This window comes from Pan troglodytes, chromosome X (assembly GCF_028858775.2).
Source record: "Pan troglodytes isolate AG18354 chromosome X, NHGRI_mPanTro3-v2.0_pri, whole genome shotgun sequence".
NCBI lineage: Eukaryota > Metazoa > Chordata > Mammalia > Primates > Hominidae > Pan > Pan troglodytes.
In genome coordinates this window covers 140,059,367-140,131,455 of record NC_072421.2, presented here as the reverse complement: position 1 = coordinate 140,131,455, position 72,089 = coordinate 140,059,367, and positions in this window count along the sequence as shown.

The following is a 72,089-nucleotide window of genomic DNA, read 5'->3' as shown; positions in this document are numbered from 1 at the left end:
CTCTACTAGGCAGTGTCCCAGTGGAGAGTGTGTGGGGGCTCCAACCCCTCATTTCCCTTCTGCACTGCCCTAGCAGAGGTTCTCCATGAGGGTGTGGCCCCTGTAGCAAACCTCTGCCTGGACATCAGGCATTTCCATGTATCCTCTGAAATCTAGGCAGAGGTTTTCAAACCTCAATTCTTGACTTTTGTACACTTACAGGAACAACAGCACATGAAAGCCACCAAGGCTTGGGGCTTGCACACTCTGAAGCAACAGACTGAGCTGTACATTGGTCTCTTTTAGCCACAGCTGGAGCTGAAGCAGCTGGGATGCAGGGCACCATGTCCTGAAGGTGCACAGAGCAGGGGAGCCCTGGGCCCCACCCATGAAACTATTTTTTTCTCCTAGGCCTCCAGTCCTGTGATGGAAGGGGCTGCCCTGGAGACATTTTCTCCATTGTCCTGGCAATTAACATTTGGCTCCTCGTGACTTATGCAAATTTCTGCGGCCAGCTTGAATTTCTCCTCAGAAAATGGATTTTTCCTTTTTATTGCATTGTCAGGCTGCAAATTTTTCAAGCTTTTATGCTCTGCTTCCCTTTTAAACATAAGTTCAAATTCCAAACCATATATTTGTGAATGCATAAAACTGAATGATTTTATTAGCATCCGACTCACATCTTCAATACTTTGCTGCTTAGAAATTTTTTCTGCCAGGTGCCTTAAATCATCTCTGTCAAGTTCAAAGTTCCACAAATCTCTAGGGCAGGGGCAAAAATGCTGCCAGTCTCTTTGCTAAAGTATGACGAGAGTCACTTTTGTTCCAGTTCCAAACAAGTTCCTCATCTCCATCTGAGACCACCTGAGCATTTTAGTCAACGCCATTCAACAAGTCTCTAGAAAGTTCCAGACTTTCCTACATCTTCCTGTCTTCTGAGCCCTTCAAACTGTTCCATCCTCTGCCTGTTACCTAGTTCCAAAGTCGCTTCCACATTTTCAGGTGTCTTTACAACAGCGCCCCACTTCCTTTACCAGTTTACTCTATTATTCTGTTATCATGCTGATAGTGAAGATATACACGAGACAGGGTAATTTATAAAAAGAAGGAGGTTTAATGGACTCACAGTTCTACACAGCTAAAGAGACCTCACAATCATGGTGGAAGGTGAAGGAGGAGCTAAGTCACATGTTACAGCACAGCACACGAGAGAGCGTGTGCAGGGGAACTGCCCTTTATAAAACCATCAGATCTTATAAGACTTACTCTATAATGATAACAGCATGGGAAAGACACACCGCCATGACTCAATAACCTCTCACCAGGTCCCTCCCACAACACATGGGTATTATAGGAGCTACAATTCAAGATGAGATTTGGGTAGGCACACAGCCAAACCATATCATGTATTATAAAACTATTATAAAATTTTGATAGTGTTATAAAAATTGACTTAAAGATTTCTCAAAAGGAGAAGGCTGATCTTCATAGGACTTTAATATAAAATAATATAAAAATGAAAGATATATATTAATCAATGAAGTTAAATTAATTAACTGAAAAAATAATAGACTTTTCTTCATATCATATATTAAAATAAGCTTTAGATGACAATACTCAGTGCTGATGAGGGTGTACTAACAGAAATGTATGTTTCCAAAACCATTCTGAAAAACTGGGGAAGAGAAAAAGAGAGAGAGTGAGAGTAAGAGCAAAGAAGAGAGAGAGAGAAACTGACCATAAGCTTTGACTCAGTAGTTCTACTTGTAAGAACAGCTTATAGTAAAATAATACACAGGAACAAGGATGACTTTTTTCAAAGACATTCATTATAAAATCAACAAGATCATGCTAATTTGAAGAGTGAAAGTTATGCAAACCAACTGGTGCCTAATTATTTGGTAACAAGTTAACACTGGTATACATTAATATTTTCCTCATTTAATAATATTTGCAGAGATTGTGATGCATTGCTGACAAGATAGTATTGACTGAAAATGTGGAAAAATACAAATTTGTATATAAAGTAGACTAAGAAGTATATTTAAGTTTTGTGAAGCCTGGAACTTTTACAGTATTTAGGAAAGAGATAAAAAAATGGATACAAAATTAAGTAAACATATCTGTATTTATTTTGAATAAAAAGGGAAATCACAAATATTACAAAATTTACTGAGATGATAAATAATACAAAAATCATGGAATCTAGAAATGTAAAATTTACAAAAATTAATTAACTTCTTAACCCACCTATGTATTTTTCTCTTACATATTTGGCTGTGTAGTATTTGATTGTTCTTCACATGACCATAATTTTGTAATATCTTTTTTTATAAATATGATAGAAAAATTCTTTAGCCTTTTCCCTAGCACATTTGGTCAAATTCAAATATATTTATACTTTAGAAAAGTTTTTCTAAGCATCACAATTTGTTATTGATAATGCCTTATAATTTTCTAGAAGTGTTGTTCAATTTGGAACAATCTGTTTCCTTTCTTTCCTATATGAGTTATTACAAACATACCCATTGTTTTTAGTGCTGCCTCATGTCCTAAAAATACAGAAATTCTCATAAATTCTATTTTACTTGATTCTCCTTTTTAAAAAGGCATATTTTCTTAGAATGATTACATTACATTTATGCCTTTTAATATAGCGCATGTGTTCTACAATCAATATTTGTGTGTTTTATAAAGTATAATGTACGTGACATAAGTATTAAAGTAAATCTGAAGATGGGCTATAAAATACCTGTCTATCAAGAAAAATAGGCTACTTAAAAGACTTTCAGTTTCTTCACTCTCTATAACCATCGTCTCCAAGAGGAAGGAAAACAAAGTGATTGAATCTGATGTTCATATGCAAGTAGGTGCCCACTCTTATGGATTATAAACAGGTATTTCCTAATAATTGCAAATACAAAAAAAAAGACTGTTTAGTGTCACTTTGTATTGGTGTTTGGAAAATGTGATGCATGTATATGGTATGTCCACATAATAAAAAGTGCTATATCACAGCTGGAATCACTGCTAATTTTATAAAACTTACATGAACATTTTCTCTGGTTTTCTTTGGAAAGCATTGGGATGGCTATTAGGAGGCTAAACCTAAATACATATTCACTGCTTGCCTTTATACATTGTGTCACCACAAGAATTACTGTATCAGTGACATATTATTTCAGCTTGCCATATGCCTGGCATAGAGGATGGCACTTTTAAGATCATTGGAAGCACTATAGATTGAACTTGGGAGTGTTGTTTGTTTGTTTGTTTGTTTGTTTGTTTTAGACAGGATCTCACTCTTTCACCCAGGCTGGAGTGCAGTGGCGAGTGCTCAGCTCACTGCAGCCTCTACCTCCTGGGCTTGGGTTATCCTCCCACCTCAGCTTCCCAAGTAGCTGGGACTACTGGCACACACCACCATGCCTGGCTAGTTTTTTTTTTTTTTTTTTTTTTTTTTTTTTTTAATTATAGAGACAGGGTCTCACTCACTATGTTGTCCAGGCAGGAACTAGAGAGCATGGATTCCAGCTTCCAAAATTTCTGTCTTCAATGAGACATAGTTGAATCCATATGAAATGTAGACGAAGTGTATGAAATATTTAACTGGTCTCTACTATGACCAACTATGTTTCCAGGTAAAGTAAACCTGAAAATGTTTGCTGGGCCTGATCATATACCTGTCCATTGACTGACATTCTCTACTTTGCCTGATTTAGTTTAGAGTTTAGAATTTCTCTATACTATTATACTTATATCTGACCTGCCTCTAGCTCTGTTTTATCTTTTCAAGATTTTTGATATCCTCCCTGCCCTCTTAGCAACCACTCTCTTCCTCCACTCTTGCATTTGTCTATCTCTATTTGTATCTTAGGGTTCACCAATTAGGACAACCTTACACTTCCAGACAGACTGAAAATATATCCTTGCTGAGCTGACACATAATTTCCTTCTTATAGAAACATGCTTCACTTTTCTAGACAAAATAATTAATTACATGAATAAGCAACTGTAATGTCAAGTAAGAAGTCATTGCCACATTTTCAGAGGTTTTTTTTTTTTGTAAATGGATAATTTTAGTATTCTGGGACTACCTAATAAAAGAATACTTCTTCAAATAAAATATTCTAACAAAAGTGTTTAGAAGATTGTTCTAGTAATTATAGAACCAGACATATTAAGACCGTGTGCATGTTTCATTCAACTAATAAGAATTCAGCAGAAAGAGCTTATTATGGTACAATTTGCAATGGGGTTCTCTACTGCAAGGCACCTTCTAATAACTTGTATGTGATTATACTAAAATGTTAAATATTGGAGTAGAATAATAAAAAGCAGTTAAAATGTACTGAAGGCTTATTGGGTCCCAAGAAAGCGTTCTATGTGCTTAACATTCATCAACTCAATCCTTGCAATAACCTTATAGCTATTATCATCACCATTTTACAGGTGAGGAAACACACACAGAGCAGTCAATCAACTTTCTCACAGTCACAGAAGTAATGAGTGGTAGAACCAAAATTCAAATCCCGGCAGGTGGGCTCCAGAACCTATACTATTAACACTGACTATGCTATTCTTACTAATGTTTATGAAGTGTGATTTTGAAAGTTCTCATTGATATGTGTCATGTTAATAGATACATAAGAGGAACATTACTCCTTAGGAGACTACAGTAAAAGTCCATTCCATTTTGGTATTTTAATTCTGGCCAATGTTAAGAGTTTTCTAAGCACATGGCGTTACAGTGGTTAAAAATCAGGAATAAGGAGTCTACTGGGCTTTATAATTGCCTTAACTTCCTGAGTATAAGAAATAATGTTTCAAGATGGTATTGTTTTATTCCCTTTCAGCATCATGAAAAATTGTCAGATGCTGTTGAAACCTAGCCCACTATCTTAACCTAAGTTCATAGGCAGAAAACTATTACTTAACTTTGTTGTCATATGCAAAGCAATGACCCTCATGAAAAAAACTCTGTGAGCTTCTTTTTTATATAAACCCATTTATTTCTCAAATTCAGATTTTTCTTTTTCATATTCCAGATGGATAAATTAGCTTTACTGATGGATAGTAGCATTGCTTTTGGAATGTATCAGCAGAATGCTCTCACTCTGGCCTTCTTCAGGTTTGTATTAAAATTAAAGCTATTCATCACATTAATGCTCTACTGTCATTTACAGTTAAGAAATAAAATGTGTTTCATCTTATTGGAAGAGACAACAAGGTAAAATAAATACTAGTACTGAGATAAGGCATCAGCCAGTGTTACCAAATAGGGGTAATCCTAGTGATAGTGCAAATAATATACAGAAGAATCCCTGCTTAAAATTTTGCACTAAAATATGCTGTATTTCAGAGTCAACATTACCCATTACCATCTCATTATATTATCATTGTGCAATATAGAAGTGAATTAGAAAGAACATTAAATTAGACATTTTCATAAATTCTCTATTTCAGTATCATTTAATGCCACCCCACCAATTTTTCCAATCACAATGGTGTTCTGAAAATTTCTGGAACATGCCAGCCTCTCTCTTGCTTTAATATATTTTTATTTATTTATTATTTATTTATTATTATTCTTATTTTTACTTTCAGTTCTGGGATACATGTGCAGAATGTGCAGGTTTGTTATATAGGTATACACGTGCCATGGTGGTTTGTTGCACCTATCAACCCATCACCTAGGTTTTAAGCCCCACATGCATTAGCTGTTTGTCCTGATGCACTCTTTCCCTTTTGCATCTCCCACAGGCCCGGTGTGTGTTTTTCCCCTCCTGGAGTCCACGTGTTCTCGTTGTTCAACTCCCACTTATGAGTGAGAATATGCAGTGTTTGGTTTTCTGTTCCTGCGTTAGTTTGCTGGTGATGATGGCTTCCAGCTTCATCCATGTCCCTGCAAAGGACATGATCTCATTCCTTTTTGTGGCTGCACAGTATTCCATGGTGTATATGTACCACATTTTCTTTATCCAGTATATCATTGGTGGGTATTTGGGTTGGTTCCATGTCTTTGCTGTTGTGAATAGTGCTGCAATAAACATACATGTGCATGTATCTTTATAACAGAAGAATTTATATCCCTTTGGATATATACCTGGTAATGGGATTACTGGGTCAAATGGTATTTCTGGTTCTAGATCCTTGAGGAATCGCCACACTGTCTTCTGCAGTGGTTGAACTAATTTCCCTTCCCACCAACAATGTAAAAGTGTTTCTATCTCTCCACAGCCTCACCAACATCTGTTGTTTCTTGACTTTTTAATAATCACCATTCTGATTGGTGTGAGATGGTATCTCATTGTGGTTTTGATTTGCATTTCTCTAATGATCAGTGATGTTGAGCTTTTTTTCTTATGTTTCTTGGCCGCATAAATCTTCTTTGAGAAGTGTTTGTTCATATCCTTTCCCCACTTTTTGATGGGGTTGTTGTAAATTTAAGTTCCTTGTAAATTCTGGATATTAGACCTTTGTCAGATGGGTAGATTGCAAAAACGTCCTCCCATTCTGTAGGTTGTCTGTTTGCTCTGATGATAGTTTCTTTTGCTGTACAGAAACTCTTTAGTTTAATTAGATCTCATTTGTCAATTATAGCTTTTGTTGCAATTGCTTTTGGAGATTTCATCAGAAAATCTTTGCCTATGCCTATGTCTTGAATGGTATTGCCCAGCTTTTCTTCTAGAGTTTTTATGGTTTTGGGTTTTACATTTAAGTCTTTAGTCCATCTTGAGTTAATTTTTGTATAAGGTGCAAGGAAGGGGTCCAGTTTCTGTTTTCTGCATATGGCTAGCCAGTTTTCCCAGCACCATTTATTAAATAGGGAATCCTTTACCCATTGCTCATTTTTATCAGGTTTGTCAAAGATCAGATGGTTGTAGATGGGTGGTCTTATTTCTGAGGTCTCTATTCTGTTCCATTGGTCTATATGTCTGTGGAGTCAGTGGTGATATGCCCTTTATCATTTTTTTGTCTATTTGATTTTCTCTCTTTTATTGTTTGTTTCAAAAAACCAGCTTCTGCATTCAATGATTTTTTAAAGGGTTGTTCGTGTCTCTATCTTCGTCAGTTCCACTCTGATCTTTGTTATTTCTTGTCTTGTGCTAGCTTTTGGATTTGTTTGCTCTTTTGTTAAGTCTGGAATTTTCTTCCTTTTTCCTTTAACCAGGGTTGTTCTCATCTTCAACATCACCCCTCAGAGAGACCTTCTATGACCATCCTACAGAAAAGTAATTCCAATTTCATTTTCTTCTCTATAGCATAACCCTGTTTAATTTTTTCCTTTAAAATACTTATTGCAGGCTTTATTGTTTTTCCTGTACACTTTTTAGCTCTACTACTAGAATGTAATTTCCATAAGAAAGGAGACCTTTGAAATCGTGTTCACTGCACTGTTTCCAGTGCCTGCCGTTCAGAAAATACTCTACTGAGTTTTCATTTACATTTACATTGATTTACATTCATTTACATAATAAATAAATACATTTCCACCAACATCCACTATCCAAATGACTAGGCACGTTGCTTAAACTCTCAGTACTGAAATGCTCAGTTCTAGCTGAATATCTGAGACAGCGCTCCTTTGTAAACATCAGAAAGAGGGAACTTACTGTCAAAGCACTGAAAAAACATGTAGATTTTACTGAAAAATTTGTAGAAGACAAAGAAGATGGTTTTGATATTTGACATTTTTTTCTTTATGATCTCTCCAATCACCCTGCCTAGCTGGGGAGCACGGTCTCCACCCTTTTCTTATGTAGCACTTGATCTCTTAGTCTCTCTACTCTCTTCCAAATGATTTCAGTCTTATGCCTGAATCTGTATGAAAACTAATAAAAGCCTTAAATATAACACGGCCCAACCACTGTACAAGGAAATTTGATGACTAGCTATTGTTAATCAACCATGCTTCTAGAAAACCCACCAAGTATCCCCCAAAAAGGTGTTCGAATAAATTTAGTTTTCTCCATTTGTTCCATCTCTAAGTGATTTTGTTTTCCGCTTTTTGATCTAGAAAATGCCAGACCTGACAGACGGGGCTGTGATGTGAATAAAACAAATTAATATATGTAAAACATTAATTTAGTTATTTAAAATTTACTAGAATAATCTAACACCGTGCTAGGTATTAAGCGCAAAACAATGGTTCCTACCCATGAGAAACCTACAGTACACATTGGAAACTACAGAGCATGATGAAAAATTTAACTGTGTGTGTCAAATAGTAACACATTTGCATGATCACAATGATAGTGATTGTTAATATTATTAGTAATTCCAAATTCTGAAAGCAGCAAACAAATAATAAACTCTTAATATATTTGATGCGTTATATCAGAAAGGTTATGACTAGGGAACATAATATTTTTGTTAAACAAAACTCACTCTTATTTTCCATTGGTCGGTTTGATTCAAATTTGGAGTGAACATTTTAAAGCAGGAACTGCATGAGTTCTTGTCTAATTGTTACTCATCTACTGTTACTCATACTTTTCAAGTACTGCAGATATAAGTCAAGCATAACCTGGCTTAGAATGGAAGTCGGGTCCACAGCATTTTTTATGCTGTGTGAGCAAGGCTGATGCTCAAGTCCTCCCACTAGCTCTCATAGCAGTGCTCTAGCCATACATTCTCCAGTTCCCCCAAGGAGCCATAAAGAACTGTGTCACCTGGTCCTGCTCATCTGAATACAGCCACAGCCTGATAGGAAATACAATACGACAATTGAACTGTAGTATGATTAATGTTATAAGAATTAGCATGAGGGGCTATTGCCCCATAGATAAAGGGACCCGCTGGTGAACTTGAGCATCAGGGAAGTCTTCTAGAAAGAGATGGTATATCCTCAGAGGCCTAAAGAATGAGTGGATGTGAATCAGACAGAAAGGAGGCTGGGGAAGGAGGTAAATGTCTATAAAGCCAGAGAGAACATTATGTTAAACAGTCCAGGAATAAAAGAGCTATTGCAATTACTTTCACCATGAGGATGGAGTGGTAGTAAATGATAAAATATGGGAAGAATTGAATCAAACGAGGCTGGCAGGAGTCTTGGGTACCAAGCTAAGGAGTTATGGAGCCATGTCAGGGTTTCAAAGAGGTGAGTGACTAGTATTATTCAAGTTTTTATAATGACCAGGTTAGAGGGAAAGACTGGAAGCCGAGAGACAAACAGTTGGAGGCGTCTGCATAAATTCATGATGGTCTGGAAACAGCCTGAAGAAATGTTCAGTTGGTATAGCAGGGAGAAAGACAGATGTTGAGAATGACTTCCCAAGTAACAGCTTGAATCACTGCGTGGGTGGATTACTCCAAAGGCAACATGGACAGGGAATGGAGGCCCAGATACTAGTCTCAACTCTAGTACTTACAAGCTGTGTAACCTTGTCCTGTTACTCACTCTCTTCTGGCCTTAATTTATGCATCTGTCCAGTGGAAATGACCTATCCTATTCAACTCACAGGGCAGTGCAAGGGCAAAATGTATATAAAACCTCCAGGTAGATAAATACAAGGAATTATTGATGAGGTCTCCAAACCATGGCATTTGTTGAATAGTCATATAATGCCTGATCACTCTTCACTGTCCCAACCATGTCAGTTGTTTCCCTTCATTCTAATGGAAGCCCTGACACTTAAAATCTTTGCTAGAGGTCGGGCGCGGTGGCTCACGCCTGTAATCCCAGCACTTTGGGAGGCTGAGGTGGGCAGATCACGAGGTCAGGAGATCGAGACCATCCTGGCTAACACGGTGAAAACCCGTCTCTACTAAAAAATACAGAAATTAGCCTGGCATGGTGGCGGGCACCTGTATTCCCAGCTACTCAGGAGGCTGAGGCAGGAGTATCACTTGAACCCAGGAGGCAGAGGTTGCAATGAGCCGAGAACACGCCACTGCACTCCAGCATGAGCTGAGATCACACCACTGCACTCCAGCCTGAGCGACAGAATGAGACTCTGTCTCAAAAAAAAAAAAAAAAACTTTGCTAGAAAAAACAAAACAGAAACCTTAGACATCCATTCGATATTAGGTTCAGGATATTAATTTATTCAATGGAATAGAAAGCTTACAAAAAAATAACTGCCAAAGGAATGCAATTCCTAAGTATTTATTGGGAAAATGTACAAACGCTTGGTATTTGATATTGGTAAAATATATTTAAATATAGACATCTCCTGAACACATATTTGACTTATTCAAATAATAAAGTATTCCAGGCCCCATGGTCAGCACTATAAAGAATAGAGAAATAAAAGGATCTGCCATTTACCCTCAAGGAGACAAAACTCAGTGGAAAGAGAATACACAAACATATATCATTATTATAACATAAGGTGAAAATAAAATGTGCTCAATGAAAGAGATAAGCCAAGTGTTATTGCAATCCCAAGAAGAGCAATATCATGGGAGACTAAAAGACCTTAAGAAAGGAAACATCAGAAAGCCCTGGCTTAGACTCCCAGATTCACCCGTTGTTGACTGAGTGATCTTGGAAAAATCACTTAACTTCTCTCATCCTCAGTTTTCTTATCAATAAAATGGGGATGATAATATCATCTGTATCTCTTAGAACTTTATGAGAATTAAATCACATGACATGACAAATTAGGGCTGAATAAGTTTGTGGTAAGCAGAAACTTCAGCAGATGGTTCTTCTAGGCAAAAATATTATCAAGAAAGTAAATATGTGTTCCCTTCCCCTTTTTGTGAGGGAGTAACGGATAATCATAATCCCTGTGTCATTAAAAAGAATCGTCTAGGCTGAATGAGAACTGACTGCAAAAGTCTTCCACGATCACTCCTAACTCATGAGTTGTATTCATTACAAAACTTTTGCCCTGGGCCTGCAACCAGCTTTGATGGCTAGCTGAGCTGACAGCATCTTGGAAATAATTTCATACACATGACGTTGGGGGTAACACAGTACAGTGCTAGCTCCTCAGTATATTCTCACAAACATTTTCAAAGGATCATAGGATTGCAACGGCCTAATCTGGGTAAAGAACTCTAAAAAGATTGCTTGGGCCAGCATCGCTTCAAATGTCATAACAAGCAATTGATAGGCAGTGAGTCATAACGACAAAAAAGTCAGAATGCTTCTTTTCTACAATATAATACTTGTATTAAAATAAAAATCACTTATTTCCAGCTGTTAAAAATATGATATGATATTTCCCCTTTTCCAATAATGTATTAGTTGTGACGAAGTGTTATGAGGCTTTAGTAACTGCTGCTGGAAGTAGTACATGATTAAACCTCCTGCAACTTTTCATTTCTGTCACCATCGGAAAGCGTAATCAGTATTTTCAAGATAGTCAAAATGACAAGTTATTTAGAAATTCTTTTTTAAAAAAAAGTAACATACATGATTGTACAAATAAACCCAGGCAGCTAACTTTTAGTAATAAAATTAATGGAAGCTGCAAAATGGCAAGCAACATTTCTGTCTTCTAAAGAGCATCATCCAGATTAGCTATGAGATAAAAAAAATCACAATGCAAAATTTTTAAATGGCACATTTCTGCTATTATGGTAATATCAGGGAGTGATTAAATAGACTGAACCTGGTGCTGTATAGTCTTAGGATCCAGTCTGAGCTCTGTGACTTACTAGATTTATGACTTCGGGCAAACTAACCTCTACAAACCTCAGTTTTTCTTTCTTTAAAATGTGAATTTGAAATGGGCCAATATATGTAAAGCAGCTCGCATAATGCCTACAAATATGTAACTAAAGCACGCTAGTTGCTTTTGCCTTTAAAGGTCAGTATTATTATTTACATTACCATCAGCAGTATTATCAGTACTATTTATTGAGACCCTATTATGCTCCAGGAATTTGATAGTGGTTACCTCATTTCATGTCTCTATCTATCCTGAGAGTTGTGCATTCTTATCCTAGGGTAAATAAACCAAGGTTTCCAAGTGATTGGATGTGTATTCTAACTGAGGTGGGACAAGAAAGTTTGCATCGATCCCACTGCTAGACCTTCTCTTGAGGAAGGAGACAGAAAGATCCCGTATTATTCAACTATGCTGTCAGCAGTCAGGCATTGGCAGAGTGTCAGGGTTAAACTCACGACTTGGTGTCCAGAGGAAGGATACTTATGAAGCCTGACAGACAATTCAAGTTTTTTCACTTATGGCAACAAAGGACATCAGGAGCTGTAGGAAATGTGTTTATTCTGCTGCTTTCTGAACAGGGTTCGTTTTGTCATGAAGAAGAAATGTGCGTGAAATAACTGAACATTCCCTGGGTTTTATGTTCATCCTTCTTTCCCACCCTCTATTTCTGACTCCAAGTAACTGCCATCAAGGTCCCACAGGGGCCAATTATATCCAGCTCAGAGTGACAGAAACTCCACCTACCTCGGGCTTGCTCCAGGCACAGAGCACACCTGCAGATTCAAAACCCAGTAAGCACTCCCAGGATTGGGGGGTCAGAGGGGGTCCCGAGGTCTATAGCAATATGAGCTGTTGACTGATGAAGCAGAGGTAGATGGTAAGCAAATATGCAGCCAGCTATGCAATGTCCTTGTCTTCTAGAGCCATTCAATTTTTCACATTCCTACCAGAGTTATTACTCTCCAAACCCTGATCTGGCCCTGTGAGTTTCTGCTTATGAATGTTGTGTGGCTCCCTACTGTTTGCAGGGTAAAGGAAATTCTGATCTAATGTGCCTTTCCATATGCATTTCCCATGATTCTTTCTACTCATCACATAATAGTATAGCCTCTATTATAGCAAATAATAAATCATGACTAAGACATGATTTCAGATTTCTTCTTGCACATTCTGCTTGCAGTGCCCTCCATCTCTTTGTGTCTAATGATTTCCTACACTTTCTTTTAGCTCATACTTACTACGCATCTCTTCTGAGCAGTCTTCCTCAGCCTATTTGTTACTCATCCTTTTATGAATTACAAAGTGGCACCTAGTATTGCATTTTAAAATTATTGCACTTTACTTGTTCTTCTCTTCAATTACCTTATAAGCTTCCTATTTATTTAAAATGTATATTTCGTACTTTTGCTGATTAAAAAAGTAATATAAAATCATTGTTAAAATGTTGAAAAATACATAAAGAACACAGCAAGAAAGAGTTCCCTGCAACTCCATCCCTCAGAAATAGTCATTGTTAATGTTTGGATATGGGTATGCTCACACATGCACAAACACCAGCGGGATTAAATAACTCATATGCAAAGAGCCTGGCAGAAAGAGAATGTGTGGACATTTGAGGGACTAAATGAAGTTCAAAAAGCTGGGCAATGCAGGCAAGAAGAGCAGCATGGGATGATAGTATAGAGTAAGAGCTCTCAAAATCTATGCACTTCGACATACAGCAAGAAATGCATTACATTTATAATTGAAACAAATATTTAATAAAAAACTCTTACTATGAGAAATGAACTGCAATATTATCTATTGTATTCTATTCTACTCTTTTTCATTTAAAAGAAGATGCTGGTCACGACCAACTAAATTGACTTCCTGACCCTACTAATGAGGTTCAGCCATAGTTCGATAAAAGTCTGCTATAGAAATAGTCAAGGGACATATTGAAGAGAAGTTTGTATGTCATACTAATGAGTATGGACTTTATTCCGATGGTAAATGTAGGACACTAAATGGTTTTGACACAGTGACCTGACATTTATATGTCATGATCAGTCCTGGACTGTGGGAAGAACACCTGCTTTCTCAGAGGTAATTGTTTAGAAGGGGCTAAGAACTGATGCTGAGAGGAAAGTAGGTGACAGTAAAAGATTCAATATTTGCTCTAGGTCGATGGTAGAGACAGAAGTAAAGAGATTCTAGAAATTTCAGAAGATCACATCTTATTACATGAGTGTATATGTAATCACTCACAGAGGAGCAATAAAAAGTTCAAGCAAATCATAGCATTTATGGAGAGGGAGGAGTCAAGACTGATTTCCAGGTTTCTCGACTGAAAGGATGGTGACATAATTTATGGAACCATGAAGGAAGAATGACTTTTTATTTTTCTTTTGAGACATAAATTGCCTATTCTTTTTTTGTTTATTATACTTTAAGTTTTAGGGTACATGTGCACAATGTGCAGGTTTGTTACATATGTATACATGTGCCATGTTGGTGTGCTGCACCCATTAACTCGTCATTTAGCATTAGGTATATCTCCTAATGCTATCCCTCCCCCCGCCCCAAACACCACGACAGGCCCCAGTGTGTGATGTTCCCCTTCCTGTGTCCATGTGTTCTCAGTGTTCAATTCCCATCTATGAGTGAGAACATGCGGTGTTTGGTTTTTTGTCCTTGTGACAGTTTGCTGAGAATGATGGGTTCCAATTTTATCCATGGCCCTACAAAGGACATGAACTCTTCATTTTTTATGGCTGCATAGTATTCCATGGTGTATATGTGCCACATTTTCTTAATCCAGTCTATCGTTGTTGGACATTTGGGTTGGTTCCAAGTCTTTGCTATTGTGAATAGTGCCGCAATAAACATACGTGTGCATGTGTCTTTATAGCAGCATGATTTATAATCCTTTGGGTATATACCCAGTAATGGGATGGCTGGGTCAAATAGTATTTCTAGTTCTAGATCCCTGAGGAATCGCCACACTGACTTCCACAATGGTTGAACTAGTTTACAGTCCCACCAACAGTGTAAAAGTGTTCCCATTTCTCCACATCCTCTCCAGCACCTGTTGTTTCCTGACTTTTTAATGATCGCCATTCTAACTGGTGTGAGATGGTATCTCATTGTGGTTTTGATTTGCATTTCTCTGATGGCCAGTGATGATGAGCATTTTGTGGTGGAGATTATGTTTAACTCAGTTGAAGTAAGGTGCTTGTGAAATATTTAAATGCTGACAGCCACCGCATGAATAGAAGCACACAGATATTGGGGTCAGGTACTAAAGGGAGATGACTCAATTAGATGATGTTATACATGGAAAATGGATTCAGCTTCTGTAACAGAAGTTCCAAATAACAGTGGCTTAAGCAAGAGATAAATCATTTCTCTTTCATGTTGAAGGACGGAGGTAAGCATTCAAAGGCTGAGGTAGGGGCCTTACAGTTATCTGGGATTTATAGAGCATTTAGCTTTCTCTTCCACCTACCCTTTGGTGTGGACCTCATTTTACATCTGAAATGGGTTCATTCAGCCATTTATTTTTTAATCAGCAGAAGAACGGACAATGTTCTCTCCCTTTAAAGACATGCCTTGGGCAGCACACACATCACTACTCCTTATAGTTTATTGGCCAGATGGTGGAAATGCAAATTCGCATAGTCACTTTGGAAGACAGTTGACAATTTCTTACAAAACTAAACATACTGTCACCATCTAATAAAACATCTCAATAGATGAAAGCCAGAACACCTACACCAAAGGCAACAACTACCACCACTATCGCAACCCTTACTATTCTTGAATAAATAATAAATTATTACGTTATACTATGTTTCACGCATATAATCTAAAATAATTTATATTAGTATGTTAATTTTCTATTGCTGTATAACAAATTATGACTAACTTAATGTTTTAAACAACACCAATGAACTATTTCACTATTCTCTAGATGACAAATCTAAGGGGGCTCTAATGGGTCCTCTGTTACAGATCTCATACTTAAGGTGTTGCCCTAGCCAGACTCTTATCAATAGATTTTGGGGATGAATCGTCTTCCAAGCTCATTCATGTTATTGAAAGAATCCAGTTATTTGTGGTTGTAGGACCAAGGTCCCCATTTCCTTGCTGGCTGTTGATCTGGACTTGTTTTCAGCATCTAGATGCTTCCTGCAGTTCCTTGCCATGTGCTCTCTCACACACTGAATCCCCTGACTTAAACTATTCAGTGTTTGAATAACTGGGATAAGATGTGTGTACAGCAGGGAGAAGGAAAAATTGGGCGCCAACTTGGAATTCTGCCTACCACATGATCTAAAGCAGTTTCTATCCAGCCCTGAAATGCAACTTGCCTCTTTGCTTTTCTGTAGTGCAGTTAAATATATATACACTTGAATCTTTTGCCCATAATATGTCCCATCATTTCTCAGGCTATCAGCACTCAACTTATATATCCTGAGGGGCACAGAGTGTAGGCCAAAGATAAGTCAAGACAATTATCTGTAGCTTTTAGTGTAGGCTTGCACATTATGGGCTTCTAGAATATTCAAATTTTCCACATGAATGTTTTTGTAAATGTCCCAGGTGTTGCTTAGTTTTAGATATATTGGAACACATACACCCTGAAATACATTGCCATCTTTTTTATGGTCTTAGCTTAATGATGACATTTGACTAATCTTCCCCCTTTCCTCTTCAACTTAAAGTTGTCATCTAAAGTCTCATTAAGGTCAGGGGATGGGTAGGACTGACCCAAAAGCAAAGGAAGTCTAGGGCCAGGTCAGTGCTCAGAAACCAATTCTGATGAACTTAGAGTCATACAGTTCCTCATAGCTAGAAGGGAAGTTGGATGGTATCTATTCGCTAGAAGTGGATCTTAGAAGCAACCTTCCTTTCTCTACTGCTCAAAAATTTAAAATATACCACTTCCTTCTGTATTTCTTCAAGCAGTTAACACTTGATACAAATATTCTCATAATTAGGTCATATCCATTTTTAACATTTCAGTCGCTGAAAATTCATCACTACTTTGTTTTTCCAGATGTAAAACTTAACTCGTTGAACTGTGGTTTGCTTCTGCTCTAATTAAAACATAAAGAAATTACAAGGATACATTTTCACTAGATCAAGTATGTAAACTGATTTAAGAATGTTTTAATTGTAATAATAGTTCATAAGGACAACATCATTTTAATTTAATGAACATGAAAAACATCTTCTCAAAGGATTCTGGAAGCATATGGTAAAAAGGCATTTTTAACAAAATGCAAAGGTTAGAAAAAATTCTTGTTAGGATGAATAGGCTACAAAGAAGAATTTCATGGGAACTATCATACATTTTGACACTTAGAGAAATGAAATTGATAATAAGGTCTACATTATGTCTATCATGCTATATTATCATGAATTATATCACTACAGCTGATATCTGTGTAACACTGGATTGGCAGTGACTGAGATGATTTGCAGATATGTTTGGGCACAGTAACAAAGATGAACTAATTAACAGTGTTCCTGAAACATACATGCTATCTCTACAAATTTCCTATATCTAAAAGTTTGTGGTGTCTTGCAAATGCATGAAGGCCAAGATGTATTATAGAGCAGTTGCCATGTAGTCTCTTATGTTAGAGAAGATAACTGGCTTTTTTGAAGGGTATAAAGAAAAATGAACAAATTTTAATCATCTACTAGATATTAACGCTTTTGCATTTATACCTTAAAGATGTCATTAGCATAATCCATTAAAAAAATCTTTTCAAGCAGACTGCAAAAGTCAAAGAGAATTCCATACATGTCCATTTGAAGCTTAAAAAGTAGCAAATCCAACACATAAAACATTAAAAATGCACATAAGTAGGTTAATACATATATTAGGCAGCCGTCTTCATACATTATGTTTTGTTGTTTCATTTTAATCACATTTGTCTTCAAAATACCACTGTATTTCACAGATGTAAAAACTGAGGCAGAGACATTCTGCACAATGCCAAAAATTGTAGGCATAAAAGGCAATTATGCAGCTCAAATGTCTGCTTTCTGTTCTAATTCTATTTTTTCTATACTATTTAAACATCGTTCAAGGTGAGGATATTTATACAAATAGGAGACTTGGAGAAAATATTTGGTGGGTGGTTAGCAAAGGTAATTGAATTTAATTTTTGGATATGTTGAGAACCTGGGTTTGGATCAAAATTTTTATCTGATATTGCTTTCTTCTAAAGTACTAGACTTCAGGATTATTTTGACTCATATAAAAATATTAAATTTATTCAGAAAAAAAGAATGAGAAAAGCACACTGGAGCTAGAAAAATTCACAATAAAATGTATTAAGGATCTGGAAATTATTAGCTTTTTCAAAGATTAAATAAATGAGATTCTTAATCAAAGAAGAGAAGAGGGGTTTAATAACAGTTCTCCCACACAGGCTGAATGGTAAGGAAGAAAAAAAGTATTTTATTCTGTTATATCAATAGTAAAATGAGAAGAAGTAAGAGAGATTTAGGCTAATGAATTGATGAACTTTCTGAATGAAATAGATTTATCATGGGAGATTCCTTCACTAGAGATCTTTTATGTAAGTTGAAATGATTTCAAAATTTTTCTACTTATCTTCTAAGGAATTCCATTACAAAACTCAAGGTAATAAATATGATTAAATCTAGTCATGCATAGACAGAATCCAGAAAAAAAAAATAGATTCATATAACCTGGTCATATACTGTACAGGTATATGAACATTATAAAAATTATCAAGATGGTTTATGATGGAATTGCTCTAATGTTTGTAAATTTCACTTGGTTGAATTGATCAAGCCCTGATAAACAGATAACCAAGGGATCAGTCAAAGTGGTAGATGATATTCAGTAGGTCAGAGGGTATAATAATGGAATCATTTATGTTCTGGTTACTACACTCAAGCTGTAGGAACCAAATATTGTGGCAGTAAGATATGCGTAATTGAATAAAAATAGAATGAACATTGAAGGGAAGTGTCTAAACTTTTTACCATTTTGTAATTAAAATCTCCAAACCAACAGAAATGTTATAAGACTAGTAGAGTAAACATTCATACGCCCATCACCTAGACAACTACTATCAGTTTGCTATATCTGCACTATAAGTGTTTGTGTGCATTATATGAATACATATATACTATGGATTTTGATCCATTTTAAAATAAATTGCATATTTATTTATGACACTTAGGCCCTGTATATTTCAGCACACATACCTAAAATTAAAGACATCTTTCTATATAACCAAACACCATGAAATCACCTGATAAAATTAATAATAATTCCCTAATATCATTTAATGCCTATGCTATATTCTGATCTCTCCTTGGTTCTTTTTAATTGTGTTACTATTTTATAGGTCCTGTGTGATTGAAACAGTTATAGAAACAAAATTGCCAATACAAAAGTCCAGGAACAGAGGGATTCACAGCTTAATTCTATCAGGCATTCATAGAAGAATTGATATTAATACTACTGAAACTATTCCAAAAGACAGAGGAAGTGAGAATCCTCCTTAAATCATTCTGTTAAGCCAATATCACCCTAATACCAAAACCAGGAAAGGACATCACAAAAAAAGAAAACTACAGACCAATATCCCTGATGAACATAGATGCAAAAATCTCAACCAAATACTAGCTAACTGAATCAAACAGCATATCAAAAAGACGATAAATCATGATCAAGTGGGTTTCATGCCAGGAATGCAGGGTTGGTTTAACTTATGCAAGTCAATAAATGTGATACACCACATAAGCAGAAGAAAAAGAAAAATCATATGATCATTTCAATAGACGCAGAAAAAACATCTCACAAAATCCAGCATCAACTTATGATTAAAACCCTCAGCAAAATCAACATAGAAGGGACATACCTTAAAGTAATAAAAGCTATCTATGGCAAACCCACAGCCAACATTATACTGAATGGGGAAACGTTGAAAGCATTTCCCCTGAAAACTGGAAAAAGACAAGGATGCCCACTTTCACCACTTCTGTTCAACATAGTACTGGGAGTCCTAGGTAGAGCAATCGGACAAGAGAAAGAGATAAAGGGCATCCAAAGCAGTAAAGAATAAGTCAAACTGTTGTGGCTTACCAATGATATGATTGTATACCTAGAAAACCCTAAAGACTTCATCCAAAAAGTTCCTAGATCTGATAAATGAATTCAGTAAAGTTTCAGAATACAAAATCAATGTACACAAATCAGTAGCACTGCTATACACCAACAGCAATCAAGCTGAGAGTCAAATCAAGAACTCAACCCCTTTGAGGACAACTGCAAAAAAAAAAAAAATACTTAGGAATATACCTAACCAAAGAGGTGAAATATCTTTACAAGAAAAACTATAAAACAATGCTGAAAGAAATCATAGATGACACAAACAAATGGAAACACATCCCAGGCTCATGGATGGATAGAATCAATATTGTGGAAATGAGCACGCTGCCAAAATCAATCTATAAATTCTATACAAATCCCATCAAAATACCATCATCATTCTTCACAGAACTAGAAAAAGCAAACCTAAAATTCATACGGAACAAAAAAAGAGCCTGCATAGCCAAAGGAAGATTAAGCAAAAGGAACAAACATATCTGGAGGCATCGCATTACCCGACTTCAAACTACACTATAAGGCTATAGTTACCAAAACAACATGGTACTGGTATAAAAACAGGTATGTATACCAATAGAAAAGAATAGAGAACCATGAAATAAAACTAAATACTTACAGCCCACTGATCTTTGACAAAGTAAACAAAAACAAAGTCAGGAAAGAACATATTCAACAAATGGTGCTGGGATAATTAGCAAGCCACATGTAGAAGAATGAAAGTGGATCCTCATCTCTCACCTTATATAAAAATCAACTCAAGATCCATCAGAGACTTCTAAGACCTGAAAATATAAAAGTTCTAGAAGATATTTGGTTGTAACCAAACACCACCTGTTTCCCAAAAACTATTGTAGTAATAATAATAATTAATAAACATATAAATTTAAAAAGGAAAACCAGAAAATTAACATTGATAGGATATTCTACTGACCTTATTCAAACTTAATCAGCAATGAGGAAACTTAATGTAATCGCTACAGCAACATTATAAGTATCATTCTCATTTCACAGATAATGGAACTGAAAAAAATGAAGCCTAAATTTATATCACAAGTTCATAAAGGCAGTGAATCACCATGATTCTTATAAGATTTTTGTTTGTATCGTAAATTCATACACTTCTCCCTACATTGCTGTTTCTTCATTATTGCCTACTATCTAACGGTGTCATTTATATTAAAAAGAAAAAATTGCAATTACAATAACTAAAATAGTTTATTGTAGCTTATTATAATTTAGAAGTTCTAGATGGTTTTAAATACCATTTGTAAAATTTGCTAAGACTTTAGTATTTGAAGAGCCTATATATTATGAAAGTTTACACTTTTAAAAAATTAGTAAAACTTGGTCTGTTGTTTCTTTTCTTTCTTTTGTGTTGGTGCAAAATTCCTTTCCGTTTGTACAGATATAAATGGCAGCAATTAACTCTGCTTGAAATACTCTAAATATATGCATATATATATATTTAAATCAGACAGCGAACATGGCACTGTCTTTTTTAAAAGCAAAAGCTTTTAAAGTGAAGAAACTGGGACACAGAAGAGAAATAATTTGTAAGTGTCACGTAGTCAGCAAGGAGTAAATATTTTTTGACTTTGGTAAAATACATTAACTATTTCATGATGCTTGGCAAATAGCAAATAGTAAATAAATGAGTGTAAATGAATAAAATCCCAGTTGCAAGCTAATTTCCTGAAAATAAAAGATATATTACAATAACCTCTTGGCATTCTTAAGAGTATATCCTGAGATATTTTTGAATCTCAAAACATAAATTCCAGTACGATATAATATCCCCCACAAAACGCAGTAGCAAATAGATGAAAAATATAACTGATTCCTTCAGACTAAATTATTTAGTATATACAAAACTAAAGTCAGTTTCTGCACTGAACTGAACATTTGATGAAAAATTTTCACAACTGCTTTTTTCTTTATTCTGTATAGAATATACTGTAGACACTATGTGACAAATGTGAGCCAAAAACAAGTTTGATATTTCATTCCTTAACTTAAAAATCATTCCTTCTTTTTAAGATTTCTAAGGCTTAAATGTTTGCCCCCTCCCAACTCATCTTGAAACTCAGTTTGCATTGTAACAGTATTAAGAGATGAGCACTTTAAAAAGTAATTGGGTCATGAGAACTCTGCTCTTCCCTCTTGAATGGATTAATCTATTCATGGATTAATGAGTTATCACAAGAGTGAGCAAGTTATCACAAGAATGAGTGTGATATAGAAAGGCACTTTGTCTCTCTCTTTCAAACCCTCTTACCATATGATGCCATGTGCCAATTTGGAACTCTCCAGAGAGTCCTCACTAGCGAGCAGGCCTTCACCAGATGTGGGCCATTGACCTCAGACTTCACAGCCTCCAGAACTGTAAGAAATAAATGTATTTTCTTTGTAAACTACCCAGTCTCAAATATTCAGTTACAGCAGCAAAAAATTAAATAGGAAACAGATTAAGAAACATAATTATTCAAAGTCTTTTTGCCTTTCTTCTCTAGCACTGGCATTTTGACTTTCTCCCAGAAATTTCTGTCATCCCTTATCCCCACTGTAAATGTGAAGGAAGAAAAAAACATAACTACTTAAAATTACTGCTACCTAATAGGGAGGATAGATCCTGTTAAAGTAATGCCTCTCAACTAAAGATATATTTTTTGTGTTCAGCTAAGAGTGTTGACACATTTTATACATTCAGGTAGGCCAAGAACTCAGTTTGGTTTTTGGATTATCAGAAAGCTGAATTTCACAGCTGCTATGGCCTGAATGTGTATGCTCCCCTAAAATCCGTATGTTGAAACTTAATCAACAGTGAGATTGAATTAGGAGGTAAGGTCTTTGGGAGGTAATTAGGTTAGGAGGGTGGACCCCTCATGAATGGGATCTGTGCCCTTATAAAGAGGCCTAGAGTGTTGCCTTGCCTCTTCTGCCATATGAGAAAACAGCAAAAAGACACTATCTATGAACCAGCAAGTGAACCCTCACCAGACACTGAATCTCCATTGCAGTTGGACTTCCCAGCCTCCAGAATTGTGAGGCATAAATTTCTGTTTTTCATAAGCTACAAAGCTTATGGTTATTTTTTAATAGTAGCCTAATAGACTTCTCCAACTTTGTGAGAAAAAGAATTAAGGGGTGAGAGAAAAACCAATAAATTGATGAGAGCTCAGAAGTAATGTGATCTGTCAGGAATACCCCATGGCTTAATGTCCAAAAAGTCTTTTAATAATCCCAACATCTAATTTGAAATAGCAAGTTGTTTCTTGTTTGTTGAAACAATGTAACCCTTTCTTTGTTATATGCCAACAGTCATTAAATGTTCTGCATACAACAGTCCTGTGTCAGTGGTTAATTTGGAAGAGTATATCCGAGAGCTAATGTTTGAGTCAATTTCAATGGAGATAAAGGTTGAAAAATTCAGAATAGAAGACAAGTATTAAGTAGAAGCAGGAATCAGAGTCGAAAGACAATGAAATTATAACCTGTTACTGGAATTTGCAGAAAAACTTGTGGGTTTCGGCCTTTCCACAGGAATGGCAGCCATCCACTTTACACAAGGAAAGGATGTGTTTTTTCTTTTCTTTACTCACTGAAAGTGATTAATCATATGGATAATGGCATGAGAGCAGCAACACTAGCAACACTAGTTAGGAATATATATGTTAGCTGGCCCACTAGTCTTGCTCACTAAGAGACTGGCTATTGTGTATAATTCCTACAGTACATACAAATCAGATGCCTTCCAAAAAAGATTTACAAAGCACTAATATATAGTTAAAATAAGGCCGGGCACGGTGGCTCATGCCTGTAATCCCAGCACTTTGGAGGCTGAGGCAGGTGGATCACCTGAGGTCAGCAGTTCGAGACCAGCCTGGCCAACATGGCAAAACCCTGTCTTTACTAAAAATACAAAAAAATTAGACAGACATGGTGGCACGTGCCTGTAGTTCCACCTACTTGGGAGGCTGAGGCAAGAGAATTGCTTGAACCCGGGCAGCAGAGGTTGGCAGTGAGCCGAGATCACACCACTGCACTCCAGCCTGGGCGACAGAGCGAGACTCTGTTTCTCTCTCTATATAAAAATATTAATAATAATAATATTAAATATGGAGTTCACAGATTGAAGGTATCTACCACATAATTATTATTATTATGTGTCATAACCAAACATATCAGTTTCATAAAATATTAAATCAATAAGTATTTATTATATGCCAGTGTATTTATAACTGTGATAAGTATGATGGGTTTATAAAACAAGCTTATGCAAATTTTCCTTTAAAAACTCACAATCTAGTTAACCTAAGAAACGCTACAGAAAGAAAAAATTACTTAGGTTAGGTAATCTGTTTTATGGTCTCAGAGAACTTCACAGTACTTTGAGGCATTGCACTTGTATATGTATTTGTGTGATATTTGAGTATTGCATATTTAAACCACCAGATTGTGAAGAGCCTGTGTCACTCTTGTCCAAGATTATATATGGGGCTGTGTTTGTCTTGCTCTTGTTTGTATTGCCAGTGCCAGCACAATATTTGGCACATACTAAGAGGCAAAAAAAGTCTTGTTGAATAAATTAATGAACAAGAGTCTCTTATGAAAAACAGTGCTATATCTTGATATAATCAAGCGTTAAATTATCTGTGGGAGGCAGAAAAATAAGACAAAGCAATGCATTCATTTAATGTTTAGCTACTAAGTACTAAAGGAGTTTGAAAAGGAAATGATTAATAATGAGGGCCATGTAAGGCTTTTTCTGGGTATTTTTTTTAAAGATGAGAAGCACCAAATATGTTTGAGGGTGAAAGGGAAGGGATCATGGAGTATAGGAAATTGATTTTACATAAGAAGTCCTATTTCTGTTTTTAGTTCCAAACATACAGTAGCTGGTAATCATTATTAAATATCGATTACCAAACTATGCTAAAAAGCAAAAATATGTGTCTCCTAAGTTTAAAAATGAATAATGTAAAATTATTCAGATAATATGGAAATTGAATAATCACCATAATAAAACATTCATCATATATTTGAAAAATATTAACTGCATCCTCCCTTAACAATCTCATCTTTAAAATCACACATTTTTAGCGTGTCTCATCAGACCTATTTTCTGCTTTTTTTTTTTTAATTAATGTTATTCTGTTCTAGACCTTCTCTAGGGTTCTTATCTCCTTTGCAAAGGTCAATGACCCTAATCAATCTAATATGCTCATACTCTTCAGAATAAGGCAGGGCGTTTCTTCTTAGTCATTGTGTTTGCCTTTTGCTATTCTCAACGTCACATTGACTGTTGATTCAGACTAGAATTGTTTTTGATAAGCATTCAGTTCCAACCTGAATTTTTTTTTTTACTTCAGTTGCAGGCCACTTTGTACATACCCTAACCAAATTTTATTCTATTTAGACTCATTTTAAAAACTTTATCATGATCATTTAAAATTGCATTTATGCCTTCTACGGTGTTAAAATCTCTGAATAACTTGCCGCTATCTTAAAACCTGCTGAGCATAACCTCAAGTTCTTTATAGTGAGGGTCAATAAGGATGCTGATTGCTATATAGGGCCACTCCTCATGGTTACTATTACTATATTGCATATCCACCAAAATTAACTCCAAAACCCCAATAACCTATTCCTTGTTTTAAATCAAACTAGTTTTGTTATTATCATATATTTTTATTAATGAGAAAATCCCATGAAACATTATTGAAAGCCCTGCTGAAATCAATATAGAGCACATCTTTCCAGGTGATAACATGAACCTAATCAGTCTGCTATTACTTGGTGGGGTTGAGGGAGGGGGGGGCGTTAATCTTTTCCTTTGGGATATATCAGCTCCAAATTTGCCCTTACTAATGCTTTGCGATGCCACGGTCTCCTAAAAATAATAGCTTGTGGTTTTCCTGGGACATATGCCAATTACATAAGCAGCCTAGAGTGACAGTGCTTTCTGACACAAATTACTCAACTTCATATTTAAATTTTTTCATTCAGACACAGCATGCTACTGATGAGTAGTTCTCTTTTATATTTATTTGAATAATATTTGATCCTTTCTGACCAAATTAATATCATTAAAAACAGTTGTTCCCATTCAATATAATGTACTGCATGGTACAAGTAAAATTCAAGTAAATGGCATGTTCCTATTCCATTTTTGATTAAATAATCAGCCTCAGCCTGATGCCTTTCTAGGGCAATGTAATTGTGCAAATTTAATTAGCTCATTTTGGCTATAATTGCCTCAAATTGTGTTCAGAATTACCAAGCTTATGGATTTCATGTTGCAGATGTAAAGAAGTGACTGAAGGTCTAATTTGCAAAAACTGTATTTTAAGATGCACAATGGGGCAGAAAACCATGTCTGTCTCACCTCAGTGTAGAGGCCTGTCCTCTTTTTGTTTCAAAAGGATAATTCTTTAACCATTTTTCTACTTCTGAATACACTCATCTACTGTTACAATGAGTAAAATCCCCACAAAATCTTACACGTGTTATTTTTCCTATTATATCCTTACTTCAAAGGGAAAATATGTCACTTCACAACAAACCACTTGTCATGAAACACTTCCAGTGAGGGCACTTTAAAGGAATAATCCATAAGAAAAAACAAATACCAGAGGGGTTTTCTACCCAATTCTGAAGTGTAAAAACAGTAAGATAAAGTGCTAAATGTTTATCTGTAGATTAAGCCTGTGATATTCTTCTGAGGAAATAAGGGTGAGAATTGGACTGCAATGTCAGAAGTGACTTTTGGAAGGTTTCACTGCATAACCTATTCTACATTCGTGAGATAATATATCTTCTTTGGTATGGAAAAGTAGAAATGTAACCTGATACATCCCTTTAAATTGTAGTTTAAATTACGTGTGTAACATTCTGGAGCATTTTTTGTATGAGAAGAGATTTCTGATTAGATGCTGCATTATCCAGTCCTGTAATCATAATAATTTATGTGGTATGAAAATAATGAATATTTTTCCTTTCCCTAGCAAAGAGACCGTCAATACGTAAAAAAGAGATGTGAGGCCCTGGCTGGGTTTTTGGACTCTGAATCCCTCCTCTTCTCACAAATGAGGATGACTGCTATTGTCATGCTGGTCCTCACTGGTCGCAAGTTCAGGCCACTGTACCCTCAAAGCCCCTCAAATCTGCTCACCTACCTAAGTCCCCAAAGTAGGATGATTCCTTTTCGTCTGGCCCTTCAGGGTGAGTCTCAGCTGGGCTTCTGAGACCAAAAGCCCCAACAGATGCTCAGGATCAGACATAGGTCTGAAACCAGAGCTCAGCCAAGGAGGCAACAGCTTCTAATCCCAGAAACCATCAGAAAGCCCAAGTGCTGAGAATTAAAATTGGCATCTTAGTCCTTTGAACAGCCTGAGTGGTGACTGCTTAAACTAACTGTTCTTCATTCTGGGTACACATTGCAAACTTCTGGGGAGATTTTAAAAACACCAACACCTGTAACCTATACCATTTAAACTAAATTGGAATCTTTGGAGAGTGCTCCCCAGGCAGCTCTAATTTTAAAAGATTTGAATTTTAAATGATTTTCAGGTGTTTTTAATGAGCAGTCAGAGGCAAAAACCACTGGCCCAGAAGGACAAACACTGCCTGGCCTTCTGCCTTTTTTTTTTTTTCTTTTTTTTTTCAGGATCCCAAGGATACTGTTGTGTTTCCAAATATTTATTAGGAGCTTACTGTGTTACAACAGTAGGTGCTGTTTTAGAAAAGGGGATGCAGCTATAAACAACAGCAAACTTTCCTACCCTTGTGGAGCTTGAATTCTGATAGGGAGCTTTTGTTTTCTTCTAGGTCTGATGGAAGACAACAGGACAAGACTCAGTTATATCAGAGCTCCCTGAACTATCCAGGAGAAAATGATGGTTCTGTTCAGGACTCGACACTCATCAGCTGCTTATTTCTGAATCCTGACATGAGCTAGAACCCCTAAGGATGAAATATATTCCCACCTACTCTTCTACAAGATCTCTACGGTTTGAGAACTGATATTCAGAGTCAAGTCCACCTGCTATAATGATTGAACTTATCCTAATGATGTTAATCTTCACTTCAATAGAGGTTTGTGATCAAACGATCTCTGTGTGATATTGCAAAACTGTCATATAGGGATTGAAATAAGTTCATATCAACCATAAGACCAAGCCGAGGTCACATTCTTACTTTTAACACTCTGAACTTGTTACAGAGAAGCATATATCCTTCACCCATTAAACTGTGCTGGAAATTTAGTGAGGTTACCTTAAAAGATGTCTGCGCCTCAAATGGCTCATAGTGAAAATAGGAAGAATAGTAACTACCTTGAATAACTGTTGTATTAAATGAGATCTTTCCTAAACTACTCAGCCTAGCATTTGAGATTTTGCATAATTTCCTCAGAACTACACCACTCCACATAGGCTATAGTCTCATCGCCCTGCATTCTTCTGGTTTTTGCCCTTTCAGTAATATGCAATAAACATTTACCCTGTCAATAAAACATGTCATTTTCTACACTTTAAATCATTGTGTTATATTCTATTAAGTGAATCTGTGAGGATTTATTGCTGTTGTACTTTGCGATTGTTTCTTATTTTTCACTACTCTAAACATAGCAAGAAATAATGGAATTAAATGTTTGCATATACCTTGATTGGATCAAATGCACTTGTGAATATTCTATAACTACTCCTCATTCTTCTTAGCCATTCCTCCTTAGTTTGCTGATTTATTAACCATGAGGTTCAGTCCTCAAAACTTTCTCTTACCACTGTTGATGAAACCGTTGAATCACATGGATTTAAATATCATATCTACACTGAGAACTCCCAAATTTATATACTCAGCTTGGACCTTCTGCTGTACTCCAGAATTACATATTTTATTGCCTCCAGTTACACCTCACTACTTGGATGTTTAATAACCAATTCAAAATTCACATGTCCAAACCCAAACTCTTGCTTTTTCAATGAAATGTAACTACAGACATGTCTATATCTGCAAATGCCAACCTCATCCTTCTAGTTGCTTAAGCCCAAAACTTAAATTCATTCTTGCCTCCTCGGTATCACAATATAACAAATGCTGTTGGCTCCATCTTCAAACCATATTACTTAGTCTACCTGAACTGCCAAGTGCTATCACTCGAATACAAGCCACTATCATCTCCATCCTGGATTACTCCAATCATCTCCTAACAGGCCTGCCTGTTACTTTTCTTCTGCTTTTTAAATTTTTTTTCCTGAATTCCCCAGGCTCAGAATATTGTCAACACAGCAGCCAGAGTGATCCTAAAATAAGTCACGGCTCTCTGCTGAAAACTATCCAATGATCCAATGGCTTCCCTTCTCATTCAGAGCAAAATTAAATTACTACAGTAGTCTAGACATTCCACAATATCTGCCCCCCTTAAACTGTTAGCTGTCTGACCTCAAACTTTCATTATAATCTTGCTGTAAGCTCCCTCCTTCAGCTACACTGGCTTCTGTGAGGTTTTCCTAATTGGTCAGGCATGCTGCCTTCTCAGGCTTTTTGGCACTAACCCTTTCTTCTGCTTGAATGCTGAAGCATAGACATCATGGCTAGCTGCTTCATGTTCTGTAGATCCTTGCTCCTCAGGAAAGCCTTCTCTAAGCATCCCATTTCAAATGAAGACCCATATCCTTTAATTCCCCTCTGTTTTTTGAAATAAAAATATAAGCATCATACCTACTATATATGGTATTAATTCATTTTTTATATCTCTGTTTCCCTACTAGGTTGTAATCTCACAATGGCAGAGGTTTTTACCTATTTTGATCTATCCCCAGCATCTATAACAAGTGATCATGCTCTAATAGCATCATGCTTTATTATAGCTCCTACCATATTTATAATTTTGATTTTTTTACTTAGGCTAATGTTTGGCTCTCTGACTAACACATGGGCCCATGTAAGCCTTCAGAGTATATTTGTTGGTTGACTGAGTGAATTAATAAATACCTAATTATTTCCATGTTTTAAAATACTAGAAATGAGATGCTATCCAAATGTAAATGTTAAGTTTCATTCCAAATGTAGCCTTAGTCTAGTGGCTTTTTTTTCTCTTCCTGCCTTTAGATAGTTTTTTTAAAATTTCATAGTGTTTATCTTTCATAAAGCCTTTATTTAGTCATAATTAATATAAAGTAAATTTTGCCCATTTACATTATTCACTTCAATTTTTCTTGTATACTTACATAGTTGTGCAACCCTCACCACAATCAATTTCAAAAGATTTTGATTAACCCAATAAAAAACCCCATACCCTTTAAGATTCATCTCTCTACATCCAATTTCCTCTTAACATGCACACCCCACCCCAGTCCTAAGAAATTACTCATAAGAAATGTATTTCTGTCCATTCTCTTGGGAGCACTAGCTGGCACAGATCCTGTGAGGCCACCCCCACCCCACCCCACCCCACCCCCGCCAGTGCCCTGCCCCTGCATCTACACTGCCTGCAGAGTGAAATTATTCATGGAGAATAGCAAAGCAACCCTCACCCTGAGTGGCCGCCACTGCCTGTATGAATATGCATAGACAGCGCACACATGTCTGATGTTGTGCCTACCAGTGCCCTGCCCCCATGTTAATCCTCACCACTGGCAGGAAGGCATGCACAGTCATTGGCAAGGGGCCTTCCTGCACCCCTCCAGCTGTGCTGCCACCATCACTGCTGCAAATGTCCGCATGGAGGTCGGTACCATGGCACCTGCTAGCACCATGCTGCAGCCAATGAATGTGCACCCCGTTGTGCTGCCACTGCCATTGCTGCTGGCAAATATAAATGAAGATGAATCTTGGTACCACTGCTTTATGAAGTGCCTTAGCTGACATTACCCATTGGAATGTTGTGACCAGTGGTTCAGGAGCACGTTGGCCCCTCCAGCATAGCAGGTTCTATGACAAATTCACAGCCAACATTATGCTAAGTGGGCAAGAATTAGAAGCATTCTCCTCAAAAACCAGCACAAGACAAGAATGCCCTTTCTCAGCACTCCTATTCAACATAGTATTGGAAGTTCTGGCCAGAGCAATCAGCAAGAGAAAGAAATAAAAGGCATCCATATAGTAAGAAAGACAGTCAAAATATCCCTACTTGCAGATGAAATCATTATGTATCTAGAAAACCCTATAGTCTTGGCCCAAAAGCTCTTTCAGCTGATAAGCAACTTCAGCAAAGTTTCCAGATACAAAATCAATGTACAAAAGTCACTAGCATTCCTGTAAACCAACAACAGCCAAGCTGAGAGACAAATCAGGAAGGCAATCACATTTACAATTGCCACAAAAAGAATAAAATACCTAGGAATACAGGTAACCAGGGAGGTGAAACATCTCTATAATGAGAATTACAAAACATTTCTCAAAGAAATCAGAGATGACACAAATAAATGAAAAACATTCCATCCACATGGACAGGAACAATCAATATTATTAAAATGTCTATACTGCCCAAAGCAATTTACATATTCAGTGCTATTCCTATCAAACTACCAATGATATTCTGCAAAGAAATAGAATAAACTATTTAAAAACTCACATGGAACCAAAAAGAGCTCAAAGAGCCAAGGCAATTCTAAGCAAAATGAACAAAGCAGGAGCCATCATACTACCCAAATTCAAACCATACTACAGGGCTACAGTAACCAAACAGCATGGTACTTATACAAAAACAAACACACAGACCAATAAAACAAAACAGAAAACTCGGTCTATACGCTGCACAGCTAAAACCATCTGCTCTTCAATAAGGCTGACAAAAAAAACAAAACAATGGGAAAAATGACTCCCTATTCAGTAAATGGTGCTGGGATAACTGGTTAGTTATATGCAGAAGATTGAAGCTGGACCCCTTCCTCACACCATACACAAAAACCAACCCAGGATGAATCAAAGACTTAGATGTAAAACCCAAACAATGAAAACCATGGATGACAACTTAGGCAATACCATTCTGAACACAGGAACTGGCAAAGATTTCATCACGAAGATGCCAAAAGTAATTGCCACAAATGCCAAAATTGACAAATGAGATCTAATTAAACTAAAGAACTTCTGCACAGCAAAAGAAACTATCAACAGAGCAAACAGACAACCTACAGAATTGGAGAAAATTTTTGCAAACTATGCAACTGACAAAGGTCTAATATTCAGCCTTTATAAAGAACTTAAGCAAATTTACAAGAAAGAAACAAACAACCCCATTAAAAAGTGGGCAAAGGGCATGAACAGACACTTTTCAAAAGAAGGCATACATGTAGCCAATAAGCATATGAAAAAAAGCTCAACATCACTGATCATTAGAGAAATGTAAATCAAAGCCACAATGAAATAATACCATCTCACACTAGTCAGAATGGCTATTATTAAAAAGTCAAAAAATAACAGATGCTGAAAAGGTTGCATAGAAAAGGAAACACTTACACAACGTTTGTGGGAAAATAAATTAGTCCAACCATTGTGGAAAGCAGTGGGGGAATTCCCCAAAGGGCTAAAAACAGAACTACAGTTCCACCCAGTGAGCCCAATACTGGGTATATTACCCAAAGAAATACAGAGGCCATTATCCTCAACAAACTAATGCAGGATCAGGAAACCAAACACCGCGTGTTCTCACCTATAAGTGCGAGCTAAATTATGAGAACACATGGACACAAAACGGGGAACAATGGATACTGGTGCCTACCTTAGGGTGGATAGCAGGAGGAGGGAGAGGAGCAGAAAAAGTAACTATTGGGTACTAGGCTTAATAACTACGTGATGTAATAATCTGTCCAACAAACTCCCATAACATATGTTTACCATATATTGTTACCTATAGGTCATATATAGGTTATATATAAAAAACCTGTACATGAACCTATTAACTAAAATAAGTTTTTTTTTAATAAAAAGAAATCTATTTCTGTCTCTACAGATTTTCCTATAAGGGATACTGAATATAAATAGGATCATACAATATGTGGTTTTTTGTGACTGGCTTCTTTCTTAACATAGTAATTTCAGGAATCATTCATGTTGTAGTATGTATAATTACTTCATTTGTTTTTATTGCCAAATAATAAATATTCCTTTGTATGGATGCATTTTGTTTTATTTATCCATTCATTAGTTGATATAAACATTAGATTGTTTCTAATTTTTGGACATTATAAATAATAGCAAAATAATGAATATGTGATTACAGATTTTGGTGTGGGCATCTTTTTCCATTTCTTTTTGACAATTTCATATTCAAAAATATTACTTCATTTTTTAAGTCTGCATTCATTGAATTTCTAGTGAATTATACATGGTTTCATATTTAAGCCATTTATTTAGATATTTTGTGAAATTATTCCCACATTCCTTGTCTTTTTTCCTCTTGTGTTATTGCTAATTAATCTTTTAAGTGGTTTTGTATAATAGATTAATTAACTATTTGCCAATCACATATATTATAAGTATTTCCCTCTACTGGGGGAGATTATAAGTTTCTACTTTATAAATGATTTGAAATGTATACTACCATGATATTCTAGAATGTATTGAAGTAGTATGAACACTTAGAAAAATTATTGTTAATTTTTGTATTTCTTTAGTTTTTCTTTTCTTAACTTTAATTGTTATTTTATATAGAATCAATGTTGATTTATAGTCTGAGATAGGAATCTAATTTTTTTCTATCACATAACATTTCAAAAGTTGTAAAAGAGGTAAGACAAAAGTAATATTTAGTTTGATTCTTAAGAACAAAGAAAATTTAATGAGCTAGAGCATATGTTCAACACAATAATCTCAATTAAACCAAATAGGCACACAACGCTTTTAGAATATTGGTTCCAGCTTCACCAAAGTGACCAGAAATACCCAGTATTGATGACAGTGAAATTTGGCCAGTTCGAATAATGTTGCTATGATCATGCCTATGTCAAAATACCATAGTCATATCATAAAAAGATTTTTTTCTAAATAAAAATATTTTAAATATTCCTAGACTTAAATAATGAGAATGATAAATTCTACTCAAAAATATAATAATTCTGAGAGCACATGGTAAAATAAGCACCCCTATACAATATGTTTAATTACATAATCTATTGTTTAATCAAACCAGCAACTGTGTGTCAAGAACCTCATATATATCCATACATTTTTGGTCTGATAATTCCATTAAATTTGAAAGTTTTATTTACTCAACAAAGATAGAATTAGTACCTATCATGTGTCAGTCTTTCTGATAAAGCCTGAGAACATAGTGGCCCTTGCCTTCATGGAGCTTATGATCTAATTGAGAAAGATGTGAAGGAAACAGACATTAAATGATCACATATGTGATTTTATAACTTCATTTTTCATGTGACATAAAAGAAAATTACAAAGTGTTAGGATAGCTGATTAGAGATGTGCCTGACCTACACCTGAAGGCCTGGGAAGGCTGATTAGATTTAACATAGAATTTAAGACCTGAATGAATGATGACTATGAGCTGGGTGAACAGAGTGCAAATGAGGGGTGATGTCCATAAAAATCCAGAGGATGAGGCAAGCCAAGAAGCAAACAGGAACATGTCATTGTAAATTCTCTATAGGTGATAAGCAGAGCAAATCAAGCCTATGCATGAGTAAGTACTGTATCTGAAATTACTGAGTGACATTTTCTTTTTTATCACATTGAAAGCATCTTAGAAATTAGTATGATAATGTCTGTGGATTATAACTATCAATGATTTGAAGATGCTGAACCACAAGCCAGTTGGATCACTTAAGATATTATGGAATCTGTTTTGGAAACAACCAGGTAAAAATGCCTTGTCAAAGTGTGGGAACATATTAAGCATACTTCCTAATGATTCACATAGATGCCTGTTTGTCAATTGCTTTGGAGTTACGTGTGCTCCATTCTCCACTTTACTGTGATATCCTTCAGGCTCTATGCCTTGTCTCTTCTCTCGCTGTCATTCTTCCATTAGTGAAGAGCACTACTGTCTTCTTAAAGCATATGATATCCATTGGTTTTGGCTCCCAAATTACCTATTTTACCCTGACTTCCCCAATGCTTATCAGCTTGAAATTCCTTATTATTTTTCTCTTCTCTCTTTCTTCCAACCTAGTTGAGGCTTAACGGGACAAAAGCTAAGTGTTGAATACTTGCTCCAAAGTCATTACACTCTATTCTTTCTCAATTATTGGTAAAAAAGTCTACTCTTCTCCTAGGGTCTTAATACCAGGTTTCAAGTATATGGAGCGCTACTGAATGGGAGGTCAGCAGTGATTACAGTTAACAGATGAGATGAGAATTTTCATAGAAACAGAGTTTGAAAGAGACTTTCAGGATCATTTAGCCTGATAACCTTAGAAAGTGCCATCTTGATCCCTACTTCTCACTCCTCTATCCTCTCTGACCTTGCCTTAAAACCGTTGCTTGTCTCTGTTTTTAGTATTCTTAGAATATTATAATAACTTAGTATTCACTGCATTATGCTTTGAATAAGACTATTTACATACATATCATTCCTGCTCATCCATGGAAGATGTTGAATGTGGGAACCATGTCTTGCTCATCAACATGTTCCCCCGTGCCAAGCCAAGTGCCTGTTACGTAATAAAGACACGATAGCTATTTTGGAATGGTTAAATGGTGCTAGAATTAAGTGGCTGGCACTGAAAGCAAAAAAGCTGCACAAAATTTATGACAGGAACTAGGCAGCCTTTGAGGTGGCTATGCACTAATCTGGTTCCAGGTCCATCAGCCCTTATGAGGTATATGGGAAAGATAATCAGATGAAAATCAAAGCCAAAGCATTTGTTCCCTCCAGATTATGCCAGTGGCTATTCTCTTACATGACAAATTCCTCAGTCCGCAGTGTGGATATCCATGGTCCACATAAGCACAAGGGGTCCTTTGCATCTGATAGATCTTGGTGTATTTAATTATAGTTGATTGACAGCCAGGTCTTTTTTTTAAGCTTTAATTTACCAGGAATCAGGAAAAAAAATCTGAATATATTTTCAGGGTTTTAAGTAGGCAGATGACTCAGTGTTAACAAGCTTGTTTGAAAAGTTGCAAACACTTGTACAGTGACACATGCCACCATCCCTGAAGGCCCGCACATGGTGAGAGATTTGATACGACATGAAAGACCGAACTATAACCATAATAGGATTCATAAACAGGGACAAGAGTCTCACTACAACAGTACATAGGACACATGAGCAAGGTTTACATACACAGTTTGGTGCTGACTTGAAATTAGCAGACATCCCATCCTTTACTTAAAAAATAAATATTAGGGATTATAATTCTAGACTTGCTGAATCCTCACAATGTTGCTGTGTGTAGATATCATGTAAGAAAGAGAGAAAGAAAAATAATTACACAAATGTCTGAAAATCAGTTATTCACAATATTAAGCAGAACTGTCTTCTTGCAGGATGAGGTGCATGGCGAGATGTTCAGATGTTCCGTGATTCCTGGCACTGACACCACGGCAAGAATGTCAGACATGGTGATATTGTTTGGATCTGTGTCCCCGCCCAAATTTCATGTTGAATTTTAATCCCCAGTGTTGGAGGTGGGGCCTGGTGGGAGTGGTTTCTAATGGTTTAACATCACCCCCTTGGCGTTGTCATGGCAATAGTGAGTTATCCTGAGATCTGGTTGTTTACAAGTGTGCAGCAGCTCCCCCACACACCTCCCTTCTTGTTGCTTCTGACATGTAGGACACCTGCTCCTGCTTTGCCTTCTGCCACGAGTAAGTTCCCTGAGGCCTCTCCAGAAGCAGAAGCTGCTATGCTTCCTGTACAGCCTACAGAACCATGAGCCAATTCATTAAACCTCTTTTCTTTATAAATTACCCGGTCTCAGGTATGTCTTTACAGTAGTGCAAGAATGGACTAATACACATAAAGATATGACGTCTGAGAGTTTCAGGAAGCATATGTTAGGTATAGTACTTCTCAATACTTAAAAAATTCTATGATCTTTGTGTTGTGTTTAGGATTGGAGTGGAAGAAAAAAGAAAACTGAGAGTCTGCTTTTAATTTAGAAAACACACCACATTGGAAATTGCCTAACCCGAGATATCTTGTCTTCTGGTTTTTTTTTTACATAAGTTATATGTATAATAATGAGAAGTGAATACACAAAGTTAGATTGACACATACAAATTATATTTATATTTTAAATACAATTATAATGACAGTTTTAGGTGTAAATTATTATAACGTAAAATGTTATAGAATGTGGTCAAATAAATTAAACGAAAATATAATACTAGTTAGTAATTAGTATATCCCTTAAGAAACTTTAACATACACAGCATATTTCTTTACATTAATAATTTACTTACCATACCCTTTATGGGGAATATAAAGGAAAACTTTTATTAAACTCATACATAATTATAGATTTGCAGTAATGTATTTTTAATCCATAACGTGTCAAATAAGTCTCCTGCAGCAAGCATTATAAAGACATTTTATAGTCTGCATCAACATTTATCTCAGGTTATTCATAATAAATAATTGTTTCATTTTATTGTTACTTAACACTTTTTTAATAGTTGCTGTGTGTCAGGTACTGTTCTTTGTGCTTTACAAATATAAACACATTTAATTATTACAACAACTCTCTGAAGTATTATCCATATTATCCATGCTTTACGGATGATGACATCAAAGCTCAGAGCAGTTTTAAATAACTTGTTCAGGACCACTGACCTGGAAAGCGGTAGAGCCAGGATCCAGATTCAGGCAGTCTTGTTTCAGAGTGATGATTCTTACCCATCAACAGAAATGTCTCATACTGTATTCTATTATCACCCTCTGTTCAAATCAGAATGAAAAGTGAAACTTCAGATCTCTGCTCCAGTGCGTCATGATTAGCAACTATCCCTGAATGTTTGACTTAATAAAATATTAATTCTTACAACTCAATCTCAATTTTTGTTTGGGATGACTGCTTGCCTTTTGGGGAAAATGCCGAAGTTTTATATATCCATTTTATCAGAGGATACATGTGGGTTTTTTAAAAAGTCAAATTAAATACACTGATATTGAGGAGGCCTGGGATTGCAGACTAAGAGATTAGCTCCAGGCCTTTGAGCATGTTCTTTCTTCTGCCTTCTCCTGTCTCTTTACAGAAATGCTTTCTGCTCATTTTTTTAGGTCTCAGTTCACCAGTCACTGCCTCAGAGAGGCCTTTTCTGACTCCCTATCAGAACTCAACCTCACCCCATGCACACACACACACACACACACACACACACCCCATCGCTGCCCACCACAGCACCCTGTTCATCATACTACTACTTGCTGTATTCAATTATGTTGTAGATTCCCTTTCTCTTGTCATCTTATCCCAATATAAGTCCCATGATGACAGAGTCTTGTCTGTTTTACCCATCTCAATATGTATCCTTATTGTCTAGGCACATGAGCAATACTTGGTGAATATGTTTCTTAATATTGGAATGAAGAGGCTGGAAAGTAGAATTTCACAAAGCAATACTAGCACTTACTGCAAGAAATGAAAGAGACAGAAAAGTAAGAGATAGGAGTGATGTGGAACACAAATGCCTGTATTGAATCAAAAGTGTCTAAGCATTCATCCTCTTCACGAGTTAATCCTCAAGCACAGGAACATGGGAAAACTGTTCAAGTAAGTTTTCAGGGCGAGAGATACACCCATCTGGACATTAAATCATAACATCTGAGGACTTACTGATCTCTAAAAGAAAGGACACCTTTCTTGCTAAATTTTCTACTTTGTCCTTAGCTTAAATCTGTTTCTTTTCAAACAAAAATAGGTAGATGTCATCTTTCTTTTAATAATTCTTAAAAGAGTAACTATCCATCGCAGAAATCTGGTCATCTTCTCTAGCCTGAATGAGTCCAGCCAATTCTGCTTCCTTACATTTTATTTTGACTAATCGTCTAGTAAATCTTGGTGGCATGTCCTCTATTGATTTTCATGTTAGGGCTTTGAGAAAGAAGAAGTGAGAATATCATGTAGTTACTGTCAGCTTGTGTAAACCAAAACCCTTCTCTTTTTTTGCCTTTAGCCTTGCCTTTGAGATTTTGTGGATTTGTAGTATTGCACCTCCAAGGCTCCTTTGAGATGAACAGTCCAAAGCAAGCAAACATTTTCACTGTTTGCTCTGAAAATTATTTCGATAAGTTCTTAACAATATGGTATTCCTGAATTTCCCAATCTGTGGAATTGGTATCTCTGGGATTAACAGACTGTGACTCCCTTCATGTGCCCTCTTAGGGTTAGGAACCCCGAATGAACATTTGTTTTTCAGATTTACTTTCCTTCTTAGAGACAGCTAGAATTGATTTTTTTTTTTGTTACTTTTCCTTCCAGCAATTATTTACTACCTTTCTTCAAATATAATCAGTCTTCTCTACAAGTTAGTGAAAATAAAGTGAGAGTTTGCATTCTATTATTTCCAGAGTTGCAACTCCCCTCCTTAACAGTTTATCTCCTGACTTAAGTCAGCCATTTTCAATGTTAACAAGGTATTATGAGGAAGGGCTGTTCTGGGCAAGAAAAGATAAGCGCATTTACGGGAGAGAATAGCCATGGTACGACAGAATCATGACTAAGTGTATCTGACCAGTGGAAGTGAAGAGAACGTTTTTTACATTTTTGTTCATAAGCATATTGGATATCATTAAAAACTAAATTTTAACCTTTCCTATTATCTGAGAAGACAACTAAAGTAGGAAATATATAATACCTATTACAAATGGCAATAGAAGAAAGATATGTAATACATATAGTAGTGTCTCAATCTCCAAGATAAACAAAAGTTCTTACAAGTCTCTTAAGTCTGAGCAGGTCGATTTTTTTAATACCAAAATGTCAGGTTCAGGATGAATATATATAGATTAGAAATAGTCTTGTATAATAAAGGGCTGTTCAATTATATTGTATGCCCTTTTATTATTAAAAAGCATTTAACATAGTTAATTAATGTAACTATTGATTATCTACTATGTGTTGAGTATGATTCCAGATGCCATAAATACTGCAATAATTATCAAAATCCCCACTCTCGCTTTTTAGGAGAAAGACATGGTAAACATAAATAAGTTATACGGTATGTAAAGATATGATAACTGCTGTACAATAATGAGTAAAGCAGGAAAAAGAGTATCAGAAATGTAAGTGTGGAAACAGAGAGGCAGGTTGCAATTTTAACTAAGGTGTTCAGGGTAGTTCTAACTATGAATGAGAACCAAAACATGAAGAAGATAAGGGAATAGTCAAGCTACTGTCTGCGGAGGAACAATTCCAGGCAGAGGGTACTGCTACAAAAGGCCCTAAGGCGGGAACATACCTGGCCTATACAGGGAAGCACAGCAGAATGATGTGGGGAGAATACAAGCATACCATTTTTACTGTCTTTTGCTTTAGTGTGCTTCACAGATATTGCATTTTATACAGTTTGTAGGTTTATGAAAACCCTGCAACTACCAAGTCTATAGGCTCCATATTTTCAAAAGCATTTGCTCACTTTGTGTCTCTATGTCGCATTTTGATAATTCTCACCATATTTCAAAACGTTTTCATTATTATATCTGTTACGATGATCTGTGATGAGTGATCATTGATGTTACTATGGTAATTGTTTTGGGGCGCCATAAACCACACCCATATAAGACTTAATAATTGTTGTGTGTGTGTTCTGACCGCTCCACCAACTGGCCTTTCCCCTTCTCTCTCCCTTTCCTTGCGCTTCCCTATTCCTCCAGGCACAACAATAGCAAAATTGGGCCAATTAATAACCATACAATGACCTCTAAGTCTTCAGGTGAAAGGAAGAGTCTCACATCCCTCATTTTAAATCAAAAACTAGAAACGGATAAGCTTAGTAAGGAAGGCATTTTGGAAGCCAAGACAGGCCAAAAGCTAGGCCTCTTGTGACAATTATCCCAGTTGTGAATGCAAAATAAAAGTTAACAAAGGAAATTAAAATTGCTACTCCAGTGAACACATAAATGATAAGAAAGCAAAACAGCCTTATTGCTGACATCGAGAAAGTTTTAATGGTCTGAATAAAAGATCAAATCAGCCACAACATACCATTAAGCCAAAGCCTAATATAGATCAAAGCGCTAACACTATTCAATTCTATAAAGGCTCAGAAAAGTGAGGATGCTGCAGAAGAAGAGTTTGAAGCTAGCAGAAGTTGGTTCATTAGATTTAAAGCAAGAAACCATCTCTATAACATAAAAGTGCAAGATGAAACAGCAAGTACTGATGTAAAAGTTGCAGCCAGTTATCCAGAAGATCTAGCCAAGATCATTGATGAAGGTGACTACACAAAACAACAGATTTTAATGTACATGGAACAGCTTTTTATTGGAAGACAATGCCATCTAGGACTTTCACAGCTAGAGAGGAAGTGCATACCTGGCTTTGAAGCTTTAAAGGACAGACTGACTCCCTTGTTAGAGGCTACTGCATCTGTTGACTTTAAGCTGAAGCCAATGTTTATTTACCATTCTGAAAATCCTAGGACCCTTAAAATTTATGCTAAATCTACTGTGCTTATGCACTATAAAAGGAACAACAAAGCCTGGATGAAAACATCTGTTTATAGCATCATTTACTGAATATTTTATGCCCATTGTCGAGATCCCTTACCTAGAAAATATTCTTTTTGAAATATTACTGCTCTTTGACAATGCCTGGTTACCCAATAACTCTAAAGAATATGTACAAGGAAATTAATGTTGTCTTTATGCCAGCTAACACAACATCCATTCTGCAGCCCATGGATCAAAGAGTAATTTTTATTTTCAAGTCTTATTATTTAATAAGCATATTTCCTAAGGCTAAAGCTGCCATAAATTGTTATTTCTCTGATGGATCTGGGCAAAGTAAATTGAAAATCTTCTGGAAATGATTCATTATTATAGATCTTATTAAGAACATTTTTAAATTGATTGGAAAAAGTCAAAACATCAACATTAACAAGAGTTTGATTGAAGTTAATTTCAACCCTTATGGATGACTTTGAGGGCATCAAGACTTCAGTGGAGAAATTAACCGCAAATGTGGTGGAAATGAGAATATAACTAGAATTAGAAGTGGAGATCGAAGATGTGACTGAATTCCTGCAATCTCTTAGTAAAACTTGAATGGATGAGGAGTCGCCTCTTATGAAGAAGCAAAGAAAGTGGTTCCTTGAGATGGAAACTACTCCTGGTGAAGACGATGTGAACATTGTTGAAATAAAAACAAAGGATTTAGAACATTCCATAAACTTCGTTGATAAAGTAGTGGCAGGATTTGAGACATTGAACTCCAATTTTGAAAGAAGTTCTGCTTTGGGTAAAATGTTATCAAATAGCATCACATGCTACAGAGAAACCTTTTGCAAAAGGAGAGCCAATCAATGCAGCAAGTTTCATTGCTGTCTTATTTTAAGAAATTAACACAGCCACTCCAACCTTCAGCAACCAAAATTTTGGTCAGTCAGTAGCCATCCACACGGAGGTAAGACCCTCCACTTGAAAATAAATTATGACTCACTAAAGGTTCAGATAATTGTTAGCATATTTATCAATATGCTATTTTTAAATCAAAGTGTGTACATTGTCTTTTTAGACATAATGTAGTTGCACACTTAATAGGCCCAAGTAGAGTGTAAACCTGACTTTTATATGCACTGGGCAACCAAAAATTTGTGTGACTCATTTTATTATGACATTGGCTTTATTATGGTAGTCTGGAACCTAACCTGCAGTATCTCTAAAGTATGCCTGTATTAGAAAATGAGGTCAGAGTGGTAACAGGAAGCTGTGGGAAGGTTGAAGGCAGGACTAGTCATGGCACAGGCTTCTGGAAAACCAGAAAATTCAAATACAGAGAGCTTGTTGGAATGTTTGTCCTTTGCTCACCCTGGCTTGATCCAGTAAAAAGTCCTTCAGCTGGCCACAAGGTCATAAAATTGCTATGACTTAAACTTTTTAATTTTTCAGAATGGGTACACATCAGCATAGAGATTTCCAGTATTTTGTGATGCACGAAAGTGGTCAGACCAGATAAAAATATCACAGAACCCTCTACTGTTGGTTAAGTAACATACAATTTCTGCTTCTTATGCTTTTCCTAGGAAGAAGGAAAACAACCAAGCAACAAACAAAATGACAACTACAACAAAAAATTACTTCCTTCAGGAGGCTCACATATTAAGCCCTGCCAGTCATTTTATATACATGTAAGTTACTGACTCTGTCAGCACATTCCCTAAAAGTCTGTTCTAGGCTGAGTCACTAAGGGCTAGTTTTGATAGATTCGATGTAAGTGCAGGAAGCAAATGGCCTTGTGAGGTATTTCTCAAAGAATATAAAAACAGTCCTGAGAGGTCAAATGCATTAAAGATCAACATTTCAGTTTTAGAATCCTGGCTGCAGTCTGAACATGTGACCCCCAAATGGTCTAAGTTAATAACTTCATCTTCCCAGCATGAACATTTGTTAAGCCTTACTGATCACTTAAGCATCTTTCCTCATGCTTGCTCAAACTTTCCTTAATATTAGGCCTCTGAAATAAAACATATATGAAAGCTACTCATCAATCTTGAGTTGGATTAAAAGACCTCTTCTAACTATTATGGTGATGGAAAGGTGAGATGGAAGATAAGCAAATATCTTGCTTTTGATAAAACAGGAAACCCAAATTCAGTGACCAACTGGGAAGATGACCTCTAAGGTTGAGTAATTTGATACAAGCGAGAAATGTGAAGCTGTGCTAGGATCAGATGGTTTGATATAGAAAAGGTGTTCATTATTCACAGGAGACATTCAAACTGGCAGATTATCTAACATACTGCCCGATATGTCATCTTTTCATTACATTTGCCAGTGTAGAACTTTTTCTGAGACCTCTGATTTTTAGAAAACAGTGAGATTAAGAACCTCTTTCCCACTTTTTTCTTCCAGAAAAGGGTTTACTGAAAAGAACCACACACACCTTCCCCACATGACTGAGTTGAGACACAGAGGACCTTGTTTTACTTAAGACAAGACCAGACAACAGAACTGTCAAATTTCCGTTCGTTTTCTCATAAATGATTAACTGAACTCTTTGTAGCCACTGAACAATTTTATAAAAATATCTGCTAACTTGACTTGGTCAAACTTTAAATTTCTATCCTCCCCCCGCCCCAACCACCACTGAATTTTTATTTTTTATCCTCCCTCAGCCTGAGCCAGCATTGGAAGGCAAAACAAAGCCAATGTAATGGTTCCTTCCAAGAATAGGCTGACCTTGACCCCAAAGAGAAACACTTCCTTTCCAGCTCAAGTGTCTGATAGAACTACCCACTCATCCCCTCTACCATATTTGGTTCTCTCTAGCCTTGCTTATGTCTCCCTATAAAATAAAATTCTTTTCTTCATGAATCTTGGGATACTTGTAGACCTTATAGTTGAAGTGTTCTCCCTGTTGCAATAGTCTCTCTCATTTTATTGCTAGACTCTACCACGGCTTGTGGCAATAATCTTTTCAAACAAAGTATCTTCTCATCTATATACACATATGATGTTTATCTGTCACATGTAAATAAAATGTAATAGAATTCTGGGAACATAAAGTCAGAGAAGAAAATATTATTTTCTTGATTAATACCTAGTGTTTGTCTAATCCTATATTAGTAAATTCTCAAATTGCTATAAAGAAATAACCTGAGACTGACTAATTCATAAAGAAAAGATGTTTAATTGGCTAATGGCTCTGCAGGTCATACTGGAAGCGTGGCAGCATCTGCTTCTGGAGAGGCCTCAGAGAGCTTTTATTCATGGTAAAAGGCACAGCAGGGCAGGCATCTTACATGGCAGGAGTAAGAGCAAGAGAGAGTGAGCGGAGATGTGCTACGTTATTTTTAAACAACAAGATCTCATGAGAACTCACTCACTATTGTGAGAACAGTACCAAGGAGATGGTACTAAACCATGCGTGAAGTATCCACCCCCATGATCTAATCACATCCTACCAACATTGGGGATTACAATTGAACATGAGATTTGGGTCGGGACACAAATCCAAACCATATAAAATTATTTGCTAATAAATAAACTGATTTTTGTCAGCTGGGTTTTCTGGGTTTTTGAGGGCAAAAGTATGTGTGTGTATGTGTGTGTGTGTGTGTGTATTTTAGTGCATTCATGCCTCTGTCTTAGGGTAGGACTTTCTAGAAAAAGCTGGGTAAAAACAATGAAAAAAATAGACACACTCTTGGCTACAGGTGTTAATGATCCTTGTCCTGTCACCTCAGACCAAGGGAAACACAGGTCCTGAGGGGACAAAGCTTAGGCTTTTTTCATGTTTATAGTAATGAACTCCAATTTTGAAAGAAGTTCTACTTCACGTAAAATGATATCAAATAGCATCATATGCTACAAAGAAACCTTTTGCAAAAGGAGAGCCAATCAACGCAAGTGCAATTGTGGTGTGGTTATTTTGGGTTATTTTGGCTAGGTTTTAATATATATATAAATTTCATTTGTATAACAATTAAGCACTTAAACATTACATAGCAATTTTAGTGATATTTTGAGCCATTTTCTAATTTTTTTTTAAAAAACAATGTCTCAAGTTTACCCAATTAAGGATTACATGCAAAATATTTTACGGGGTGGCTCACACAATTTGTTATAAATTACTTTTCACAGGAAAGCATGACAATATTATGATGGCAGAAGGAATTCTAGCATGTGTATTTCATGAAAGATATTTTTTCCATGGGCTTGTATACTAAGTTCAGTTCATTTCAAGGGTTTAAAAACATTCATTTTCAGAGCCCTGCAATTCAAGCACCATGTTGCCATTTTTTCTCATTTTGGTTACAGTATCAAACTCTCTAAACCCTCAAATCCTATTTCATTTCTTGTGACATTTGTTATATTCCTTAGTTAATCTTCTACTTAGCTTTTGTAATATTCTTTTGCAGACTTTTGACATTAATACAGCTGAGTTTAAGGGTCAACTTCAGCTGCTGTCAGATATTTCAAATTTACTTTTACACATGGGAATGAAGATCCTCCAAATTTGCTTTAATTTGAGGAATTATTATTTAATTTTGTGAAAGTTTTCCCAGAAGTTAAGACAAAAAAGAATTTAAATCAATACTCAGAAATGTCAGAACCTAGAATTATATGTCAGTTAGGAATAAATGTGATTTCAAAAGGCCACTTAAACAAACTAATTATTGGCCACCAAATGGGAATGTATTAAAATAAGTGAAAATACATAAAATCGGTATTATCCTTACTCTCAAAAAGGTTGACAAGGGCAAAATCAAAGCAAAAAGTAATTAAATTACACCCAAAACAGTATATGAAGACTAACAAGAAGCACCCAAAGTAATCAATTTGCTTTGATGAGACTGGAGCCTTTTATTCTGCTATATATCTATAACACAGAAAACAAACCACTCTGGCAAAAGAAAAGGTTTGGCGTCAAAACTGTCTTTCTCTTTGTTATTATTGTTAGTTGATAACTCTGTCCCTATAGTACTGGCAGTAGGGAAGAGTACTCCAGAACACAGGCTCTGAAGACAGACTATCTACATATAAATCTTGATGCCTCACCTTACTTGCAGTGTGACTGTGGTTAAGTTATTCAATATCATTGCACTATATTTTTATCATCTGTAAAATGTACATCAAACCAGCCACTTGCTAGCACTGTTGTGTAGATTGATTGAGTGAAGAAATGTAACTCACTCAAAACAATGCCTAACGTGTACTGAGCCCTCAGTAAAAGTTGGCTAACCTCACTGGTGTATCCCCATTCTTTTATCCTAGACTGAGTGAGGCACATAATAGAAGGAAATTAATAAATATTTGGAATTGCAAACAAGTTTAGATTTTAGCAATTTCAACATTTATGTTGTTTTTCAAAGTGTGGAGACAAATACTTAAAAGTAATAGAAGTAATGTCAGCAAAAATAACAGATGAGGGAACTCTAAAACAACTTCACACAAAAGCAACAGAGTATATACATATACATATACACACACACACATACACACATATATGTACATATGTATATATATGTGTGTATATATATGTATATGTGTGTGTGTATATATATCATATATAGATATATATACATATACATATATATGTGTATATATATATATATGAGATGGGATTCTGCATTATGGATGTTGGCTGAGTTCTGCCCAGTGTTTAGAGAACTGAGTTCCAATGCAAAGTCCAACAATTTGTGCACTCTGTCTCTCAAAAACACACAGATTCTTTCACCTTGCCATCCAGCTGCTGCCAGGGGAATGGAGAAAGAGTGGTGTCAGCAACTGAAAACTGTTTTTCTTAACTTCTTCAGTGCCTCTTTCAGCAATATGAAGTTAATATCAGATATTATGATTCCTTCACCTGATTTTTTGTTCTTTTGAAGGTGCTTTTTTGGTAGGTAGTTGTTATTTTGGTGGTCCTGCAGGGAGGACAGTTGGTAGAGGCTGCTATTTAGCCAGGTTCCTCCAGTTCCTGGTTCCAGATAAAATTTCCTGATCAAAATTCAATAACTATAGATTGTAACACTAACGTATCTGAAAAATTCCATGTGTTTGGAATGTATTAAACAATTTTCCAAATATTTGCATGAAAAAATAAACAATAAGAGAACTTCATTGAGTAGAGCTGAATGATAATGAATATGCAACATTTTTCTTATATAAATTAATATAGAATACAATACAAAGATATATCAATATCATTATACTATGAAAAGATTCAAGCCATAACTGAATGAGTTAAATGTATTTCTGAAGGTATTATAAAAATAACAAAACAATAAATATAAAAAAGTAAATAATAAAAATTACAGCAGATATTAATAAAATAGAAAACAAAGTAAAACAGGAAGAATCAATAAAGCCAATAATTTTAATGCATAAAAGAGAATAATAACAAACCTCTGCTAAGATTGAGCAAGAAAAAAATGAGAGGTAGAGTATTAATCTAAAGTTGGACACAAACACAAATACAGAAGAGTAAAAGTTATTAAAAGTGAAAAATAATACACTTAAAACTTACATGCAATAGACTAACATCTAGAAAACTATAACAAGGTATTAAAGAAATTAAGGGAGTTTAAAATATTCCTGAATATAAAAGACCAGGACTAGATTGTTTTACAGATTAGTCCTGCAAAATTTTCAGGAAACAGGTCATCCCAATATTACACATTTTCTTTTACAAAGAGGAGATAAAGAGTGAATACAGGCAATTATGTTAAAGTTTAACAATAATTATTAACTTTCTTAGTAAGAGGAGCTATTATATACTGTGCATGTTGAGATAACAGCTTTGGAAAGAAAGTTTAATATGTGTATAACAGAAAACTCAGAAATTCCACTCATAGATATAGTAAGACCTAGAGTAGAGCTTCTCTATCTGTGCATTACTTACATTTGGGGGCACGTAAGTCTTGGTTGTGGAGGCTTTCTTATGTATTGTGGAGTGTTTAACAGACTTCTTGATCTCTGCTCCATTGGTGCCAGGAACATAGTAGCAACCTATCCCCAACCATAATTACCAAAATTGTCTCCAGACATTATGAAATGTCCCTTTTGGGGGCAAAATTGCATTACTAATACTCTTGCACATGGAGAATAGTGTTCACAGTAGCATCATTTGTAATAGTAATACATATGATTTTAATAAATGGTCAGTTGATTGATAGATATTGATAGATATTAATATATATTATATATTGATATATACCTATATCTCTCATGAACATGAATAGATAAAAGTATGTCACAAAAATGTATGCAATATACTACTATTGATACACAGTTTAAAAGTACATCAGATATGCATATCTGCACAGTAAAACTATACCAACATACACGTTCATAATAAACACAAAATACTGAATAATAGTTAATCTTGACAGAGGGATGAGGGGAGAAGGATGTGATTGTGGAGAGGTACAAAGTGAGGGTTCAACAGTTATAATTGAAAACTAAATTGAAAACAAATATAATTGAAAACTGGTGCTTATGACAGCATTTGTTTTACAATTCGTTAAACCTTAACTAACATTTTGTATTTTCTTTTTTGTATGAAATATTATATAAATTAAAAATTACCTGAAGTCAAAAATGAAGAGTTGATATAGCAGAGAATTTAGTATGTGTCTGATACACATTAGTCTAGAACAACTGTGTGCCAATAACCCCTTAGAATTTTTATGTGATATATATAGAATATAATAGTTGTATATGAAACATTAAAATATTTTCAAAATAAAGAGAAAAATGATGTCCTGTACCACTTTTTTAATTTATAATTTTTATTTTTTTCCATAGGTTTTTGGGGAACGGATGATGTTTGGTTACATTAATAAGTTTTCAGTGGTGATTTCTGAGATTTTGGCACATTCCTCATCTGAGCAGTATACGTCGCACCCAATGCGTAGTCTTTTATCCCTCACCCCTTTTCCATCCTTTCTCCCAAGTCCTCAAAGTCCATTGTATCATTCTTATGCCTTTGCATCCTCATAGCTTAGTTCCTACTTGTGAGTGAGAACATACAATGTTCGGTTTTCCATTCCTGAGTTACTTCACTTAGAATAATGATCTGCAATTCCATCCAGGTTGCTGCAAATGCCATTTTTTTTCCTTTTTTTGTGACCGAGTAGGACTCCATGGCTATATCATGATTTTTAATAAATCATGTAGGTGTATAAGAATCTCATCATAAGTTAGTAAATTAAAATATGCTCTGTTTTTATTCATTTATTTGGTCAATATTTATTTTTTGAACACTTACTATGTGCCTGGCATTGTTTTAGGTACTTAGGATGCATAGGCGAAAAGCAGATATAGGTCACTCTCCTAACGAACATTTATGTAAAAGAGACAGGCAACATACAATAGTTATCAAAAAATAACTGTTTTGTAGTTAAATATTACACGTTGTAATTTGGACAGCTTTAGGAATGTAGCAATCATAGTAATTATACTATGCATATTTGTAATATTTTATGGACTACAAAACACTGATATACATGTTATTTTTAAAGCCCATGACTGGTGATACACACAAGTGAAGTACTGATTATTATCCCCATATTTTATAGGCAAGGACACTGAGTCTTACAGTTTGTCACTTGCATTGATATTGTTAGGCTTTGGGTCCCCACCCAAATCTCATTTTGAATTGTAATCCCCATAATTCCTATGTGTCGAGGGAGAGACCTGGTGGGAGGTGATTGGATAATGGGGGCAGTGTCCCCCATGCTGTTATCATGATAGTGAGTGAGTTCTCAGGATATCTGATGGTCTGACAGTTCCTCCTTCACATACTCAGTCTCTCACCTGCCGCCATGTAAGACATGCCTCTTCCCCTTTCTTCACGATTGTAAGTTTCCTGAGGCCACCCCAGCCATGTGGAACTGTGAGTCAATTAAATCACTATTCTTTATAAATTACAGTCTTGGGCAGTTCTTTATAGCAGTGTGAGAATGGACTAATAAATGCACAAAAATCAGTTAGTGGTACACAGCCCAACCTAGAATCATTTTTATATGAAAATGGTTACAGTTATTCTCTAATACAAAAAAAAGAGAGAAACAAACCAGAGTTTCTCTTTCTCTGACTTCCAGTTCATTATGCATAAAGACATCCTTGGACAATCTTAGGCCATTTTGATAGACACAATTTATCAAAAGAGGACTTTTTTCATTTAAAAGTCACGGAATTTTATATTTCATTTTTTAGGATGTCATCTTTAGAAATCTTGACATAAAAGTCATCAGCAGTTTGAGGGAGACGGTTTTGCAACAGCAGTTTCCACTGACATATTTTTGGATCAATACAAATTAACTCAAAAAACAGATAACACGTTCTGTCACTGTGTGCTTGTCAATTAATAGTACTCTTGAGAGTTAGATTAGTTCAGTATTCATGGGGAGAATTAATGACAGAATGGCCTTGTTACCCATTTGAAAGTAAAAGTTAGTTTTCCAGTCTCACTCTAATAAATCTGTGTTGGTATTTTCCATGGACATTCTCGTGAACTCCAAATAGGATATTAAAGTGATGGAAAACGTTTTGAAACCATCGGTAGTAATTACACATATAAAGTTATAATATCATCATTGGTTATTCTAGAGAGAATACATTTTACATATGAAAATATAGACACCCATCACAAAAGGAATAGTACCTTCTGAGATCAATGTTCTCTAGTATCCAAAGCAAATTTTAAAGGTAACTTTTGTTTGGAAAAGATGATGATATTTCCTGTGTAATAACATATAAGGCTCAAAACTCAAGTCTGTCATTTATTACTTATAAGTGAAGATATTAGATCTAGTTTTCAATCTTTGACCATTTGGAGTCATACAACTGACCCTAATTTACATTTCCAATTTCATTTTTAACTGTTCATTTGTTTGCAACTTTACCCCCAGCAAACTGATCAAATTACTGTCTTCTGACATGATTTGTACCTTTATACCTCCATGCCTTTTTGTCAGAACACTACTGTCTGACATAACCTTATCACTTCCTCCCCAATTCATGCCCCTACTGTCACTCTGACTCTACCATTTCCACCTGATAAAAGCCTAAAGCTTCTCAAAGGTGTTACTGCCATATCATTCCTGGACACAAGGTGTGGATTTTTCATTTGGCACAAGTCCAAACCGTCTACTGTTAGTATCTTTCCAATCTAAACTGGAAGAGAATTCTATATACCTCACTAAGCATCATAGGTCTGGGGTCATTTCTTCTTGGATAAGGCAATACTGTAACCTTCTAACTTGTACTTCCTTAACCAGTAATATTAAAACATTATCCCATAATCCACCCTACTTTTGTCTGTAATTCTTTTCACAATTTTTCGAGTTAATATGTAGGCTATCTCTAATTATGTAACCATTCAGTACATGGAGAAGAGATGCAAGTGCCAAGATGTCTAGAACAGCCCAGAAAACTAGAGTGCTGATTACTAGAAGATAGTTAGAGGTGAGGTGCTCATGGGCAGACAGCAAATATTTCTTAACTAAGGGCCTTAAAGTTGCAGTGGTACTCATCTTTCTTAATAATGGAAGGGATTATGGTAGTGTGTTATGTGGGGTCTGAAAGTGAGAAAAGATTGTGAAATGTAGAAAAAATAATTTCTTGGAACTTCATAAACCTTGGTCAATAAGCTACATTATTGAATAATCCTAAGTTGTTGCCTGCTTTATCTTTCTTGTGGCAGTTTCATGAATGACAACTTTGTTCCAAAAACAGTATCATGAGAATAATAAAGTCTCCCAGGTTAAAGCAAACCTCAAGGGTATTTGACTGCTTTGAAGTTTTTTAAGGGCTCCAAAACACTGCCGCTGCTCAAAAAGATATCCTGACACTGGCAACCTATTGTTTTGTAGTTACTTGGTTACACATCTTGTTTCTCTTCTTACATTGTCAACTTTGGGTGAGCTTTGATGTAGAATGAAATTTCTGATTTCACCAACCTGATTCCTGAGACTTATTTCCATAATCATGGACTTAGTGTGTACAGAGACTAGATAGCATAAATTATGGGCTTTGTTGATCCAATTTTAGTAATAGATTTCTCTTACAGAAAAGGAATATGTAAAAATCCTCTATCAAGTCTAGTGATGGTTATTTTCATTGTCAGCAAGGACTCTTGGAAGCATAGCAGTAGCCTGTCCTTGGCTCTGCTCTTCAAGGTAATATCTAGTTTATGTGACCCTGTTCTTGCCTCAGTTAAAGACCACTTTATAATTTGAAGACATATTAATTTGAAGTTTGAACATTTTAAATTAAATAATATTAGTAAAAAAACACACTGAGAAAACTGCCATTGCAGTTTTATACCTAATATTCTATCCTCCAGACATTTTGAATTTCACAAAGAGGGAATCCCTGTTTTCGGTGGGATCTGGATCAGGGCATTCCTCTCAAAGCTTCTCCTGACTTCATAGCAGAAGTCCAGCAGATGATTGCTAATCTAGTTACAATTGCCCTGTCTCAGAACTCCGCATAGTTAGAAGAACTGAAAGGATGCCCTAGAAATCTTTGCATATCTCGTGATAACCCCTCCCTTCACTGTCAACATTCATTTGATCATTTAGCTGATGATGATCAAAACAAATGACTTTATGCCCATTAGTTTGGTTTACAATAACTATCACAAGAGGACCAGGACTGCTCAGGATTCTAACCTACCTATGCCTCTGGGGCTGAGGGGAAGCCTCCAACCTGCATTTCTCTTCATTCCTTACTTTATTTTTCCCTACATGTCACAGAATGATACACTACTTTTTTTTTTTTTTTTTAAGACGTTGTCTTGCTGTGTCGCTAGGCTGGAGTGCAGTGGCGCCATCTCGGTTCACTGTAACCTCCGCCTCCTGGGCTCAAGTGATTCTCCTGCCTCAGCCTCCCGAGTACCTGGGACTACAGGCGCACACCACCACGCCCAGCTAATTTTTGTATTTTTAGTAGAGACGGGGTTTCACCATATTGGCCAGGAGAGTCTCAGTCTCTTGACCTCATGATCTGCCTGCCTTGGCCTCCCAAAGTGCTGGGATTACAGGTGTAAGCCACCACACCCGGCCACACACTACATATTTTGCCAAGCTATTTGTTTATCTTTTCCTGTGGGCGGCAAGCCACCCAGGTGCCGAGACAAGAGACCAAGGACACGAGCTGTTCCAGTATAATAAAATATAAAACAAGAATAGTTATGCCAGATATAGATCTTTGATATGATTATATATGAATATAATTAATCATTAGTTAGTAGTACTTATTCTTTATTCCAATATTATAATAATCCTTGCTCTATAATCATAACCCAGAAAAACCAGGCCATACAGAGATAGGAGCTGAGGGGACATAGTGAGGAGTGACCAGAAGACAAGAGTGAGAGTCTTCTGTTATGCCCAGACAGGGCCACCAGAGGGCTCCTTGGTCAAGTGGTAATGCCAGCATCTGGGAAGACGCCTGTTGCCAGGCAGACCGTGGTCTAGCGGTAGCCTCAGCGTCAAGAAAAAACACTGGCTACTTAGCAGACCGGGAAAGGGAGTCTCCCGGTCCCTTTCCCCGGGGGGAGTTTAGAGAAGACTCTACTCCTCCACCTCTTGTGGAGGGCCTGATGTCAGGCCCACCCGAAGTTGTCCGGAGGCCTAACCGTCTCCCTGTGATGCTGTGCTTCAGTGGTCACGCTCCTAGTCCGCCTTCATGTTCCATCCGGTACACCTGGCTCTGCCCTCTAGATAGCAGTAGCAAATTAGTGAAAGTACTAAAAGTCTCTAATAATGGTGTAAGTTGTTTCTCTCTTTGTCTCCTCTCTCTCTCGGCCTCGGCTGCCAGGCAGGGAAGGGCCCCCTGTCCAGTGGACACATGACCCACGTGACCTTACCTATCATTGGAGATAACTCACACTCTTTACCCTGCCCCTTTTGCTTTGTATCCAATAAATAATAGCTCAGCCAGACATTCGGGGCCACTACCGGTCTCCGCGACTCGGTGGTAGTGGTCCCCCGGGCCCAGCTGCCTTTTCTTTTATCTCTGTCTTGTGTCTTTATTTCTACACTCTCTCGTCTCTGCGCACGGGGAGAGACCCACCGACCCTGTGGGGCTGGGCCCTACATTTTCCCACTAGAAGGAAGGCAAGGTTTTTGTCTACTTTGTTTACTACTGAATTCTCAGAGCCTAAAATAGTAAGTGTTCAATAAATTATTGTGAAATTAATGGATGACTGTCTCTTCATAATAAGGTAAGCATAAAGGCATGAGTTCTCTGGAGGAAGGGACTCTCTCAGTCTTCTCACAGCCTCAAGTCTATAGCATCTAGCATTGATTGGACTTGCACAAGTGGTAGCTTGGCAATTTGAGTTTAATTATTGTTGTCAACATTTTTGTCCTGTATTTCTCACATTACTTACCAATGCTTTGCTTATTTATAGTATATATTTATGCTTTTTTGTTGAGTAATAGATAAACACTTGTTTCCTAAATTCATTTACCATGGCCTAGTTGGGGTTTATTCTAGTACATAGGTAATTCCAAGACTTTTAGGCAACACATCTGCTCTACAGTACTTACTCTGCATGAAGTTGTTCAATGGATATATTTATAGTGCTTATCTCTACTCTTGGCACACATACTGTGAATGACATAAAATAGATGTGTTGTCAATATTTGATGCTGAACTGAAGGTCAGGATAAATAATGGCTCCTTTGTTCTTCAGACCCTTTCTGTGAAATCCAGATCAAGTCCTCTCTCTTTTCTCCATCCGGTAAACCCACTGTCAGGTTTAGAACATTGCTCACTATTCTTTGTGAGCATTGCCAGCTTTTATTTACATGCTGGGTATCCTCCTGCACTCGAAGTTCTCCATGAAGTACTCCAGTTTAGGAGGCAGTCAATTGTGCATTCACAAATAGTACCAACAAAAGAGAGAAGCGTACAATAAGAACTTTAAAATATCACCTTTGAAACTTGTTCATTTGTTTTGGTGTTAGAATGCAGGCATCACAGAGACAGGAACCTTATCTTTTGAGGACTTACAGCACAATTCACCAGTGGTTCTATTCACCAATATTTGAGAAAAAAAAATGCTGGTTTTCCTTTCTCTTCACAAAGAGTTAGTTTCTTTTTTAGAACCCCAACCTTATTATACGAAAGCATTTAAAGGAGTGAATTGGATTCCCCTGTTACATGTATGTGGTATTTAATAGAGAGAACATCATTTTGGAATATCCTGCCATAACAACATCAGAAAAATTGCATTGTGTGAAGAAAAATAAGCTTTGAGCTGAGTTCCAGTTGCCAGATGATCAGTTCTTGTTACTTCCTTAGTAATATGCAGCAATTATTTTCACTATTTTCCCAAACCATTATTCTTTAAATTCTTTTTTCTAAACATGAAAACATTTATGTTTTAGATAAATAGGGCTATCACAGTCTATTTTCTCTGGCTGTCATACTACATTTTTAATTTTTCTCAAAGGACTATATTTTGCCTTAACATACTCTAATATGACCTTTACCTCTTTTTCATCAGAGTTTTGCTTACACAGAACAAATTCAAAAATTTTTCATTCTTTCTCTGTATGGGCATCATTTTATGCCAAATCATTGGATTCTATCAATATTTTCTCAGGGCATTTATTAATTAATCCAATAAAAATCTACTGAGTACCAACGATGTTGTAGGTACAATGCTAGGAGAATTTTTTAAAGATACTGGGTGGGGGGACATTCCCATTAAGAAGCTTTTAGTTTAATAGAGAATATCAATGATTCAGAAATAAGTGTGTTAAATTAGTGTAGACAGAGAGTAGAGTTACGAAGGTCAAAAGATTACCTTTATTTGGAATGAGCATAAATTAATGATAAAGCTAACTAATAAATGCTAGGTAAGTTGGCCCAGAAATAGAGAGGTAGGTGGAGCCTGTGGTGCAAGAAAAGGAATGGTGAGAGTTATGGCTGGAGATGTTATCATAAAGGACTTTGTGTAACACAACAAAAACTTTGAACTTTATTGCCCAGGAAAATGGATTGATGAGTCTGAAAATTTTACCAATCTGAAAAATACATTCGAAAATAAGAAAGCATAAAATACCTAGGAATACAGCTAACCATATAGGTGAAAGGTCTCTACAATGAGAACTACAACACACTGTTCAAAGAAATCAGAGATGACACAAATAAATGGAAAAACATCCATGCTCATTGATGTGAAGAATCAATATTACTAAAATGAACATACTGCCCAAAGTAATTTATAGATTCAATTCTATTCCTATCAAACCACCGATGACATTCTTCACAGAACTAGAAAAAATATTTTAAAATTCTTATGGAACCAAAAAAGAGCCTGAATAGCCAAGGCAACCCTAAGCAAAAACAGAAACAAAGCTGGAGGCATCATGCTACCCACCTTCAAACTATACTACAGGGCTACAGTAACCAAAACAAGATGGTACTTGTACAAAGCCAGAAACATAGTTTAACTAAGGAAACAAAATAGAGAGCTTGAAAATAAGGCCACACACCTACAACCATCTGATCTTCGGAAAAGCTGACAAAAACGAGCAATAGGGAAAGAAACCGCTATCCAATAAATGATGCTGGGACAATTGGCTAGCCATGGGAAGAAGATTGAAACTGAACCCCTTCCTTACACCATATACAAAAATCAACTCAAGAGAGATCAAAGATTTCAATGTAAAACCCCAAACTGTAAAAAACCCTGGAAGACAATCTAGGCAATACCATTCTGGACATATGAATGGGCAAAGAGTTCATGACAAAGACACCAAAAGCAATCGCAACAAAAGAAAAAGTCGACAAATGGGATCTAATTAAACTAAAGGGCTTCTGCACAGCAAAATAAAGTATCAATAGAATAAACAGACAACCTACAGAATGGGAGAAAATGTTTGCAAACTATACATCTGACAAAGGTCTACATGTGGCAAATAAGCATATGAAAAAAATCTATATCATTGATCATTAGAGAAATGCAAATAAAAACTACAGTGAGATACCATCTCACACCAATCAAAATGACTATCATTAAAAAGTAAAAAATAAACAAATAAATAAATAAATAACAGATGCTGCGAGGTTGTGGAGAAAAGAGAGAGCTTATATGTTGTTGGTGAGAATATAAATTAGTTCAACCAGTATGGAAAGCAGTGTGGTAGTTCCTCAAGGAGCTAAACACAGAATTACCATCCTACCCAGCGATCCCATTACTAGGTGTATACCCAAAGGAATATAAATCATTCTGTCCTAAATACACATGCCACCCCTATGTTCATTGCAGCACTATTCACAATAGAAAAGACTTGGAATCAACCTAAATGCCCATCAATGATAGACTGGATAAAGAAAAAGTTCATATACACTGTGGAATTCTACGCAGCCATAAAATAAAGGAATGAGATGATGTCCTTTGCAGAACATGGATGGAACTAGAGGCCCTTATCTATAGCAAAGTAATGCAGGAACAGAAAAATAAATACTACATATTCCCACTTATAGATGGAAGCTAAATGATGAGAACACATGGGCACATAGAGGTGAACAACATACACTGGGGCCTGTCGGAGGGTGGAGGGTGGGAGGAGGGAGAAGATCAGGATAAATAACTATTGGGTACCAGGCTTCATACCTGCCTGAGGAAATAAACTGTCCAACAAACTCTCATGACATGCATTCACCCATATAACAAACCTGCATGTGTACCCTTGAACCTAAAATAAAAGTTGAAAAAAAGAAAATAAGCTCATTCTGATGGCAAGGAGATAAAGCAAGACTAGAGGAAGTGAGACTGTTCCTCTTGTAATAGTTCATACAACAAATGATATCGATGTAAATAATTTTTATTTTGTTTTCTGTTTCTAACTCATCATCACAACTATTTCACGGTTTAGAAGCAATAGCTGAGATCTGCAGGAAGGAGCAGAGATGGTCAGTAATGGTGGGGGAGTCTGGATTTGCATAGAACATCTCCAAGTGGAGCAATTTAGCCCTCAATGCCATTGTTTCTCATGCCTCATATAGCCAATGTTGTGACTGAGGGTTTTCCTAAAGAGTTTCTTGAAGAAGTCCTGTGCATCTTACAGTTCTAGCTTAAAAGTCTAGGTGTTAGATCACCAGGTCAAGCCCACGTATATGACTGATTTCTGGCGTTACTAACATGGTTTTTTTTTTTTTTTTTTTTTTTTTTTTTTTGCTTTTAACTTTCTAACTCCAAGAGGGAAATGCTTCAGTGATTTCAAGATTGAAGGGAACATTTTGGACTACATAACTGTGATACTGTGCTATCTCCACTGGCAGCTGTGGAATGTGAAGAGGAGAACCTGGCACAGATTTAAGTAATAATGCATGGATATGGTGTTGAAATACAGCAGGCAATAATATTACATGCTTTGCCTGATCGTAGCTTTTGCAGCAAACAGAGAGGTGGTTTGTTGAAATTTGCCAAAGTTTTACATAAAATATGACCACTCTTGGTAGAGAGTTGGTCCCAAGTATATCGTATCAAGCCAACAAAATGAAAGGAGAGTGAGTCCAGTAAATAGTAACTAAATAGTAACTGCTTTCAGGAATATCTTCAAGAGGACAGTTTTCTCACTTCAGAACATTCTGCTTGGCAAAGGTGAAACAAGCTCCACCACACCTTTTACAAAACCTATTTTTTGTTCATCATTTTGTGATTACCCTACTAGACTGTGAGCACTTGGGATAAAAAATGATGTTTACTTGCTGTTGTGTTCTCCGGTATCTAGGATACTTTTTGGCACGCAATGACCATATCAGAATAGAAAAATGAATGTCATTCATTTGATCTCTATTCAATTTTCTATAATATATATTTTACTGAATGATAGGTTTGCCTTTTTATCACCAGACAAGTGTGCCTGATAGGGGCAGAGATCATGTCTCTATTCCTCTGTATCTGGCACAGAGCAGATGCTACATAAACACGAATTGACAAATGTATGAATTACATGTTACAATGATCTCTTCGGCAACTAAATTATCAAAAGAGAGACAGTGATTTCACTATTATCATTATTATGACATTATTATATTCAGATTCTGGTAAACATTGGACAAATTGGAAACAGAGTCCAGTGTTGACTATGTAAAATCATACTCCAATTAACTATATTCACTTCTGGCACATCTTTTTTTACAAGTCATAGAATAGAGCTGTTCTGTTCAATTTCAATTATTGAAATCATCTTACTGGAAATTATTAGCTACTAAATAAGAAAGTAAGCTTATGGCCGGGCGCGGTGGCTCACGCCTGTAATCCCAGCACTTTGAGAGGCCAAGGTGGGTGGATCACGTGGTCAGGAGATCAAGACCATCCTGGCTAACACAGTGAAACCCCGTATCTACTAAAAATACAAAAAATGAGCCGGGTGTGGTGGCAGGCACCTGCAGTCCCAGCTACTCGGGAGGCTGAGGAAGGAGAATCACTTGAACCCGGGAGGCGGAGGTTGCAGTGAGCTGAGATCATGCCACTGCACTCCAGCCTGGGCAACAGAGCAAGACTCCATCTCAAAAAAAAAAAAAATGTAAGCTTACTAGTTTCCATTACAATACTTGCAGTATGCACACACGTGCATGCACATGTACACACACTTCTTTCTAGTCCTAGAACATTCTTTGATTTTTATTGAGTTCCTAAATAGGATTTTAAGGATTCCGAAATAGGATTTTAAGTTCCTAAATAGGATTTTAAGTAATTAAGTTTAGCAAGTAAATTTATTTCAAAATATAACTTTAAAAATTATACAAACATATTTTTGAAGAAAATATATGTGCAAAAGTATGACATTAAAATCCCTTATAACCCCACTACCCAATTATATATCTATATTGATAGCCACAATAAAAATAATATCATAACTATGTACTATTTGGTAACCTGCTCTTTCACTTTTTTCTAAGCTACCAGATATCTCTACTATAGTATAGTATTAAGAGCCTGGGTTCTTAACTAGACCTAGTTTTGAATTTGGAGGCAAATCATTTGTTCTTTTTGTTTATCCAGTTTCTCATTTACAATATGGAAAAATAATTAGCCTTTACTCCTGTTATAAAGAGTAAATGAAATAATGCAAATAAGACAAGTAGCAAATAATTAATAAATGTCAGCTACAAATTTTTTGTTATTATATGATATTTTTGGAACATAACACATCCCAATTTATTTAGCTAGTCCAAAGGCAATCAAACCGACATCTAAGTTGTTTTCGTTTTTTTTCAGTATTAGAATAAAATTATATGATAAATACCCTTGCACATTTATAGGTGCCTACATGTCCACTTGTTTTTATACAATATATTGCTAGAAGTAAAATTGTTGAGACAAAGGGTATGAACATGTTTTAGATGTTTAGTTTTGCTATATTGCTCTGCAGCCTGATTGTCATAATTTACACAACAACCAGCAGGGTGTAAGAGTGCTCACTTCCCCATGATTTTGTCAGCATTGAATACTTGTCATTAAAAACCCTGCCAATTCCATAGAGGAGAAAATGTATCTCTTGTTTTAATTTGCATTTTTATTACTAGTGAGATTTATTGACCATTTGTGTTTCTATTTTGTATCTCCCTGTTATATCTTTTGCCCATTTTTTTCTCTCTATATGAGCTTTTTTTTTCTTACACAAATCTTTTATTAAGATTTTATACCTTGGATTTTATATACATGGCAAAATTGTTTAGGCTTGTTTTTATGATTTTAACTATTTGTGGTACTTTGATAGGCAGATATGTTAATACATTTGAGTGACTAAAAAGAAACACTCCTCAGCAAATTGTGTTGATATCAGACAGAAACAGCCTAAAAATTTCCATGTACTGTAATTTTCAATGTATTTTCCAACAATTTTCCCTATATATTGGGAATATTTTAAGTCACAACAGAACCTACATAATTTACTTGTACTGTTTTCATCTATTTTATCAAAATGAATAATTTTATTATAATATGGCTGCTAGCTCATCATACTCTTGGCATTAACACATCATCGGGCCAAGTTAAATACCAAGGAATAGTCTTCCAAAGAACAAGGCATTTATCACCAAGTTCATCATAATTGAATCTGGCCCTGCCAGCACTGACACTTTACTTTTTAGTATAGCAAAACTAATTTCTCTACTCTGTCTATAACAGCAACATCTTGTAGTACACCTAAAATGAGTTTTCAACCATAATCCATTCATTCATTTGTTCAGCAAATATATACCGGGCTTTTGCCGCTCTCCCAAGCACTATGCTAGGCACCAAATTAAAGTCACAAACAAGACAGGCAATATCCCTAACTTCATAGAGCTTATAATGTTTTACAATTACATAAATTGCATAGAACAGACTTTGTTTAAAGATTAGAAGGACAGACAAAAGAAAATGTAAAACAGCTCTTGGGTTTCCAAGGGCTTAATTTAAATGTGCATTCACTACATACCAAGTGATATTCTATTTGTTTCATACACATATATATTAAATAATTTCATCTTCCCAATAAGCCTAAGAGAAAAGTACTATTAAATTATACCCATTTTACAGATGTGGAATCTGAGACTTAGAGATGTGAAGTGACATTTTCAATGTCACATAGCTAGAAAGTAGAGAGGCCCAGTTTTAAATCTAGTGAGTCGGCTTCCTGAATGCATGCTCTTAACCAAAGGTGCTGGACTACCTTTGGAATATGGTGCTACGTTTTCCTATTTTCACATGATACATATTCTATATTTATTTCATGACTTTTAAACGTTTTTAAATTTACGATTTAAAAACATTACTTTATAATGCTTCAGAGCTGATTTAATATGAAACACACATAAAATAGTCATTCTCTTTATTTCTTGTGCCTTCCTTGAAAGGATTCTCTGCTATAGCTTTTCTTAAAAGTATTTGTAACAATTCTACTTTTGAATACCTATAACAATTCCAGCTGCCACATCCCTAGCTTCCTTAGGTATTGAGAACACAAATGAAAATCGGATGTAAACAAACAGACAAACAAGCAAAAACCTTCAGTAGCCAAAAGAAATGTCAGGAAGTTTATTCATGAAGGAACATTCTAGGCTCTTATTCAGAGCCAGTTTAACATTAGACAGAATTATAATAAGCTTTAATAAGCTGCAGTAGATTGAACGTAGAAGGGGGTTGTAAAGAGAGGATTCTGACAGCCTGACTAGTATGAATAATACAGGAAAATCATAAATATGTCATGGAAAAAAGTAAAGGATATTGTCTGAGGCTACTTAATATAAAGACAAACCATCATCGCATAATAACCAGGAAAAATGATTGAAGTTTATGATGATAGCTCACGATCATTAATAAAATGTTTGAGTTTAGTCATTTTTGTTCAAAATATCAGTGGACATGCATTAACAATGACATCTGGTTAAAACCAGTGTTGATGATGATATGTCAAAAAAATTGTTCTCACATCAAGTACATTTAGATAAGGGAATATGGCAATATTTGTCAAATACATTGGAATTCTCTAATTCGTTTGCTCTATAATGAAATTTAATATAAAGCAAAATTTAATTTTTCCTTAAAATTTTAGTGTTTTCTAGGCTTCTCTGATTTTAACTAATCCTGTTTTTTAACTTCACCTCATGACTCAAAGTGTCATCTTTTATGAACAAGAAATAGCTATAAGCCTCATCTGCTGTCCTGAAGTTATTTAATATGCCAAGTTCTGAAGCTGTAAAATCATATATAAGACTGTAGTTGGCAGTGGCTATTCAAATATAGCTTACCAGTAATCTTAGGTTCATGATGAAAAATATCTTGTTGCTAACTAATTTCCTGGAAGTGTCACTACAGACTTCTACCATGCATCATCCCCTGATGATGCCTTTCCTCCTGTGGTGTTCTCAGTCTGAAATGTTCTCTCTGGGCTTCCATCTGCATGTGTCCCCATATATCAAAATCCTGTTCATTATCATTCAAAAACAAGCTCAAATGCCATCTTCCCCATGTAGCCTTTCCCACCTTATCCAGTGACAGGCAGAATTAATGAGTATGGGCTCTGCATTCAGACACACCTGATTTTGAATTCTGGCTCTTCCACCTACCAGTTGTGTGACACTAAATACTGCTCAGAGCTTCGATTTCTTCATTAGTAAAATGTGACTAATCAAAGGTCCAACATTATAGAATTGTTGTGATTATTAAATGAGATTTCTTGGGAAAGATAAAAATAATGGGCAAAAGTACTATAAATTTATATTGCCTTCTCTATTCAAACTGACTAAAGGAAGCAATTTTGACATCCAACTTCTGATCCCATGACAAGGTAAAACAATCAAAGAAGTTGGGACTTGGATAACACTAGTAGGCACAGCTGGTGAATGTCCTAGAGTAAGTTTTAATTTAGAAATCTCTAGGGAAGAATTATATAGAAATTTTCCATTTGGATTAGAATCAAGAAGAAGACCTTTTCAATGCACTTTAGTCTATATCTTGATTGCAAAGGATGATGGGAACTATGCAAATCATGGAATAGAATGACAGAAGAAGAAAAAAAGCCTAGAAAGTGTGATCCTTTTCTACTAAACTTTGTGACCACCATTTATGTTAACTTCATGGGTTAAGTGAAGTGCCATTCAATTAAACTGACTGAAGAATCCAATCATGTACAGTATTTAAAACCAAAGTTGTGTCATTTACCGCTTTGGGGGTAAAGAAAATTGTGTGTGTAAAAGATGACTGCAGAATCCTGAGAACCATCATTGGCAAACACGCTTTGTTTGCCTTTTTAGTTCTATTGCTATTTCCCCTCTGCCACCCACCCGAACACACCCTTCTCCAGGATTAAGGCTAGGACGGGCTAAGGAGGAGTCAAAAGTAGAACTAAATTGCTCTGACATAGAAATGAGGAGACTTTCGGAATGGGAATGGAAAACTTAATAGGTAAGAGAAGGAAGAACTTGAGGGGAAGACAGAAGAGAGGCTAACAATATGATCAGATGCTGTATCCAAAGAATAAATTTTAAAAATAACCTTTGAAAAAGGTCAGAGGACTTTACAAGTAGAGGGTAATTAATGTTGATTATTATGTATTTTATGGTTTTCCTCTGATATGTATCTTGTCTCTACTCTCTAGTATTTAATAAAGTCTGCCACACACATAACCTTCAATTAGTGATACTTTAAGAAGTAAAACGATCTGAAAAGTGTCCAGCAGAATATTATTATAGAAGGATACATTCAAAGGACAAACAGCCTTGGGTACCTACGCTAAGGGAAGGGAGGTCTTCTCATATTTCGAAGCAATGGAGCCCTAACTTAATCCCAGATCTCTAGACTCAAGATTCTCATTCAATTTTACTACCACACATTGTCTTGTTAACGAATTCACTTTCCTGTGACCTCTAGCAGTGCTTCTCTCCTGAAATATCCATTTTGTTCTCAGCATTTATAGCCAATACTAATAATTAATTTTCCATGGGCATAAAGTAGATTTCTCCAACTACATTATAAATTTCATGAAGACCTCTATTCTTGGTATCCCACAGTGCATCCTCCACTAGTAAAGGCAAATTAAATATTAGTTGTATGCAAATAACTTTTAATACATTTATCTACTTTTGTGCCTGGGGGGTGAGCATTCTAATGAAAATATGTATATAGTTAGAAGACGCATTCTGTATAAAAAGTCTCACGTTGAATTCAAAGGTATTGTGAGCTTTACAAGGAAACAATTTTCTTGCATGTGAAAAATGGCAAAGCTCTAGGTTTTCCATATCATTGACAGCATGGTTCTTGGTTCACAAAAATATAAAATGTATATGATACACTAGGATGTCACTACAAAGATAATGTTATTCTTTCAATTTTATCCTAGCAACACTCAGGAATGCTATCAATGAATACAGATGTACACAGCTAAAGTAAGACACTGCCCATAAACCAACTCCTGAACAGATTTTTCAACAAATCCTTCAGACCTGTTTGCTCATGTCATTTGGGGCAAATCTGGATGAATTTGAAATGTACAGTTCCTAATGAGCTCAGTCCCACATTTTAATCAAAGCTTAATGATTATTGCTATGCCCCATTCAGCAGACATTGCCAGTTAGAAAGAAAAAAATAGATGACACAGAAAGGCCAAATTCACAATGAAGATGTCAAGATAAACCTGCTACCAGTGAATGAAATGAAAGAGTTTACTTTTAGCCCTTCCCTCTTTTGTTGGCTTTACAATATACACTTGAGTAATGAAACTTCAATCAATGAAAGATCTTCTTGCTACAAAAATGATTGTATTTGATTTCACAAAATAACTGTTTTCTAATTTGTGTGCCCCTGGGTAAAACCATGTCAATAAAGAACATGCTGTATTTTACATCAAGGATGTAACATCTGAATTAGAATAGGGCCCATGCTTTACAGAAATGTGAAATTCTCCTTTCCTTACATTCTGTACCAGCACCGTTCAATAGTAGTATGTATTCCATGAATACGAGCAACACAAAAATTTAAAATTTTCTAGTGGCCTCATTAAAACAAGAAAATAAAACTAGTGCAATTAATTTAGTAATAATTTATTTGATATCAAAATGTGATAATTTCAAACTTATCCATGAAAAAAGCATAAATACGATATTTTATCTTCTTATTCTTATACTGCCTTCAAAATCCACTGCATATTTTACACTTATGGTTCATTTCAATTTGGACTAGCCATATTTCAAGTGCTCAAAAGGAACGCATTGCTGGTGGTTACCATACTGGACATCCCAGTTCTATACTAAAGCGTTTAGGAACTATTATCAGAAAGAAGATAACCCATACCATAGCTTCCCAATGAAAATAAACTTTTAACAGAAACAGAAGTTTGCAGGCCTATGAGCAGGATGCAGAGAAGGTAGCCGAGAATCAGCTATGAGTGACTATCCTGCAGAGAACAATTTGGCAGCGATACTGCATCCATATAACGACCAATTTCTTGTTCTCTACTATGTACCAAGTTAAAAGGTATTTCTACAAGTATAAATGGGGATGCTCCACCTATTTTAATGTTTTTCAGTTTCCCCCTTCCCTCAGTACAAAAGTCTGTGTATAATCTTTTGCCTTTTCAAGGCTTTGTTTCAATTTTCCTCTTCAACATTTATAAATGTATTCATTTGTTCTGTTTTTTTCTAATTGAGTTTCTCAAAAGGCCTTTTACATCACTGGCAATTTTGAATTTCCTCTCACTATTGTATCTCCTTTATTTCCTCAATTCTTTTTGCACTCCTGTCTTTTTGTATCCTTTCCTTCGGCAAACTTCATCCAGCAGTGGATTGTAGGTTTGTCACCCTCTCAATGTTTCCGTGTTTTCTGTTTGTCTTCCTTTGTGCCTTCACCAGGCCAGTGAAGAAGTATGACCCTTTGGAATTTCCACAAATGTTCCAAATTCCGAAAAGGACTGATTTCAGCTTTTGCTTTTATCAGTATGTGTTTGTGCTCAGTGACTGAATGGTGTGTCATAAAATTGCATTAAATTTTGTGTCATAAAATTGCATTATATAACAAGGACAATTATAAAACAATAACAATCTTTTCCCCAAAAGTAGTATCAATCCAACTTCTTGGAGAATGTAGATGCTTCTTCCGCCACACATTCTGTCTTGTGATTCTGTTTGGCTTTGCACAGATGGGAAGCACCGCCCGTACAGCCTACCTCTCAAGCTGTGGCTGGCAAGAGCCATCTTGAGTCTATGCTTTCTGTTAAAAGACGGAAAATAAAGATGGAGCTGGTTGCTGACATTACAGCTGGTGTGCGTGAAGATTTTTGTGAAAGTCTATTTAAATTCTAAACTTGACAGCACAGTTGTTGGTTTGTCAAAGCATTGCAAAATTAAAAGAGTGAAGAGAATCTAAAGACCAGAATTATAGCAGCATTTTTTGGGGGTTTTGTTTTGTTTTAAAGTAGCTATGGATATAAAAGTATATACTTGGTTTAATCACTTGCCCAAGGGGAGAAACACATTAACAAAATGGTAATACCCAAAAAGACCTTGGGACAAATATATCTTTAAGCCTTCTAAGAATCAGAAAATTATAACTTGCTTTGCCTAAAAAGTCATTTTGTAACTTCAGCAATCTACATTTGCAAAGTCATTTCCCTCATTACTAATTCAATAGCTGAGTTAGTAACCTATTTTCTTACTTGCTATACATGCTGTTCTTTTAGTGTGGCTTCCAGTTGTTAGGAAGCCCAGTCAGAATCTTCTGACTGGCCTAGTTACAGTACAATAGAGAAAGTTTATACAATTGTTTTTTTTCTAGAGTGAAGGTCTATAAACACATGACCTTCTTAATCCTGTGAATCAAGAAAAGCATCATGTCTTCTTCTTGACAGTATTTTAGATGTATTTCATAGTTGCTGGATATTCTTAGGGTTGCTCAGATAAGGGGAGCAATTTGTTTCTAAGGTAGTAAAGCTCACCCACATTTGGATGCGGTCATGTAAAAGAAATGGACAAGGTGCTTTGCTGGCATGTTGACTTTGGGTCCATGAACGTTTAATGAGCAGAATAAAAATTTATAAAAGAGATTACTCTTGCTTCATTTAGTCATTCTTTAGTTTTCTCAAATCACAACTCTTCAGGAAAATACTCCAGCTGACCAGCTGTTCCAGTGTGGCTGCTAAATTGAAAAGCCACTCTACTATGGTTATAGACTTAGAATAAAAATGCATTTAAATAAACACTTTTTAAAAGATTTTAACAACAGTTCAAAATGGATTTGTTTCTAGTTGCACAAATTCGTTCAACATATATTATAACATATATCAATATATTCATATTTCCATTTTTGGCATTTCTGAAAATCAAGGATTGTAAGAAAATAATTAACAACTGAAATTTAATTTATTTTACACTATCAATTAGTAATTTTTTATTGAGTATTATGAATTCCATGCCTAATCTCTTTTCTTGCTCAGAGAAGGCCCCTGAGACTTAGCTTACAGAATCTCAGGAGCCTAAACTAGAGATAAAGCACGTTGTCAGGCATGGACCTCAGGAAGAGATGCATCCTATTGAGTTACCAGGTCAATGTAAAGGTAAACAGTATAATACAGGAACACCAAATCTCTATATGGCAAAACAAGAAGAGTGAAAGCTCAAAATTTAAAGTCAAACTGGTCAAGAACCTAAGGATGAGGAGAAAGAAATAGAAGGCTAAACCTTGGGTGTTTAGGGCAGTGGTCAGAGATAAAACTTGAAGCCATTCCCTGAATCTGTATTGAGGAGAAAAGCACTTTTATGTGGTCCCTGTGGTCATATGCATGTCTGTAACTATTGGCAATGACTTGCCAGCTGACGCATGGGTTAAAATAGCTGTAAATTAAATGTTCACAGAGATCACAGAACAGACGCTGAATAAGTGCTTAGTGACATTGAGGAAATCTTTGGAGAACACGTAGCCATTGACTAGAACGCTGAAGGGTGAATAAGTTCTCAAACTGCAAAGAAATTTTAAAAATTAACTACATGTAGAATGAGCTGTGTGATCATAGGAATCTAAAGCATAATGTGCTAGAAGGATGAAAAATAGTCTGATGAGGCCCAAGTTGCAGGGGAAGGGAAAAACCTCTTGTCTGACTCTTAGCATACATTCAAGATCCACTTGACCTGCCATATACCTCATATTTTACCACTTTCTGAGTCTCAAGCCCTCAGATTCTAACTGGACCAGTCTTTTTATTTTCAATCGTCACCTCCTTTTTTGACTTGGGTCTTTTTTCTGCCTTCTCTTATCTTAAAAAGTGTTCTTTTAGTAGATTTCTTACTTTAATAAAGCTGATTTTCTTATTATTGATTCGATTCTTTTATAACAGGAAAATATGTAACCTTTTATAAAACCCAGCTCACAAGGCTGTGGTGAGGGTGAATTGTGTCTGTAATGTGCTTATCACAGAAAAGGTGTCTCATCAGTGTTGGTTCCTTTCTTGCTCTCACTTCTCCGATACTGAAAAAATCAAAGTCATTCACTAAGCACACCTCAAAGTTGGATGAGAAAGAATTTTAAGAGAGATGAAAATAAGCAAAAGATAAAATGCAGTAAGACCTGTCTTCTCAAAGATCTCATGGAAGACACATGACATGAATAGCGGGTATATCGGCAAATGCAAAGCATCTAAATATATTTTGATATATGTGGCTTTATGTATTTTGTATCCAAAACAAACTCTGAAAATTTTAAAAGTTATTTACACATTTACATGGTTTTGATAGAAATACCTGCATAGACGTATACATTTTCAAGAAACCTATACAATTACAAATAACTGCTCATGAATGGGGATGAAGCTAATTAGTCGAAGTGTTTCTCTGATAGCTTAGGCTCAAGTATACCTTTATATAAGAAAATTGGTGTAATAAGGTTTCCTTCATAGCCATTCATAACCATTCAACACTATTCATTAAGCACCTACTGCACGCGCTACCCATGTTCTAGGTGCTGTGGATCTAGTATTTCAGGATCCTGGTCATTTGTGACATTTATTTGTCAAGGCATGGGTGGTTTTGTATTTTGTGGCTCTGTATTTCAGGATCCTGGTCACTTGTGACATTTATTTGTTATTTGTCAAGTCATGGTGGTTTTCCTGTGCCAGTCATGTCCTTTCTATTAAGTTGCTACAATGTGGCTATCACTTTCCTTTGTGAGAATGCTATGACCTTCACTGCCACTCACTGGCCTCCCTAATTGGTGTTTCATGCACTATATGCACACACTTCATACACTTCAAAAGTATTATTTGAGGGGGCACTATCCTCATCAAAATTAAGGAAGCTTAAAGACACTCCATGATATGCACAAAGACATACAATTTGTAACTGTTAGAGCTTGTATTTAAACCTCAATCTATCGAATTCATTCTTTCAACTATAACCTGTTATTTATGGGAAAATTCCATTTTTACAGGGCCCAAATCTTAAATAATCTCTTAGATTTTATATACCCAAAGGATTATGAATCATGCTGCTATAAAAGACACATGCACATGTATGTTTATTGCGGCACTATTCACAATAGCGAAGACTTGGAACCAACCCAAATGTCCAACAATGATAGACTGGATTAAGAAAATGTGGTACATATACACGATGGAATACTATGCAGCCATAAAAAATGATGAGCTCATGTCCTTTGTAGGGACATGGATGAAGCTGGAAACCATCATTCTCAGCAAACTATCGCAAGGACAAAAAACCAAACACCGCATGTTCTCACTCATAGGTGGGAATTGAACAATGAGAACACACGGACACAGGAAGGGGAACATCACACACCGGAGCGTGTTGTGGGGTGGCGGGAGGGGGGAGGGATAGCATTTGGAGATATACCTAATGTTAAATGACGAGTTAATGGGTGCAGCACACCAACATGGCACATGTATACATATGTAACAAACCTGCACGTTGTGCACATGTACACTAAAACTTAAAGTATAATAAAAAAATTTAAAAAAAGAAATAAAGCACACCAGGAAAAAAAAAATAGAAAACAAGGGCACAAATAAGAAATAAGTATGAATGTGGCCATTTATTTAAAATAAAGAAATTACTGATGTTTGAAAATTCAAAAATCGCTTTAGGCTGTTTATCAGAAATGCTTGCTTGAAAGTGCTTCCTGATTGCCACTTCCATTCTCCTTTCAATGCAGAACACTCTGCAGCTCCCAACAACATCCAGAACTCACAGGGACAGTCTAAGAGTCTGTGAAGCTTAAGCTGCATGCGCTTCACAGTTAACCTGCCTCTCTTCCCACTCAAGATGCTGATGAGTCAGAGATGAGATGGACTCCGCATCTAATCCAGCCTCAACATGCAAATACTGTAATTAGATAATGCAGATAGAATTCTATGGGTACTAGCTGTCACTCCTGAAGGCCCACAGCTCACTGAAACCATCATGATGCACACCAAGCATCTGGAAATCTCTACTTCACCATCCAGGTAAAGATAAACACACTCCTTTCCCACTTTCCCACCATATGCATACATGTGCAAGCACACAAACACACACACACAGACACACACACACACACCAAATCAAATAGTGACTGCATGCTGTAGCTTAACCCTATTATTAACCTGTATTTCTATTTTTGACTAAGGAAGCAACAATATTAATAATATGTATGGAGAATAAAACTTAAATGTAATATAAGGATATGATTAATTAAACACAAAACAAGTTTGCTCTGACAATTTTTTCACTGCTTTCTGATCTCTCTGATCTCAGATGTAATGAGCATGCCTTGCATTTTACCTGCTAACACACCTTTATTTTGGTCTAGATTCACAAGAAATTACCTAGTGGACTTCATGGGATTATTATAAAATTGGTAGGTCTGTAAATAATCCTCTAATATTATCACAAGAAAAACAAAATTTTAAATATCAGACTGATATCCCTAAAATATCAATTATATAAGCAGAGCCAATTGTGTGGTCTGGAAGGGTATGGGCAAGGCAAAAATCAAGGCTGACTCTTTCTTTGTCTTGGGGATAATTTATTCCCCACTGAAGCTCAGGTTTCTCTGAAAGTTGCACAGGGGATCTGCCATTGAAAAAAAAAACAGGGGAAGAAGGCTCTATAATAGTGTCCTGGAAAACCATTTATGCAATGATAGTCCAATGTGTATATGACTTTCTAATTTAGATGCTGTTCTTAAACTTCAACATGCCTCAAAATGACCTAAGGTGTTAAAGATCCAGAAATCTTCCTTTTCAACATTCCTTCTCAGGCCATTACAATCCA